Raw genomic sequence first — 72,089 nt, 5'->3', positions numbered from 1 at the left:
ATAACATTTTAAATAGATTTGGGAATTTTGGGGTGAACTGCCATTTTCTTTTGAAAAGTATTCTCCTGTTTTTGCTTTACCTCAAGGAGACAGGTTTAGTAAATGTCTTTTGTTTCATTTGTTTTCACCCGGGGTAAGTCAGCACTTTCTTAGGAGATAGTTTTCTTTTGTTTATTGTTTTGTCCTTGCTTCACCCTGAAGTTGCTACTTCTAATAATTGTTTTTTTCCTGTTTGATAATAATAAATTGCCTCACTTTATTGATAAATCAGTGTCTCGACCTTGGTTTTGGGGACCAGGGAGGAAACCTCCTTCTACTTTTATGCTGTGCTTCTATTTCCCAAGACAGGAGCGTAACAGGGGATCAATAGCATTTTATCCACTCTGAATCCAGTTCTGCTTATTGAATCTTATTGATGTGTGAGCCATTTTAACACTCACGTGTAATTTCAGCACATTCTGTGTTGATTATGTGTAACTGAAATGACCATTAACTACTAATTAATGTGTTAATATTACAACTTAATGCTGACGTATGTGTAATTCTATAAAAATCAATTAAAGGGTGAAACAGACAGGTGCAATTTAATCAATGATCAAATGTTGACAGGGTACGGAACAATGCATGAGCACACAAAAGTACAAGACAATGTTTTAAAACTCAATTTCCCAAACTAAGCTTCCTTCCGACCAACATGTTCAGCCAACAAGCATGCACATGCACATACAGTATTCCTGCCAGTAAAGCCAATGAGCATCACTTCCTTTGCTGTAGCCAAGAAGAAGGAGAAACGAGTCCTTGGACGAGGCGCACTGTAGACTTGAAAGGTCTTTGTGTCTTGTTGAAAGAACTATCGAAGCGCTTTAGCCACGGCCTCAGGGTCAACACTGATGCAAAGTGGCTGTAATGCCAGGAAGCAGCTGGTCAAGTAAACCATGTTTTAACACTTTAAAGTGATTCAACCAGCAACGTGTGACAGTAAACAAGAAACAACAGAACATAATGGTGAATGAATATACAGTACATTCATATTTACAGTTATTCCCACATCCTGAGCAACAGACATTTTCTTGGCAGACACTATGACATGTGTCAGCAGGACAGGTTCACTGTCATTTGTCATTAATAACATTAATATTATAAAAATGCATTTAGGTGCCCCAGTATCAGTACTGTGAAATAATAATATATATCCCTGGCATGTTTTACTGGGACATCTTATTCTTTAATAATATTAGTTACAACTGTGCTTTTCCTGCTATAATAAGAAAAGACATCTGCCATGAAAAAAATGTCAATAATTTCAATATTTCTTTCAGTATAAATTAACCAATTTGTTTCAATTAATTTGATTTCCTGGACAATGTTGATTGTGCCTTATAAAGGCACTCAGTGAATAATGTAGTCTTAGTCTGTTATGGCGTGCAAGGCGAATAAAACCTGCTGATGCATTTAAACTTAAGTCAAAGTATTATAAATGTAAGGAGAAACAGAACTGCCCATGTGCAGCCAGTATTAGCGATCAGGTGTTAATTAAAATTAACCACCTCGCACTAAAATTACTTTACTATGTTTCAGAGTTCACCCATGGCTTCCTCAGCATTCACAGGTATGATAAATACATATGGGTCACATGACCAGTTATCACAGTCTTCATTTTGTCATTTTTTAAAGTGTTCTAACATTTTTTTTTCAAACAAGGAAACACATTTCAAAAACGCAACAATAATTAAAGAAGAATGACACCGTTTTACACAATCTTAGCATCATCAGAAAACTAACTACTATACACAACTGACAACTGCAGTTGAAAAAGGTCAATTTCTTTAGAAAGGTTAGACCACTGGTCCTGCAGTTGTCCTCACACCACTAACTGGGAAGGGTGATGTCAGGGGCCCTAGTAGCTCATCTCACCCTCAGGGTTCAGATTACCTATGGAGAAAGATAGGAGGGAGTGTGCTCACATCACAGATAGGAACACAGATCCTGTGCTTTATTAATAAGGTTCAATTGTATACAGTTCATAAATCCAAAATGGTTCCCTTCTTGAAAGCTGGTTAGCCAAATTGCCCCCTCGTGGATTGGGGCGCACTCAATGACAATAAATTTAAAGGAAGTAGCTGAGCTATGGTTTCTCTGTTTGTGCCAAGCAATGGCATAATCCATGTCTCCATTTCTAATGGCAGCCTTATGCTCAACTCTCACTTTCACTCTGACAGCTTGAGCTTTGTTTGGTCTACATACATTAAGGCACATGAGGATTTCAGGATATGAATGATGTGTGCAGAGACTTAGTATCAAAGGTATTTGAACAGCCTTGATTTGATAATTGCTAGTTACTTCATATTCTTCTCAGTCATATAAACTGACCACATGAGGTGTTACTGATCACATGGTGTGAAAACGTGTGGAATGTAAAATGGTAGATATAGATGTCTCCAATTTCGTATTTCTGTGAACAGTAATCAAAAGATTACTGTTTTTTTTTTTTTTTAACTGCCAGAGTAGCAGGGGAAATGGATGGAGGACCCAAATGCAGACCATAAAACCGGGTGTGACAACCCAGCTCGCTGTTTGGGGAAAAGAGAAGCAACTTCAAACCAGTTGGAAGTGGTGATGCAAATTTATTAAATAGCAAGGAGGGTAAATATGTAAATAAAGGTACAATCAGGGTGAGAGGGTAAATAAAGAGAGGCAAAACAGACACTCCTAAATAGATAACAGAATATAATAAGAGTGGCATAAGAGTTGCCAAACTCAGTTTCTAAACTAAAAATGAAATGAAAAAAATCCTGTCTGTATTCAATATGTAAAAAAGTTATGGGCAGCAAGAGGGTTAGGGTTAGTTCCACTGGAAGTGCATCTCGCTTAGTAATCCATCATCATGTGGGCTGTGGGATTAACTTTTCAACCACATGACTGTTTCTTTTTAATGGCTTGTGCTTTTGCCTGAAATCTCACACACCACATCTGAGAAACAGGTCCAAACATAACCGTCATCCTTGCATCATGAATCATAAAATGGTGTTTAAGAGTCAGATTTCGGTCGTAGAGCTTCTTGAATAATGTGCCCTGTAATGAGTTGCATCAGAAAAAGAGCAAAAAAAACGCTGCATATTACCCTCAGCAGAGAGAAGAAATCCTTGATATGACACTAGGTGATTTCTTAATAACTACCCCCATAACACTTCTCTTCAGGGTATTTTAATTTCTTAAGTGATTTAACTTACATGTGATGTGTGTTTCTGTGATCTGCGTGCCAGCTGAATCTCATCCTGACTGAAGTTCACCAGCCTGTCATCCATTCACAACAACCACATTCATTTATTTTATGGCTTAAACTGTCTCAGTGGTAAAATTTATAACTCTGATTTCGGCCTGGATGACAGTGTCCACTGGGTCACCGGTGGGTCAACTGATTCAAGTTAATCATAGGGAAACAATAATAAGACTAAGAATATATTGTTTATCATCATCATTATGTGCTCTGCATCCTGTACCACATCGTGGTCAATGGTAGTAATGTAGTAATGTTAACCTTTTATGTGAAGTGGGAGAACAATTTTGTGTTTCAGAGACATTTATAGGCAGCATTTTTGTGACTTATGTACAGGAAATCAAAGTAAAATTATGCAGCTTTGTTTAATATACAAAGTCAGGTTAAATGTTACCTACATATTGAAACCAATTGTGGCCATCAATCGTATCCTCTTTTGCACTAGAGAAATCTGGTTTGTTCATCATGGTATTAGACTCATGCTGCCTTGTTCACAATAACTCATTTTATATCCGAGGTGACTGAGGCTTCTGTTCTGTTATTTTATCAAGGAAATTACTCAACTTACTTTGACAACTGGTGTTCCATACATTACAGACTACATGTAATGTTCCTTTGCACTAGGTTTTCAGTGCTTGAACGTATTTAATAAATACACACAATTTTTAAAGAATGATTTCTACAGTTAACCTACACTCACCCTAACGTTAGTCTAATATCATTAATATGTCGACATACACAGTTACAGCTTTACATTCATCTGATCTACTAACATTTCCCAAATGACAAAGGTTACTGCATAGCTAGCTTCACAATAACTTTGGATGGCAGAGTATATAAATATGAAAAATTAAACACACTGAACAACATTGCTCAATTGTGACAACACATAGCGACATTAATCACAGTTATCTTGCAACAATGCTTCACTTACCTTTCAAACTTCTTCTAAAACTTTCCCAGTCATAATAGTCTTCCAGCAATTACTGTCCCCCGGCAACCAGGACCAATAATATCGATGGACTGTTGCTCACTTCCGTTGTGGCGCAATTTGCATTTGTGTTGTGATATTTGTATTTGTGTTGTGACTTTTGCATTCTTTTTGTGACTTTTGTATTGTGTTGACCCTTCTGGGCCACCGTAGTCACCACATTATTATACAATTCTTTCAACCCTTACTATTGTTGTAAAATATATTTTCATCCTGTTTCTATCTGGTTTTCAGAGGCTGTCCTTTAAAAACCAAGCCCATAGGTCGTCTGTGCAGCAGGTTATCATGAACAAAAGTCACGTTTTGCTGCTAGGCGACATCAAGTGGTAATAGTAATTATGACAGGAGCAAAGGGAACGTACACAAGAGAGCGGAGTTTGATTCCCATGTTAAAGTAACAGTTTATGTTGTTTCAATTATCCATGACTGTTCGACAAAGTTAACCACGTTGTTATTATTGTAACCATGACAACAAAGATCGTCTAATGTTGAGGAAGTACTTATTTTAACCCAAATCCCAATCTTCTCCTATACCAAACCAAGCCATGACCATTATCATAGTAACCATGGCGACGAAGGTAGGTGCACCACTATTGGTACAGCCCAGCGTTTTTATTATTGTAACCATGACAAACAGATTCTCGTAAGCCTGCTGCTGTGAAGGCGATATTTCAGGAGACACTCCTATGGGTCGTATCACAGGGTTGGAACAAACGACCTGTGTGGTTGTTGAGGTTGGAGGAGCGGTTGGGTTGTCATTACTAAAATGAGTTTCATTCTTGTCTAATGATGCTCATAAGCAGTTATTTCATCCCGAGCTCTTTGTGACCATCAGAGAAGCTAAATAAACACATCATGTAGTGAAGTGCTGCATGATTTGTAGTCACTCGATTTGAATTCCCCACATGGGTCCATGTAGTGCTGATGATTAAGGGTGATCCATAACTGTCCAATGAATGAGTTACCTGTCAGTCCACATGAATTCCAGTTTGTGTGAAAGTGTCCTGAAATCATCTATTGAATTTTAGAATTAAACTGAAAGTCTGAAAGTCAGTCACTACACCTGCTGGTGTTACCTTTTGCCTGTTTACTCTCATGTGTGTCTTAATCAAAGTTGTTTTTATTTACCTTGGAAAGGATCACTGAGTCCATTAATGCAAACAGTGACTCAGACAATTAAACACAGTCATTCCTGTAGGCTGCTCAGTATAATCCAAGTCTTCCACTGTGGCCCACTGAACAGCTGCACAGGAGCAGCTGGAGATTCGGTGCCTTGCCCAACAGCGCCTTGACAAAGGCTGCTGAGAAAGGGTCTCACTCTTTGGTGTCCACACACATGGGTGTTAAGAGGATGTTCTGTGCTGGTGAAGAGCAATTAGTATTCTCAGAGACACATTAGGGGACACCATTAGAGTTGATGTAATCCAATAAAGGTAGCAAGTCAACAGAGGGCTTCCAGGGGAGAGCAGAAATGAGGGTTGTTTTGATTTCACACACACACACACACACACACACACACACACACACACACACACACACACACACACACACACACACACACACACACACACACACACACACACAGGATTTATTTAATTCATTACTACAGCCTCAACATAGAACAGAGCCTCACTCTGCATTTGCAAATAGTGTTGTGTGTTTAATGGTGTTGAACTGAACCATGGCACAATGTGCAAACAGCTAATGGCTGGAGCAGCATGTAGTCCTCTAAAGTTTGATCACATTAGGGATTGAATTTCTACCTCTGTTTTCTGATTGCAGGATGCTCATTTCCTGGCAGACCTATGTTGGGAATGTGTTAGATACTATTTTGGAGGACTTGATAAAAATTCATCTGTTCATTCATTCATATATTAAATGCATATAAAGTGTGATTAGCAGTACAGCTGGCTTCATACAGAGACCCCTTCAGTGATGACAGCGGTGTGAAAAATACAGTCATCTCTCAGCTTGCGGCCCAGTGAACTGTTGCTGACCTGCTGGTGTCCTGCAGAGGCTGCTCGCTCCAGCCTGACCTCCTGCTGTCTGGCTCTTCCTGCACATGTACATATAGCACATTAGACCTCCGATGAGCTGTGAGCCACCACAAAACAAAGCAATACAATCAATTAAGAGAGGGGATGCATGGCAAGCTGCTCTAGCCAGCGGGTTCAGGTCTGAGCTCCCATTTCACTCTATGGCCTATTGATTTTCCTAAGCACAGTAAACATTCCTCCCCTGCTTACCAGGAGGCACAGGGAACAAATGATGCTCCAAGAAGAATTGTCAGATTTACCAATGTGCACTAAGTCGCTGTTGTTGAGGTTCCTAAATCCAATACACAATATAATTGTAAGTAATATCTAATGACTGCATGTAGGTTGGACACATTCTACTTCCATGTATGAATGTATATATGAGTGTTACACGGAGGAAAAGCCACACATTTAATACCTGCTAGAGCAACACTTGTTGTTGTTATTTCTGTTTTGTTGAGAATCATAGGCTTACTATCAAACCCTACCATCAAAAAACTCCCAGTTTATAGAAGCAGCAGGAACACCAGCACAGAAGCTGAGCAATGTGCAACAAAAAAATACTGTGCTACTGAACTACTGTAATAATACACACAAGCGCACCTACACTTAGAACTTTCTGACTCAAATAACTGATCTGCGGAGTAATACAGTGTGTGCAGATGTCTATTTAGGCTTCTTGTGGTGGCTTGTCTCCTCCCTTAAAATGTTTGTGATACAACCTACTCCAGTCTAATTCCTGAGCTTCAACAGGAATAACTGAGTCGAGCCAGTCAAGCATCACATCTATGAAAATTCAGCTGGTTACACTACAGTGTTCAGTTGTCTTTTCTTGCAGTGAGAGATGAAAGTTGACGATTCAATCGGACGTTTAAAATGGAAATGATTATTGTTGAATCTTAAAGTATAAATGATATACTTTCTATTTTAAGTAGTACTTCAGAAGTTTTACCATGCCAAATAAATTTTGAATGTAAAATCCTGTGGACAATGGCATTCTTACTTCTCATTCGAATAATTTCGAACAATTTAAGATGAGGTGCAGCCACAAGGCTCCAGATCAGAGAGTGATGCTGAACATCAGGTGACATCAGAGAGGCATGTATGAGGGCGGTAATGGCCGAGTGTGAGAGAGCGACCATAACAGAGCCATGCCAGTCATACTGAGAAAAAGAGAAAGATAGATGGTGTGTGAACAATGACATTCTTAAAGGCACATTATGGATCTTTTATGGAACATAAGTAAGAGACAGCTGCGCCGAGCTTATATACAGTACCTTTATAGTGTGATGAGAAAAACAAATCTCACCTGCAGCACAACAACAATAATTCTTTTATTTTATTCATTTATTACTTATCAACAGCTGAAGAGGAGATTAAAGCAGGCGAGGGAGGACGACAAAAGGAAAGTAGAGAGGAAGCTGCAGCACAACAACACCAGAGAGGTGTGGAAGAGGATGAGGACCATCACTGGCTATAAAGAGAAGAACAGCCAGGCAACATCAGGTGATGTGGACAAGGCCAATGAGTTCAACATGTTCTACAACAGGTTTGACACAGCCTCACCAAAACATCATGTCTACTTCTGGTAGACATGATAAAGTAGGACAACTAGCTGAGATAAATGACTACAGACCAGTGGCCCTCACATCACAAATCATGAAGACCCTGTAGCAGCTGCTTCTCCACCTTCTGAGGCCACAGGTTGAACATGCACTAGACTCCGTACAGTTCACCTAGAAAGAACATGTTGCAGTGGATGATCCCGTCCTTTACATGCTCCACCGGCCCATTCTTACTTGGACAGAGAGGTTCAGGAGATCCTTTGTTCTCACTGCCATCAGGCCATACAAAACCTCAGTTAAAGGAAGTGGACTAATCTAATTATTATTGTTTATTTATTATTAACTATTTTTATTATTATCAACATTGAGCTAATGGACACATGAATTTTACCTAGTGGATAAATAAAGTATCTATCTATCTATCTATCTATCTATCTATCTATCTATCTATCTATCTATCTATCTATCTATCTATCTATCTATCTATCTATCTATCTATCTATCTATCTATCTATCTATCTATCTATCTATCTATCTATCTATCTTATCTTACCTTATCTCAAAGACCACCTCTAAAACATTCTCTGTACTTGGACAGATGGTCAGCCACACCCAAATCTTAGGGTTAAAGTTAAATAGAAAAGACACAGACAGAAAAGCAAAGGGAAGACATGGAGACAAGAAGGACGGATACGGAGATTGAGAGGGAAGAGATAGAGAGGGGTGAAAAAAAAGATTGATTGATTTTTTTTTTTGCTACATTTACCAAATCCAACAGGTTCAGCACAATCAGGCTTTCATCACATTCTCAAATTCAGGCCTTGTCATCCTCTTTTCAGGCTGACTTGAATGACGTAAACCCCTGGTTAGACTAATCTCAGTCTCAGAATGATGCCATATACTGCTCTAGCAGCAGACTTTTTAAGCAGGTCTTCATGTGAGGGCTTCCCAAATTCAGAATGAAGGAGCACTGCAGCAGCGAATCACACATGCGAGGTATGGTCAGGGGGATTGAATCTAACAGAAAGGCGGTGGAGATGGCTTTTGCAGTTGCCAATTCTCACTTCATACACTTCATATTTTTTGTGAACGCTGAACTGAACAAATCAGTTTCCAAATGATGAACGTGATTGTGATTCTTCAGTGGTGTACAATAATCCATTTAGTTTGGGAGTGGCAGTGATTCGGGGCTGGTGATGGATGGGTAGAAGGAGCTTCTATTGAAAAAGAATGTATTAAAAAAATGGAACAAATGAAAGTGAATTAGTTCATTTTCATCTGTATGAACTGAACTTTGAACTAGTTCTCTTTAAGTGTGAACTGACACAACACTGGAGAAGTGCTGGAAAACTTGCAGATGAAGCTACTTGAGGTGGATCAGCTAAATGCAGAAGACATCCACAGACAGGGATACAATGGGGAAGCCATCATAAGTGCACCTTACAAAGGGCTACAGTGCAGGATACAAAGGCAGATTGAAAAGGCATTGTATGTGCACATTATTTTAGTTTATGAAAACAAAAAATCCAGGTCAGTGCAGACTTGGTCCACAGAAGCTCTCAGACACATGGAGGAGCTGTGGGTAAAATGCCTTGAGGACGGTGAGAAAGTTCCTGGCTGCTGCCACCTTAAAGATCTGAGGAAGTGTGAGCCTCCTGAGACGGCTGCAAGAGAGGCAAAAATGTTTTGTGTGAATTTTGAATTACTCCTCTGTTTGGAAATTGCAGTGCCAGTGCTCCGGGAAAACATCAACTGCTTCCAAAGTTCTCCAGCAGGAAGACCTGGACTTGGCGGCTGTGTACTCTGCTGTCCTGAGACACTGAGAGTTTCCACAAAGCCACTATGACAACATACATTGACATGCTGGAGAAATTCCTGGTCAACTGTCATTATGTCACTGCACAGCCTCATTGATGCAGTACAGTAGAAGGACATTGGCCTGGGTCTCAACATTATGAATTCACTGTGTGAGTTCTGTGGTTTGCAGGGGGAGGAGACAAAACTCCAAACAGAGCTGAGAGTCTTCCTTGTATCATACCAATGTCCCCAAGAGGACCAGCAACGCAATGCTGGATGTATGGTGTAGAATTTGATGCTCACACTGTATTCCATATACTGTTCAGGCTCATGGAAACACATCCCACTCATGCAGGAACTGTAGCTACTGTAGCAACTGTAGCTGAACTGTAGCTGTAGCCGCTCGTTTTCAAAGCTGAAACTGGTAAAAAAGAGGCTGAGAAATCTGGGTCAAGAGCAGCTGTCAGATCTCCTCCAACTGGCCATAGAAGGAGAGATGCCTATTTACAACGAGGTGTTGTGTTATCTTCAGGTCTCAAACACAGTGTTTAGAGAGGCGATGCTGAAAGGTTCAAAAACAAGGTTTATTAAGAGCAGTAGAAAGGAGAAGCCTTTTTTCCCATCAACCCCGCTCTTTGTGTTGTCTACATTTGGGTTCACATTTCCTTCAAGTGGGACATTATAGACCGCAGGAGAAAGATAAAGATATTGAAATACACATAAAATATACAAAGTAAATTACTGCTTCCTCTACTGATGTATGATCACTGTTTCTTCTGTCAAAAGACGTGAGATTTCCCAGGTATGAATGCACCTGTATTGATATGTACCAGGAAATGCTCAGCTGTCAACAAAGACCACAAGTCAGTAGGCGTGAAAGCAAAGAGGACAAAGGTGAAAACCTGAACTTATGATGAGTTTGTACGAACATTCAAATTTACCGTTTTTGTAAACTAAAGATGCCACAGTAATATATTTGTTTCTGGAGTATGAATGTATATCACTAGCAGCTCTGCTCACTAAGTACAATTCTGTTACATCATCCCAAACCTGACGGGTCCCAACAAAGAATCACAGTTTCATTGCATGAAGCTTCGGGCTGAGGTGAGGTTTGATCCCTTTGAAATTCAACTTATTAAGATTTTTTTTTTCTCTCTGTCTCCCTCTAACTGTGCAAGGTAAGTGTGTTTCCAGCTTCTTTTGTATTTTCAATTTGCACTTAAAAAAAAAAAAACCTGAGAGGAAATGCCACCAATTTAAAAAAGAAAGTCAAAATATCATTAACCCCCCCCCCCGGATATATCAATAAAGTTTACACTCCACTTGAGATGAAAAACTGTAGCATAAAAAGACACCTGCTCTGTGTGAGTTGATGAGGAGACTCATGTTTCTCAAATTTATACATGAAACATGTTTAAATTCATGTTTTCTGCTTTGTTCTTTGTTTGTTTGAGGTTTCACTGCGTCTTATTCTAATTATGTGAGGGCTGGCATCTCGGGTTGGAGTATCACCGGTACCTTTAGAGAGAGCCATTAGTGCCTTTTGGTCTGAGGCCTGGTAGATGTGTGGTATGACAGTTTTGTGTGTGCAGTTAAGGCAGATTTGTGATTGGTTGTAATGTTTTATTGGGAATCTGACCGGTTTTCTTACATATAGAGTTGTATTGCGATTGTGTCCTGATTGATCCACATTGATGTATGCTCTGTAGCACTGTGCAGAAGAGGTAGGCTGTACATAAATCTGGTCTTTGTTTAACTTAACATTATATTAGAGATACAGAATATTTAACTAATCCTTTAGGAAAGGATTCAGATTTTGACTGCTCCCTGTTTGAGCCACTCACCTTAGATTGCTGCAAGCTGCCTGTTGTCTTATATTGTCAGACCTTCACACTGTTTGTAATAATGCTCTGGACTGTCTTTTGTGAACCTGAGCCGAACAAATCTCACTGTCTTATCTGGTTTTACCTTTTTCCCTTCGGCAGTGGAAAGATCTACCATTCATGCTTAATTGCTACCAGGTCGTATATACTGTTCTGTGTGTCTTCTGCTTCATTGTGAAGTCAATTGGTGTTTCAATGGTTTAGCTGTTTTATTTATGAGTATCATGAAACAAAGGGGTTTGGCTCAGATTTATGATTGTTTCCTTCTTTCTTCAGGTCCCCCACTGCAAAAATCATCCCATTTTAATAAATGTTTACTTGTGAATTGAACGTACGTCTCATGCTCCACTTGACTTGAGCCTATAAAATATGCTTGTGTCAACATTCAGGCTGCTGAGGCCTATATAAGTTTATAGGCACATATAGAGACATATCTGTCCCCCCTGGACGCTGTGTTGGACGACAACCTATATTGTCCCCATCCATGCGGTGTGTATTAACAGTCAGTAATGGAGGAAATAATGCAAAAATATAGCATTGGAACATGTGGTCTTTAAGATGCAGGAAGTAAAAGCCAGGTTGTGTCTCAGTTTTAGGCCTGTGCAGATTTCCAGGAGAAACGTACATATAAAGCCAGTAAGTTATCTTATTAAATCTAGAGCATAGCTCCCTTAGCTATATTAGTGATCATTATATTTAAATTGATAGACCAAAAAAGCTACACTTAACTACTGTTGCTAAACAATAACCCTTAAATAAAAGCTGAAGAGCACTGCTGAAAATGGGAAGTTATTCTAAAAAATTATTATTTATGTAATTATACAATTAGTCATGGGGACTTTTATTCACCAGTATAATGAATTGTCAGATATGATTTTAGAAATGACAGTGTTACTTTAGTCTGTCTTTGTTTTGGATATTTGAGACTCTGAGTTATCCTTCAAGTCGACCTCACACATTCAGCTCTGTCTTTCTTCTGGGGAGTTTATATTCTCAGTTCAAAGACTAAAAGCAAATCCAACTCTATCCTCAGCAACATTTGGCACTGAAGAACAAAAGCCACCCGGCATCAGGGTGACATAATGAAGAGGATAAAGTTAACATCCAAACTCAACAAACACAAAGATCTAAATGGTGGACTACACTGTGTAAAGCAACACAATCTAACCCATAGTGATTCACTCTGCTTCTGCTGCACTTGTTTACAACATGCACCATTACTGAACATCCATAGGACCCACCTCAGGGATTTATTACCCATACACAATGGTCTTCTGGTATAAAACCTAGCGTCAAAGTGTTCTGTAGACACACCGAGTGTGACAATAGTCCGTAGACAGAGGCCTCTTGTGGATAATACATGGGCACTCTGAGTCACACAGTACGCCTCCGGCATTTAATGACATTAAGAAGGGTCATTGAATCATCATTAATCTGGGATAAGAGGCGTTTCACTCCCAGTAAATGGCACCACATATAACCTTTGTTTTGAAATAACAAATCCGACAAAAGATATTAGAATATACAGTATGATACATGTGTAGGTGTGTTAAACAGTGTAAGAGGTCACAATGTTATCACTGGGGAAGCCTGCAGCAGCAACTCAGTGATTTTTTTTTTTTTTTTTGGCAATTAAGCCTATGAAGTCATTTAAAAACAAAACACACCTACTAGTCTCATTTAATAGGTTTAAACAGGAGAATAGTAATAAGGCAACACGATCTGCTCACACATACTGGAGCATAAAAGGACGACCCAAAAGCTAAAAGATAGAAATTAGATTTGAGGTTTGTCCAAATGTCAACAGTGAAGGCTCACATATAGGATAAAGGAAAGAGAGGAACAACCTAGTTTGGGGTTATTCCTCAGCTGGAGGAAACCAGATTTAACTATGAAAACCTCCTTAATATGTTTCTCAAAGGCAGATTCTGACCGTAAATTACCTGGAGCATTTTGCCACAGGCAGATAACTCACCAGGGTTTTTACTGTTGGTAATGATGATTTCAGTTTGTCCAGAATGACAACCTCAGACTGATTCTCATTAAGATGCAGAAGTTGCCTTCTGTGTTTGAGACAGTCTCTAGTCTAGATGAATCCACTTATACAACATCCAGGTACAACCAGCGTTAAATTATATGAAACCATCAACATTAATGTGATTTAGCATGACTTAATTGTTATTATTATTGATATTTTAAAGACATTATCTTGGTTGTCAGCTCTCACTACCATTTCATTAAAGTGTAGGGTTGGGTGTATGAGCCCAAAGAAAACAGTTTGAATCAAGGGATCACTTTATATTTAATACAGATAAATCAAACAGAAAAGATTCTTTCTGTAAATCTGATTTTTTTTCTTGCACTTCTAAGATTTATGAGTAAACAGTTTGAAGCGTTGTAGGTTGTTTTTACACCTGTAGTTCAGTTCATTTGGTCCAGAACAAGGTCAAAATGAAAATCACTGATGGGACAGTTTTGGTGATGTCATCCTGCATCATCTGCACTACATGGACCCAGAGCAGAAAAATGTCATTTTGGTGACGGCCATGTTTTTATGCCTCTGCACCAGTGACAGTCAGAGCTGGAGGCATGTTGTTTTCAGGTTCATCTATCCCATTCTCATGGACACGATGTCTCAGTAACGCCTTCAAGGAACCTCTTCAAATTTGGCACAAACATTCACTTGGACTCAAGGATGAACTGATTAGATTTTGGTGGTCAAAGTTCAAAGGTCATGGTCAGTGACCCCACACATAACTCACAAATTCATTCACTAATTATGACACAATTTAATTCAAATGTCTATAAGGGTAAAATTAAGTGATAACATTTCATATCCAAAAGGTCAAAGGTCAACTTCACTGTGTAAGATAATGTTCCACATCATAATGTTCTACTTCTGGCCATCATTCAGTGCTGTAAGGAGGGAGAGACTGTGACTGTATTTCCTGTAACTTGGCTGGTTGGTGGAGGAAACAACTGTGAGGCGGTGATTCCAGTTTACCCTCATATTATGGAAGGGTAGTTATTGTCTGGCCACTGTGTTTCACTCACTTTTCAGTGAGGAACCGCTAAAATACACAGAGTTGAAGAGAATGGTTACTAAATGATTATGCTTATTGAAATGATGTAGCCTTTTGTTCCACTCTCAGTTTTGTCTCTGAACTTCAGGTTGTTGTTGCTCACTAAAGTAAACACAAGTCAGAGTCTCAATCAGTTCACACAGCAATTTTAGGAGGTCACGTGACCTGAAACCTCCACATCCATCACAGGTACCAGAGTAGAAAGACCATCTTTTAAAATCAGTTTCGTTCGACCCGACTGTGAAATATTTAACATATATTTTATTGATTACATAATCTGAAACGATGAGCTTGTTAGATGATAATAAGACCGTGTCATAAAAAACTGTGTTTTGTGTAATGGTGTAATTAACCAAATGAGTCTCCACTGTGACTCAGTGTTTCTGATGTTTTGACCAGCCACAGCTTCTGTTGTGACATCCTACTTGTTATCAACATGATGAAACACATATAGCAACACGTTTTATCAAATTACATTTAAAAATGAAAACAATTTCTGTCCAGATGAGGGTTTCAGCCCCATACAATCTCCATCCATACTAACGTGCCCGAAAACGCATATCACATGACCATTCACATACACTGTACATGCATGTGCTTGCATAAACAGGAAGTGCATTGTTTACTTTGCAGTTGGTTGCTTAAGTTACAGAAACAACTACAAACAAGGGGCAGCAGGGGCTAAAAACTAAGATCAGAGATTTCTTTGCTTGCACCAACAACGTGGAAATATTACTGAAAGTAACACATGAGTATAAGGCGGTCATGGCAGCGGAGAACATAGATTGGGAAAGGGATATGTTGTGACTGATAAGACCATTGACATTGTTTCCAAAAGTCTCTGTTTCTTCCCGTCCAGACTAAAACGCAAGGGCGGAGTTTGCATAAACTAAAATGGGGACAACAGTGTTTCCAAAAGTCTTGGTTTTAAGGGCTGGAAAACTCAGGAGTAGTGTGGATGCCAGGCGTCCATGTAGCAAAAGTGATGCATTTTTAAACTAAAAGGTATTATTGTAGATGTAGCCAAAGCCTGCTACAGCTCTGTCAGTCCTTTGCGCTGTACATTAGATTACAGTTTAGATGTGAAAGTGACCTAGAGATTCACCAAAGGTCAGGGGGCTAACACCAGATTATATCCACTTATCCCCAATGGAAATTGCACTTTCACTTCATGCCAAGGTCTATTACCTGACTTTCAGACTTAATAATACTGAGGTCTGCTCCAAGGAGACTGACTGGACACAGGAACACAAACGTACCACACGGCCTTCATCTCAACATGCAGACAGACGAGGGGAAACATCCAATACTCTCACTGAGCAGAGAGCAGGGTGAATGAATTAAGCTCTGCTTTCTGGCTGCTCATTAGCATTCAATTGTACTGCTCTTTCACCGTGCATGTACAAACCTCACTGAGACCTTGAGCTGCACTGTTTTTCATGGTGGGTTACGTAATACTCGTGGCACTATGTGTTCTGCTCATCTAGGTTAAATACAGAGTAAGTGCAGAGGACAATCCATCATGAATCGCCTCTTAAACCCCACAGGTGGAATTTAAACCCTGCTCCAGCTTCTAATAGTTGCTTTAACTCATTTTTAATGTTGGAATCTGACTGTAAGATAGAGAAATAATGAGATTCATAAAACATGCTTTGTGTGTCGAAGCACAGGGTTAAATGGTTTTTTGCATTTGAAGCAATCAGCAGGACAAAGTCATCTGCTGTTGCAAAGCTGATTTTCGGGATTTTGGGATGCTGCACTATCATCAGCAGGATACACTCGAAAAGACAACAGTGCTTCCTGAGCAAGCTCAAAAGAGGTCAAGGAAAACTATTTTGCAATTTTGCAACTAATTATGTGTTATTTCCTGGACTCTATGAATAAAATAGCACATTTACACTCTTCAAAGATAAAGTGCAGAATTTATTTTTGTATTCTGAAAATCTCATTATAGTCAGAGATAATAAAATAAGAAATAAGAAACAGATGTGGTGGTTAAAAGTCCAAATCACACTCACTTTACAAGATCAATAAAGAATCATTATAACATTAAAACCCACGACAATAACAGGCTTTATTTTTGTCTCCCCGTATGATCCCACGTCTGTTGCAGTGAAGCTGAGAGGGAGAAACACGGCATGCAAATAAAAAATTTTTGTGGTTTATATCAGATCATTTCACATATCGGACTTTCATTAATTCCTATCAGTCATTGCCACTTATCCACACATCTTAGTGGGACAGACTCAGGGCAGTTATGATTCCCTGTGTTCTGAACAAAACAGCTAGTTTTATGGCATCAGTAAAATCACAGTCAAATACCAACAGTATTCTTTTGATAGCAAGTTTGCCTCCTTGTCATGCTGAGTTTTAAATTGTCATTTGCATTTTCTACAAACAGAGCATGATCAGTGATAGTTCAGAGAGGAGACAGTGCACTTAGAATCACTTCCTGTATCTGTGTCACATGGCGTTCGCCACTGCCCCGCCCCTTTATGAGACTCGTGGTAGGTCCAGAGTCTATTCACTCCAATGGCAGAAGTAAACATGATCAAAGATTTCGACCGATTCTTTCGCCCCATAGTCACTGAGGTAAATACTGCACCAATTTTTCATAAGCCACAGATCCTCTGACACTAAAATGTCATTTTACAGATAGAAAAATTTGGGTAAAATAAACTTTGTTAGAGACCTGTCTCTGTCTAACTCTAACATATGTCTTCACTGTTGGTTCTGCAGTATATATACATTTATATGTGAAGCCACGTACAAAAATTAAAATCGAAATAAACCTTGTGTTTCTTTGCTTATCAATACTATTGATTAACTGCTGGAGGGAAAAAAGGAGAATATTATCAGACTAATATGATCTTGATCAGATCTTAAACTAGCAGATAAATACAAGCAGCAAAATAAGGTGCAAATTTACACTGTGTCTGGTGTTGTATTGTTTTGACATGGACAAGCAATAGTCCATCAGCGAGGGTTAGAAACGCTCAGGTCTTGGGAAGCACATCATCATTGTCTTTTGAATTACACCAGAAAATAAACTGTGTGACAATCAAAAAATTATGATACTGACATGTTTTGTTCAGTGGGATAAACTTCACAAATAAATTTCACTTTTATGATGTTTGAGGCCTAAATACAATCGGCAGAAGTAAAAAGGTAATGTTAGGCTATAAATCAAAGACACCACAGTCACGACTTCAACGTCATCACCACTAAACTTCAACTTGAAGTTCTATTTAGCTCTTCCCTCTCACAAAGTTAGTAACAGTTTGCAAAAGTGGCTATGGTTTGAACACAACAGGGCTGTAAAGGTGAAGGTGAGTAAATTGTCTTCATGTTCAACGTGATGACATTTAACGTCCCCGACAACCTCCGTAGTCTCATTTAGACACTTGTTAGCAACCGGCATTTTTTAAGGGACATAAAAACTTGGACTGGGGTATTTACTGATATATTTTATGGCGTAGAATAACACGTGGAAATGAGCTTGTGTTAACCACAGACCTTATTTCAGTCATCTGACCAAAAACCCATTGACTTCAGGACGAGGGAACTGGAAATGCTAAAATGCTAACTAATTTCCGGGTTTCAGTACTCAGTGGGTCATCTTGGTTGTAGAGCATCTTTGCTTTTGATAAGTTTTCTAAAGTCTCCCCGCTGCCGAGACTTTTCACAGTCTGGCCTGATAGCAGCTGAAACATCTCGAGCTGGAGTCTATCACACGAGAATCGAGTTGTACTTCATAAAGCCACGGGGAGCTGAGGAAACCAGACTCCAACTCTTTCCCACTGAATCAGAGCACCTCAGTGAGTGTGCACTAACATAACAAGTGGATGAAGCGATGTGAAGGAACAGGAAGTAATAGCAGTGCAGCAAAGTGGGGCAGACGCTCTTTGGAAAACAATCAAGTACGTTTTTAATTGAGGCCACAAAAAGAGCACACAGGTACTTGAACACAGGAAACAGGCAAACCAAATTTCCAGTCATCCAGCTCATATTCCAGTGTTTATTTTGTATTTTGAGCAGGATGGGGGTCATTAAAGAACAATCCATGATTGGGGTGTAATTGTATTTGTCTTATACTGTATGCTTTGAGCTGGTGTAATCACTCGAATCAGTGCAGAATGCCATTGTCTCCAGAGTTCACGCAATTAATCACACCAGCAGCGACTAGTTCTCTTAATTAAAACAAATGTTTGACAAAATTCAAAATGATTAGTGGGCCTGCTCGGTGTTAGAGAGCCTTCTCCTGTCTGTTTGTGTCTCACTGTGCATTTGCTTGTACTTGCATCAGTGCAGGGCAGCGCAGCAGGTCTGTGTGGAGTAACACTGAGCCCAAGATTGAATGTGTCATACAAAGCTCGTACTCTACAATATCTGAGACGATACTGAATCCTCACATTCTGCCAATACAATGACTTGTACTATAACCGTTTTTTGTTATATCTCAATCTTTTAAAACCTCCTCATTCACCTTCCACTGCGCAGGGTGAGTATGAAACTATTTACTGCCTGTTTCAGTTGCAAGCTGTCTGCCTCATATTTCACTCAGTTTGAAGATCACCACATGCTGCTGCTGCTCACATCTCCCTAACCTACAAACCTACACAAAGCTGCAGGATTACTTCTCCACATTTGACCATCACCTTTTTTAAAACCATGTAACATGTCGGTTTTTGTTAACCATTCTATTCAATTTGATTTAATTCAAGAAACTTTATTTGTCCCCAGAGGGCAAATTGAGGGGAATCACCCCCCCCCCCCAAAAAAAACAGTGCAAGACAGTGTCAATGACATGAGGACACAACATCAGTGCAAAAAAGACCACATCAAAAAATCACAAAACCACATCACAAAACCTGTAATATTATAATGAGAATGAGAAAATATTTTGATGAAAAAAAATAGCTGTATGAGAGATAATCTTAGTGCCATAAAAAAACTATATTAGGTGCACAAGTCCAATAGTAGCAAGGTCAATGTGGAAGTCACTATATGAGTGTGTGTGCAGCCATGCTCATGTACCACCTTGGTCTATCTGGGATGACATAGGGAATGGAATGAGAGAGGGAAAGCAGTAAAGCATTGCAGACTAAGCTGAATAAATGTGAAAATGTGTCATTTTCTCCATGTTCTAATGCCATTTTCAGCTCCACAGCTTTGCAAAAAAAAGTTTTGTAGAAAGAAGTTAAGTCTGAAAATGGGAGTCCAACCAGAAAAAGCTGTTTTTACACACAGTGTGAATATTGTTGCAAAAAAGGTCCTGTATTCAAGATTCAAGTTTATCATTAAGTAACACTATACATTAAGATTGTACAATGAAATTACAGATTTAGTCCCTCTATGCTATTCACAAAAACAAACAAGACACAACAATCAAACTATTTTGGTGGTGGAGTGTGGTGGAGAGGATGACTGCTGCAGTCTCAGCCTGAGGAAAGGAACTGCTCTCGAGTCTGCTGGTACAGCAGCAGGGTGAACAGGTTGTGGCTGCGGTGGGTTCTGTCTTTTGGTATCCTTTGGGCTCTGTGCCAGCAGCCAGTATAACTGATGCTCTGTAGGTGGGCACTGGTGATGTTCTCACTCGCTGCAGAGATTTCCCGTCATCCGATGCCAGTTTGCTTCACTGTAAAAGTTCACAAGAACTTGGCACGGGAATTTCGCTTTCTTAAGTTTCCTTAATACGTGTGGTTGTTTCTAAGCCTTTACCAGGGTGGAGATGTGTGATGACCATGACAGGATCTCTGTGAAGCTGATTCTCAGGAATATTTGCAGGTTTGGTCTCATCACCGTTTGGGTAACAACAACCCCTCGGAAACAAAGAGGCTTTTCAATACTGTCACCCGTATGGTTTATTAACATATAAGATGTGTATTGACATTCAAATAAAAACTATACACAGTAATAGGTAAATGAAAGCAAGTTAACTTTAGGAATTTACTTTATTATGGAAAAAACAAACAATGTTTTTGCATTTTTTTCATCCAACATTAATGTGTTTATGTTCAGTAGTCCTACCACTGCTGCAGTTTCCCCTTTCCCCTTGATTTCACATTTAAAAATGGTTCCACCTCGACCAGCTACAACAGTAAAATGCTGCTGATCCAGTGATGCACTGGTGTTAACCATCTAATAATGAAATTGTGTGGGTGCATCTGTTATTTTTCCCCTCTGGTATGAAGTGCCTTGTGTTATCTGTTGTTATCCCCTGTGGTTCCTCGCATTTTGGCTTTCTGTTCCTCGTATTAACTAGTGCTTTTGGTTCCTGTTCATGTTCCTTGTGTGTTTTGTAAATTGTCACTTTTTTTGTTATTAAAATCATTTCTTTTCACCTGCTCCCTTGTGTTTTCAGCTGCATTCGGGTCCAGCTTACCACAAACGTGACATGGACTGACAGCACTGATAACTTTTCATTGTCAGCACACTGATCCGCTCTCATCTCCTCTGTGTCCCTCAGTAAGTGTGATATTTGTACAATCAAGCCCGAAATTATTCATACCCCTGGCAAATTTTGACTTAAAGTTACTTTTATTCAACCAGCAAGGTTTTTTTTGACCGGAAATGACACAGGCTTCTCCCAGAAGATAATAAGACGATGTACAAGAGGCATCACTGTGGAAAAAAATATTTCTCAGCTTTTATTTACATTTGAACAAAAAGTGGCATGTCCAAAATTATTCATACCCTTTGCAAACTGTCACAGTCTATGGGAAAATCCAAAGTTCTATACCATTCCAAATAGTCCAAGCTGTTCTAAAGCATCTTAATTACCCTGAGTCATTGGGAACAGCTGTTTTAATCAACTCAACAGGTGAAAAACAGCAGCTCTCTGCAGTTGGTTTGTGGACAGTCATGGCTAAGACAAAGGAGCTCCCTGAGGACATGCGGCTGCACATTGTGGCTGCTCACAAGTCAGGAAAGGGCTATAAGGCCATATCTAAATGTTTTCAAGTTCCAGTGGCTACAGTGCAAAGTATTAAAAAATATTGAGAAGGGTATGAATAATTTTGGACATGCCACTTTTTGTTCAAATGTAAATAAAAGCTGAGAAATATTTTTTTACACGATGATGCCTCTTGTACATCGTCTTATCTTTTGGGAGTCATTTCCGGTCAAAAAAAACCTTGCTGGTTGAATAAAAGTAACTTTAAGTCAAAATTTGCCAGGGGTATGAATAACTTTGGGCTTGACTGTATATGTGCGCCTGCATGGTCCCTGTCCTTTCAGTCAATGCGTGCTAAGTGCTACCTTGTCTAAATCAGTCGCTGTGGTGACACAGCCTCTGGGACGGCGCATCGGAATGATTTAATATGACTTCACTCCAAACATAGTGCAAACAAGTTTAATCAAATATTTGTAGGGGCATGTCCCTACCATCCATATGCAAACCTACGCCCATGTGTTCACCTGCTCCACTTCATATTTCCTCCTGATATGTTTGAAATCCGGCTGATGATGGTGTGTCGTCCACAAACTTCACAATAGAGTTGTCTCCATGTCTGGGAGTGCTGCCACGGGTGTGCAGCGTGAACAGGGGGGGGGCTGAGCACATGACCCTGGGGGACTCCGGTGTTGAGCACTAGAGTGGAGGAGGTGTGACTGCCAATTCAAACTGTCTGGGGACTGTTTATGAGGAAGTCCAAGTCCAATATCCAATTGCAGAGTATTGTACTGAGGCCCAGAGTGCTGGGTAGCCAGTCAGTTTCATGGTTTGTGTTTGTGTTGAATGCTGTGCTGAAGCAACAATCAGCATTCTGATGTAGATGTTGTTATTTTCAAGGTGTGTGAAGACTGAGTGGAGGGCACTGGAGGCAGCGTCCTCTGTGGATCTGGTGGTTACAAAGTCTGAATGCAAAGTGGTGACATCATATGTCAATGAAACTCAGCACAAAAACATTATTTAGGGTTTAGTTTACCTTTCAAGCTGGATCTCATTTTGACTTCTTTATATTCTGCTGGTAATCTAAATCTATAGTGTATCCCTGTGAAATAGAGGTAACAGGATGAATTTAATTACTTTAATTACTACCTGTTGCAGTTAGTTACTAGCTCTTGAATATTTTCTTTGTAATGCTACATTACATTTCTACTCCACTACATTTGCAGATTGAGGTTTTAGTATGGTGGCCCTGAGAGCTCAATGCACTACAATTTATGAAAACACATGCGAACACACAAAACACAATCAAATTCAGAAAACAACAACTTTACCACTTGCACAATGTATGTGCTGCGAATACTCACAACACGATGGGGGACGCAAAAAAGTGATGAACCCAGCTGGGATGCACTTGCATGGATGTATTATAATACATCCAACGCTGGTTGTTCAATTCTTTTAACTTCAAAAGTCACAAAGCATTGATCAACAAGTGCGTCCCAGCCAGGTTCATCACTTTTTAGTGTCCCCTGAAAACACCTCCATTGTGTTGTGAGTAAATGCAGCTCATGTGTTATCAAATTGATGAGGATATTTTTTGACTTTGTTTGTGTTTTGTGTGTTTGCATGTGTTTTGTTAAGTGGCAGTGTGTTGAGCTTTCAGGGCCACCGTACTTTAGATAAAAAATACATAATCTGATAAATTATTATTCTTTATTATGGGTTAAACTATCCAGCGATGCATAAAGTAGTTTTGATTGTAATGCTGAAATTAATATTAAATTGTTTTCATATTTTATGCGATAATTTATCTGTAATAATATCAATACTTTACATATATGTATATATGTAAATATATAAATACAAGGCATTGACAATGATGAAATAGCCTATGTGGTATTTTGTTACTTCAGGGTGTATATGAGTTGGAACTGTGAAACAGTAATTTATATATTTTATATATAAATTATGGACGAGTTCCTGGTGTTGGTGAGTCCAGGTTTCTCTGGGTGGTAAACACACACACTACTTCTACTTGAGAGCTTTCAAATTTTGAAATCACGAGCTGTTACTGGGGGAGAGGTAGTGACTAGTAAAAATATGCTCAGTTGGGTGAATCAGCTGAATCTAAAGTGTTTAAACTGAAGGGGAAGTAATGCTTTGTTTTTCTACGTGTGATTTAGACTGAACAGACAGTTTGAATTCCTCTAAACCTCTGGCTCAGTGCAGCTCCACCCGCACAGCTCCTTCTGTGTGCAGTGGAAGGCGACGCCATGCACACAGTGAACACGACAGAGCGATACACTCGCATTTCATTTCATCAGTCACACAGCGGGCTCAAAACATAAACACAATCAATCACGGCACGGTCCTGTGCAAAATGGTCAGTGAGTGATGAATGAAGGCGGGGGCTGTTACCAGAGAGCTGAGCCACATTATGGATTATTTTGAACAACACCTCGCAGCGGCGGGAAAGCTTCAGCCGTGTTGATTATTGTTTGTGTGATCGATTTTCGTTGCAAAACGTCCCTCAGGTTTTGTCATACCGACGCTCAGCGGCTCAGTAAACTCTCAATAGATACATCTCAGCACAAATGTTCTGTGATCCTGCTCAGATCAAACATACACTCTCAGAAAAATCAAACACAATATTCATTTCATATTCTCTTCCCACTGCACTAACATCAGGATTTGAGAGGATCCAGCTGTACTACATTCAGTGTTATGATCAATCTTTTGACATCATTTAATCCAGCGTAAAATTGACCCAATAAATAACCGTTTATAAAGAACTAAAACAAGTGAATATGAGCCTGGAAATTACGTTTTTCTCATCGAAAGCATTTGCAAGCGTGGAGATTTTGCATCAACAGAGAAGACATACTAAATGACCAAGATACTTCTGTTGTCACCCTTCAGTGGTCCTCCTCCAAGCTGCATCTTTGCTAGACGTGTAGCCAACAAGCTAAACTAAACTAAACCGCCTTGTGGGTTGATTGTCTCTATCCTCTGGTATGACTCTAGTGTTTCCTGATCTAGCGCCCCTACAGCAGCAGCAGGAGACATGCCACAGATACACTTACATCCTTTGACAAGAGTGAGTCTGTGCAGCAGCTCTGTGAGGTTGGATTTACAGAACGTACAGCTGTGCTTTGAAGCTATGTTCACCGTTATAGTTTAGTGTGTTTAGTATGTTGACATTAGCTAATCAGTGCTAAACACTAAAGTACAGCTGATGGGAATGTCATGTTTAACCGTGAACCAAAGTGTTGCACAAATTCTCAGGGGATCACCGAGGTTATTGCAGTTCATCATGTGGGGAACATGAATGTCTTTATTAAGTTTATCAGTAAACAATATCTGCGGTGCTATTTCAGTCTGGATCAAAGTGGTTGAGACTGATAGCGGGAAAACCTGATCCAGAGTGCTCAGGACCTCAGACCTGGGCTGAAGGTGAAGCAGGAGAATGACCCTAAGCACACAGCCAAGACAGTGCAGGAACATAAGAGTCAAATGTGTTTTTATTAGCACACCTGGCACCTGTCCCTAAAGCCATCATTTAAAGCTGAGGGTGTCCCACTTGTCAGCGACAGTGATGTCAGAAAGAAGGTTGGCCAAACAAAGCCACCAGTGCATCTGCAAGTTTGCATTGGAAGCCAGCTGATGTAATATTTGTGAATCCATTTCCATATGCACACTATTCTTTTTAATCACTTTTACTTTTTCACACAGCCCAAGACAATATGAGGCAGATATCACATACATTTAAATCTTTTCTGCATATACTCCACTCCCATCCTTCCACTGACTCTACACTCGGTCTTATCCAAAGCACCTGAGTCTCAAATTAGTGCGCAGACTAGCACTTTTCATTTTTCAATCATTATCTGTCACTAGTGGAACATGATCTGTCTCTTTCCTTTTGTCAAAGGAAATTTGTGCTGGGGAGGACTCAACATCTGTCTCAGGCCCATGTGAGCGAGCTTCATAGTGAGTATTGGAAGACACATCCAGACATCTCGACTGTCAAAGAGCGCATGGCACTAACGTTCTCCTGGAGACGTCATAAAATCATGGAATGGATGTCCATGGAGGATGTACTCAACAAATACCCATAAGGACGCCTGCTGGAGTAAATATTACAGGGGAGCGTTATCAAACTATGGAATAATTTGGGATATTGTGAAATTGAAGGCATGTCAAAATAAGATAAGGATGTCTAAAAGTAATATAGTCTGTAAAGGCCAAAGCATTGAGGCTTAACAGCATTTTATGAGCTACAATTGAGTCATATATTGAATGTTAATAATAATGTCTTCATTTATATTCTATTTTTTTTTTTTTAAATCGAGGTTGACTGAATCTGTCCTTCAACAAGCAGCTTCTGTCGTGGCCTCAGAGAGTTGCTCTGCCAGTGTTCTAACAAATGTGCTGAAACTTCCTGAGGGAGAATCTCCCTTAACAAAACAGTACACTGACAAACACTGACACATGCCCTGGCTGAAGATCAGGTAGTGACAATCAGCTTACCAATCAACCTGAGAATAGATCTGCTCTAATTACCACACTGCAAAGGGTTACGAGATTACGAATTCTCAAATATGTATTTGCTGGATTTATACGGAACAAATGAACTAAACTGAACTGTGATTTAAAACTTGAAGTGCAAAATACAGACTGACACACTGAGCGTCAGGTCTGGCTTCTAATGGTAACGAGGGGCAAAAGTAAATATGAAAACAAGTCTGTAGAAAGTGTCAGGAACGCTGGATATGTTAAACTGCGTGAGTGTTTTGCATTTAAAACTGATTAATGAATGGCTCTTCGGGCCTGATGCTTTCATGTTGTGTTTTATACAGAATTAATATCTTGTATGTGAGTTATAAAGTTGAATTTTGTCTTTTATCATGTTTTATATCTAAAATTGTGAAACATGCATTGCTTGTATGTTGTTGTGTGTTGTGCATGTGAGTTATTTTTTTTTTTAAAGTGTACTTTTAACTCACTTCAACATGTTTAATGTTTGAAACCAACTTGTGAAATGAGTTTTGTTGTGCTCAGTGATTAGTGATTAGTGAATTGATCCTCAGGACTTAATGGTGAAAAGAACTGTTTCTTGTAATGGGCTGGAACTTTTTAGGACAAATTAGTTGTAGCAGATTGAAATTCTCTGAAAGGGGATTGGTTTAAATGTTAAACATGGATTTTGTTAAAAGATTTAAACTAATTGTTATTATTAATAATTGTAAATGTTTGTATCTCTGAATTTAAGGGAATGTTTTTGCCTCATAAAGGTACAAAATGGCCCAATGCTCCAGCTGTACCTCACTAGGTACCAGCTCTGTATTTCCAATGGGTACATTTTTGTATCAGGACATAAACGTAGATTTTTGTCACAAGGGAGCAGAAATGTTCCTTTAGAGGTACAGACAAGAAGGTATGAAAATAGTGCTGAGTGTACAGCTGCAGTGACTAAGCATTTGCAGCCTTTTAGGTCCATTCCTGTTCATTTTGAGTTATAGATGGTAGTTAAGTTTGCATAGTAGCACACAGGAGCAAAAACTAAAAACTTCCCTCCCTAAGCTCTCGTGGCGCTCCAGTGGGTGCACACATTAGTACAATCTCAAGGCTGCATGTTTTGTGGTGTTTTCTGCAGCCGGTCATACCTTACCTCCTCCTTGAACACCGCTTGATGAGTTTCCCTCCTCTTTTTCCCACAAACTGGGCCTTTCAAGCTGCCTTAGAGCAGTGGTTCTCTAAGTGGGGTCCAGCAAAAGAGGGAATCATTCATTTTCACTATGAATCCATCCATAAGTACTGACAGAATGTATGACTATTTTGGTCATGGTTTTCAAACATTTCTGTAATAAAAAGCAGAAATCTTATTAGATGGGGGTGATTTGAAACTGTTTTGAGAATCACTGCCTTGCAGTACTGAAAAATCAATGTGATTGTAAAGTAGCAGAATGTGTTATTTTTATTTTGTAGTCTACCGTGTATAGGAGACTGCTGGATTCAAATCAGCTTATTGCTATCACTTTGGACAGTTTGCCATTTTATTAAATAGCACAGTTAATATATAAAAGAAGCATGCCTTCTGTGCTTTGCATCACAAAATGAAAATGGTTGTCTTCACAGCAAAGATTTATCTTCAATCAGCTCGTATGAGTTGTAGCAATTGCTCATGCTGAAATGCGGCTTTGAGTCAAATCCAGCTGGTGAAGAATGAACTGTTTCTTCTCTGGAAACATGAAGCTCATCCATGACAAGGCAGCCCAGGTTTAAACACACTTAACCCTTAACTGACTCAAAGTCTAATATTGGAAACACTACACATTTGATTGTCTTTGACAAAGAAACATAAGAGCAATACATCCAATCTGTCTATTGTGGGTCAAAGTGTGAAGCATTTCAGGTCTGTAACAGGAGCATGATCAACACTCTCTGACCTGCTCTTCAAAGGAAAGCCTACAGAGTGGTTTCTCCTTTTATTGTACACCACTTCCATACACTCCTGTCAAGTGTGTGTGTGTTGTGGTGAGAGCGTGGGAGCAGCTGTCAGATGTGTGGCTGGATAAGAGGAGCTGGGTGCACGCTGTGACAGCCCATTGATGTCCATGCTGTGGGCCTACCACTCCCTCCCATGGCTCCATGGCATATTCCCTGTCAGGACCATTGTGCTGTGAGTGGCAGTGGTCAAAGCTCCCACAGGAGGCACAGAAGCACGCTGGGCACACAATTTAAACCCCAGGAATTTGACAGCGTGACACTCTGAACAGCATATTTTGAGTCCAAAAAACCCTTTTTAAAAACATTATATTGAATTTCAAAGGTAGTTGTTTTAATTGCTGCATGAGGCAAATTAGCAGTAAGCCCAGAAAGGATGTGCAGTGTGCCAAAATCTAATTTATCATGCAACAATTTCACACACAGGGCTTTAATTTTCAAATAATTACTTCCTCAACATTAGACGCTATTTGTTGTCGTGGTTTCAACTTGGTTAACTTTGTGGAACGGTCATGGATAATAGAAACAAAATAAACTGTTACTTTCAAATGGGAATCGAACACTGCTCTCCTGTCATTTTCCTGTGTTTTGTTGATCCATCCATTCACCACAACCCCACTCCCAATGTGGACAATGTGGCTGTGTCCCAGTTCAGGGGCGGAATCGTTCCTAAGACACAGTCCACGAAGGCGTGGCCCTCAGTAGGCATCCTAGACCGCGAAGGCTGAACCAGAATGAGACGGTCTAGTCGACAGAGGTTTTTCACTTTGCGTGACCAGCTGTGCCCACCCCTACCGTTACGATGTAAAGCGCGCCTCCTGTTGCCTAGCAACCTTGACAACATGCAACTTTTTTTTCACTAAAATTTGAGGTTTTAAGGCCCTTGGTTTTAACAGTTGCACTGTTAGCTGTTGAACTGAGCTGAAACCCAATAGTGACATTTAACTGTGTAATCCTCAGGCTCTCTAACAGTGTTGGTTGCTTTCATTACCTGAATCTTGGGACAGATTGGGCTACGAAGGATCCACCAAGGATTCCAGGAAAAGAAGGAAGCATTTCTCGGCCACATTTGAAGGAGCTTTTAAAATGGGACAGTCTCGTTGCGCAATCGGTCTTCAAACGCAGCCTCTGAATTGGGGCACAGCTTTTGTATCTCTTCATACTACGTCACCGCACTTTTCCCTTTTTGCTCTACTACGGCCACTAGATGTCGCCTAGCAACAAAACGTAACTATGGATCATATCAACCTGCTGCATGAACGACCTCTGGGCTTATTTTTTTACAGGAAGACGGTCTCTGACAAACATGTTCATTCATAACGGGTCAATAACCATTCAAAGTGCCTCAGACTTTACGAGTAAGAATGCAAGGGATTGTAACTGAAATGTTGTGAATTCACTTATCAAATCGCAGGGTTTCTTCGTATGGACATGGGTGAGAATTACATCTTCTCTGGGAATGACAAGTCCAAACATTAGAGTGAAATAAACAGCAATCAGTGATCTGTTAGTCTGGAGAAGGCTGCAGCCATCAGTGATGGCTCAATTCCTCAATCGCCATTTAGCCAATTAGACATTTACAGGAAGTCCAAATAGCTGAGTTTATTGGTAACACTGGATAATTCCTGGTGATGAATGAGCCTGAATTAAACACTACTGCTTTATACTTCTTTTCATCAGATTCTATTTGCGCTTTACAGCCTAAAAAGAAGAGGAGACTCGTCAGGACACAGGTTCTTATACGCTGATGATCTGTTTAATGCATGAGGTTGGGTTTGGCACCTAAAGGAACCAGAGCAGAGGGCTGGCAGGACGGCAAGACAAACAACCATTAAGACAGCATTTCATGAGATCACTGCCTGGCTCTGGAAATCAGATGATGTTTACATCAGCCTGAGCAGATGGGAAACTGAGAGCCACTGTTTGAGTGGAAATAAATTGTACTCTGTCTCTTCTATCTGTCGTCCAGCCAGCAGGCCAAGAATCTGAAGCCCTGATTCACACACAGAGTACAGCTCCACTGTCAGTCAAAATAATACAAACATAGAGACCACTACATCTGCTTTACAATTTGACATATGAGTGAGACACTGTTCTGCTCCCATAAGCAACATGATCTGAATGAAACTGAAGTCTTCATATAATTTATAATATTGCAGACTTCTTGACAATAAACAAAAGAGCATTTTATTCCATCCAGCTGCCTGATGAAGTCATAACAGTGACTTACCTTCAGCATCTCTTCCAATATAAACTGACATAGTAAATACATTAAAATCCACTATCAAAACTATCACCTGCATTAGTGTGAGACAGAGCACACTCTGAGGAAGCTTTATGACTAGACCACGACAAAGACATCTCTTGTGTTCAGATGATTTATAATGAAATATTAATGCTATTTTATAACAAATGAAACCATTTAAACAGGAAACACTTTAACACTTTATCTTGTTGTATCACAAAATCAACGTATCTCTCGGTGAAAAAAAGAGAAACGTTGCAATTTCTTTGTTGCTTCCGCACAAGCTGAAGTTAAACTGTGTTGCTGCCTTGAATTTGTATGAAGAAGCAGTTGAAGTGTGAAGAGATGGAAAATAGGGAAAAGGGATGGAGAATATGAAACTGTAGTCGAAGCAATGAAAAAAGATCAGATGTAAATCATATTATGGAAGTGAGTTGAAGTTGACAGAGAGAAACTGCCTCGTGCGTAGCCTCCAGTGTAAATCCCAATCAGCTCACTCACCTTAAAAGTTCGAACACAAACTTTGTTTATACGCCAACAACTCTGACCTGAACAACCATACAACCACACTAACCTAAATGACTATGAAATAACACCCCTAGCGTCATGGTTACAATAATAACACACGGACTGTACTGAGAGTGGACCTACATACCTTTGTTGCCATGGTTACTGTGATATCAGTCATGGCTGGGTTAGGTTTAGGAAAAGATCGGTTTATACATGAATTGAATAGATGCATTATTATTTGTTGGTTAGTACAGGAGCAGTAGATAGTACATGTTTTATTAAGAAAATGGCCTTGCTTTTGGATTTCGTATTGAACATAAATCATAGCTCAATACTCCTCTATGTATGTGTGGTGGTGGTTGCTCTCTAATTAGTTGTGAAACTGTCTAGTGGTGCGATATTTCCAGCTGTATATTCATGTTCTTTGTTTACAGAGTCACATGTTATCCTGATTAAACTGCCAAATACGACACATCTGCCTGTTCCTTGGAGCTTGATTAGGAGAGTGTTTAGCTGTCTGTACAGCTGATTATACATTCATGGGGACAAGCTTAGTGTGGACAGAGCAGTTGTCTTTAATAACTTTTGTGAAGCCCTTTGTGACTTCTCCGTGAAAGGTGCTAACTACTTGCTCTCTCCTGCAAGCATTTACTATTTACTGATGATTAACTTGTGTTTTGATATTTACCGCTGCCCTCCAGCTGTTGCTCCAAAGAACAGCTCAAAACAAGACAAACATCTCACCAGGTATTAGACAACGACTTTTATATTTGGTGTTACAGATGCATTTAGTTTTGCACAGTATTTAATATTTTTCCACCTCAATGTTGGATATGATGATTTACAAAAAAAGAGATTTAAATAAATGTGTATTTCTTTGCCTTTTTGTTAAAGGATTAATAGGGGTCCAAAAGTCACAGGAAATAAATAAATACGTAATAAGGGAGAGATTAAGGAGAGAGGGGGTGAGAGGAAAGAGAGAGACCAGAAACAGCTTCTTCAAGGCTTCACAGCTCCTCCATCTGCAGCTTTATGGTATGAGAGTTATTAAAACGATGAAGAGGAGAAGGCCTGCCATCAAACCAACGACCTGGAGCACAGCCTTTTATAAATAGTGGGAGAGAGTTTGCAAAGACTGGACAATGGCTGTGTCGACAACAGGGTCCTGTAACAACATCACAGACTGCCACACACACACACACACACACACACACACACACACACACACACACACACACACACACTAACCTTAGCCCCTAACCTTTGCCATCACAACTAAATGCCTCAACCTCAACCCTTCGCCTAAGGTCAGTAGCACCCTGGATGTGCGTGGCAGCTGTGAAATGTGTTGGTTTTCATTTTGGCGCACATGTTAACGAGTTAGAGTGAACACACCGGCTGCATCTCCCGCCTCATGGCTGCTGATCTAGAGATTTGGCCTCTTGCCTATTTTTCACGTGTGATTTGTCTCCCAGCAAAAATAGACAGAGCAAAGACCTGTTGATGTCATGTGGACATCATAGCAACAACATTACATAAACTAACTCCACTATAGTTTCTATGTCCAGGCTGAATCTGAATATGACAGACATGAAAAAAACATAAATATTTTTTAACCACTTGAGCAGCTGCATGTAGAAGCAGTAGTATTTTAACTGGATTGGTTCCTTAGGTTTGTGACGTATGAAACCCTGGCTGTCTGAATCTGTTGTTATGAGACTGTCATTGGTTCGCTGCAGTTCATGGAGGAAACACTCCGTGATGGCGTTGACTAATTATTTCACTCATCAGATGTCTTGTATTGCACTGTGGTTACCTGATGTGAGAAACACTGGGTTAACAGAAAACCACATTGTTCTGACTTTTCAATATGGATATGGATGAGCTAAAAAACCAAACAGTAAATGTTGCCAACACTCATATAGCTCCTGTCAACTGTCTTCCTGTCTGCAGTGTCTTTATTGAATAAACCAGTGACATAAAAAAAATGTGATATGATGCTGCTCAGAGAATAGAATTTATTATTATAAATATATATTTATATTTATTGAATTAAGATCTCGGAAGGACAGTGTTATGATATTATATGTACAGTAGGTCTGGATGTTACATATGGGAGTAGCATTGTATGTTGTTTATTTATAAGGCTCTGCTACAAAAACTGCCAAGTTATCTCACAGTTCACACTGAACTTGGACAAACTGGTTTCAAACACTACGCTGCATACAAATGCAATGAGCTCCAAATACATATGACATTACATTCTCTCATTTCACTGGAACATTTAAAAAGGTTGGTACACTTGCACATGCTTTTCTTAAATGTGAAAATGTATAATGTTTAATTTTATACACAGGTCTCTCTTGAAAAAGAGATCCCTATCTCAATGAGACTACGTGTTTAAATTAAGGATTTATTAATAATAACCTCTACCTGTTGTGTATCAATCAACAATGAACATTACCACACTAGGCAGTGATATCTAATGTCGAAATATTAATATTGTAAACCTGCATTCATTCATTCATCAAGCAGGCTTTGAGGTAATTTCAACTATCACAGCTTGTTGTAATTCTGCCTATTTCCTCTAATAATGTAAAATGTGCTGTATTAAGCCTCAAGTGTTTTCCAGTGCACTCGATTGCGTTAAACAATCACCTTGGTCTGAGAAATTACCCAAAAATTCAGTGTTAAAGAAATATTCAATCCCTGTATGAGATAATTGTTCCCTCTGGCTTTAGCAGTACAGATGGAACAGTGTGTTTGCATCTCCAAATATCTCCCCGAAGACTTCTGAGGAGCCGCTTTCTCTTCTGTCTTCAAAACAGCCAGGAGAGATTACTTTGTCCGTATGGAGTCGTCACAACCTCAGCACAGGAAGTACAGTGAATTCATGAAATCAGGTTAGAGATGTAAGTATGACTTTAGAGGTTTCACTGATGGTGCGTTTATATCCTCCGCCTCTCTGCTTCAGCTGTGCAATTTTTATTCTATTTGTTCTCACTGATATTACTGAGAATGTGTGGCTGTCATATCTACTTTGACAGTTGCTATGGTAACAGATGCTCAGTATTGTTGGTGAGGTGTTTATTGCCCCGAGCAGACCATCTAATTCATGTCAGATCTGGACCTTGCAGTGTCAGTCACTTTTACCGAAGTAGAAAAACAAAATTACAGCTGGCAGGCCCAAAGAAATATTTATGCAGCGGAAACCAGGAAATCAGTAATGTAGAAATCTGATGTGGAATAGGGTGTTTTTCATTTGTAGTGGAAGGGTTGGGTGTAGAATAGACAATATGTGCTGTATGTGTGATGGATTATTACTGACATTATGTGTCTGTGTGTCTCTGACATTTAGTTTGTCTCTGCAGTTGATTATGTTGTCCTGCTGAGTTCAAATACTACAAGACGCATTTAAATCACATGGGTATGTTTGAATCAGACAATGTGAAACTGAAAGATTTAATTTTCATTTGATACATGAACTACATACAATATGTGCATGGTTGTGTGAGACTGTTGAAGCAATACTTGCAAGCTGACAAAATACAAAACAAGCAGACTGAAAAATGACAGCATCAGCCTTTTCCGCAACTGTCCCAGAACAACACTCAGTGTCCAGTTTATTAGGCACACTTACAAATAACTAATGAGGTTGAACACAACAATCCTGCAAGAAATCCTGCCATCATGAAAAAATTAATGTTGACTTTATGTTGAAAGGTGTTAGGTTAGGTTAGGTTTCTTTATTTGTACCTGTAGATAAATTTGGTTTGCAGTAAAAAAGAGTAATCAGTTTTACACACACACATTTAACACACAGCACAGACAACATCCATGTGCAAAAATGAATGAATGAATTAAACATTGCTTCTATGCAGTGCAGTTACTACAACTTATTAATATGAGAGATGGCTGCAGGATCAAAGCTCTCTTTGTTTTGTTCTGCACTTTGGGGACTATGAACCTTCATCCAGAAAGAAGAAGCTGAAATTAACTGTTCAGAGGGTGTAAATTGTAACTGTGTGGTATAGGGATACTAGGTTAAGCTGTGACTCACCAACCAGCTGACTGGACCCCGACCCTACAGTCTTCGCAAGGTATCACTGTGGACTGTTTTTTCCAAGTCTGAGTGGATCATTTGGTCAACCATTTTTTCCGTCTACATGGTATTCTCTCTGATTTGGGGGGCGTTTTGCCCGGCAATGGGAGTCAATCCATCTTTTGGTTTCTATCCACAGACCAATGGCCAAACAGAGGTAATCGGGACCTGGAGTCAGCACTTGTTTGTGTCACTACTTCCAACTGTTCATTGTGGAGCTACCCACAACTCTCTGAGCAGCACTGCTACAGGGGTGGCTCCATTTGAAGCTTCTTTAGGTTTCCAACCAGGTCTGTTTCCTTCCCTGAAAGGCAAATTGGCTGAACTGCAGTTGGAAGATCTGGAAAGGCATTCAATCAGTTCTCCTTTGCTCAGCGCCTGGGTTGTACTGTATGTGTGGGGCAGCTGCATCGATGAACTGCATGAGTGCAAATGAAACCAAGTCAATCCACATCTGCCACGCAGCCAGTATGTGCTGTGCTGTACATAAAATTCCAGCTCCCAAATATGAACCAGGTCAGACAGTTAGGTTGTCTTCCAAAAACAATCGCTTTATTGGACTTAAAAAGACAATCAACCCATCTGCCACTAAAAATTTCCCAGCTCCGTGAAGATTCATGCCAACTTCCATGTCAGGTGAAACCAGTCTCTTCCAGTCCTGAAGTCCTACCAACCCCCAACATCCACTCACCCGGATTATCAAAGACCATCCTGCTTTCTCAGTTTGTCAGCTCCTGGATGGTTGTCATGGCAGTGGCCTCCAGTACCTTGTTGACTGGGAGTGTTATGTTAGTGAATATTTTATTCTGGACTCTCACATAATCAAGGAGTTTCATGGGACCTAGCCCAACAATCCTTGTGGGTTGCCAAGAGGCTCAGGTTAGAGTTAGGGTACTGTCATGGTTAGGCTGGTGATGTACCTACTCCGTTCACCTGCACATCTGCATCTCATCATCTCATCAACTCCATAAACTGCTGTAATATTCAAGCTGTGGCTTTTCCTTCCAATCTTTGACAGATCGTTCAGTCTCGTGTCACAAACATTAAGGCCAAATTTCTAGGTTTTGCTAGTGCTTATCTCGTGCTTGTCTGAACCCTGCTAATCCTGCACTTACCTGTGTCTGAGGTTCAGCTTTCCTATCAATCTAGTTGCCTGCCAGGTCCAGCTCAGTCCTCATATGTTGTTCAATGTCACAGTGAACTCCATCATCAAACCTTATTACCTGCCCTGCTCAGCCACTCCAGCTGCAGTCTCCTACCCCACTCCCCTAACAATCCTGCCCTTATCATCAAGTTTACAATAAAACTTCTCTAAACTACTTCATCATCTCCTTGTCTGTGTTCTGCCTTTTGGGCCCAAAACTGAACTGTGCTAACACCATCTCTAATACAGTACACAGGCATTAACATATCATGCTATTTATAGACGTCTGCCTCTTCATCTGCCAAAAGGCAGGATTACAGAGTCATCCCATTCACAGGGATTACAGGTAACATTTTGCCTATCAGTGCCTGCATTGCAGTGGTGAAAGCTGTGGTGTGCGGATTCATATTATTGCATTACAACAGAGAAACATCAACAACATTCAGGGGAGTTATTATACGGAACTGCACATTATGGCACATACTGAGATCAGATACGATCGGACTTTATTGATCCCTGTGAGAACATTCATTGTGTTGCTGAAGTAAAAGTAAAAAAGGATTCTGTTTTTTAACCTTGCAAAATCCTTGCTACACATTCTGACATAAGTTAAAACTTTGTTGATCCAGCTGGGGAAACGGGCTTTGTTACAGCAGCCTGCAAAAGTGCTCTAACTGTGCAAGGAAAAGAGAATCTAGAATATGAGCAAAAATATGCAGAGGTTGGACATATCCTGGAAAGACAATGGATTAGGTAACACAGTGTTACAAGCTCTATGATTGCTTTTTTATTACGGATAAGAAATCTATATGTAAATGTGTGCTGTATTACAAATGAAAAACAGTCAGTCAGAGAAGCATGCGTGGAATAGTGGAGCCACAATGAAAACTCTACAGTGTATGATCATTATATGCATTGTTAGGTTTACTTCAGTAAACTTTAATTATATTACATGAAATTAAGTTACATAACTGCATCTTGCTATACTATAGTAAGTAATCAAAACCACACACTAACCCTAACCCTACCACACACCACACAAAATTATTAAATATTATGGTTTATTGCATATTAAAACTACCTAAATATAAAATTTCAAAGGCCTACACACTCATTGTCAACTCACACTAGTGTTTTATTAGTGTTTTACTTATTTCCCTAATTAGATGTCTTTTCAAAACAATGGAGGTATGCACAAAATATGTACAGTGTTATCATTTGTATTGGTTTCAACTTTACCCTCAGCAGACTTCTAATCTGCCCAGTTCACTCGACACACGTGTGGATGCAGAGAGCCTTTACAATTACGTACATCTCGATGGATAAAATAACAGAATAAATCACTACATACAAGTGATAGAGGTGGAGAATCTAAGACATAGGAGGATATATATATATATATATATATATATATATTAACCATCCTGATGTAGGTAGATGTAAAGGCTCTCTGCACCACACGGGTGTTTAGAGTGAACCGGGCTGATCTGACGTCTGCTGAGGGTAAAGTTGGGCTGACCTATGCTGAGAATTACGTGAGAGAACTAATCTCAAACAAGTAGAAATGATAAGACGCTATTTATCCCACCTCAACAAGTAAAGCCTACAAAAGCACAAATAAAAATAATGATAATAATATAAAATACATATAAAAATGGGAATAATATAATTCTATGATAATTCTAATTAAATTATTATATTTTGAAAGATTTGAAGGATTGAACATTTTGAGGGATGCCTGCTTCTTTAAGAAATAACCGAATCCTTATATCAGCCAACTGCTGCTTATCAAAAGCGCGAGTGAAACAAATACTCAACAGTTTGCACTGAAACACAATGTACCTTGAGCAGGATCAAAGTAATGCCTTCTGTTTATAATCGATATCATTTACATGGAGTGTCTTTCACTTAAGGAAGAACAGGACCGGGTATGAAGACAGTGAGCAGCGACGTACATGGTCATTCTACTTTAAATCTGCCTGTATGCTAAGAGCGTAACTGCCGGAGCTAGCAGGAGAAACGCTTCCGCCTTCTACGTACGTATTCTACGTAGCGGTGGAGCAGGAGGGAATGAGGATACTGTCAAAGAAACATTGTCAACAAAAGAGGTTTTCTTTTTAATAGCTGCTGTCGAATAACCCAGGCTAAACCCTGTCGGGAAGGACACACGCTGACAGTCTCCACTGACTTTATTTCCTTCAGCTGCAGCTTTTCGGTGACTTGTGTTATTCCACATACAGTAGCAGGTGAGTTACATCGGCTGTTGGCAGCTTCTGTACCCTGAAACCCTTCCGGGCCGTTTCATATACAGCAGCCCTGGAAAGGTTTTTGTCTTGCACGGTAAAATGAGCTCGGTTAAACCATTACAGACCTCCTCACACACATTTGGAGGTTGTATGTGTCCCCGGAAACATTTCCTTACGCCGTTGCGTCTTTGGAAATGTAGACATCCTACTGCGCATGTGCGAGAAATGAATCTTGATTCATGTATTTTATTATGACCATCTTGCATGATCAGTAACAGTGATAGTGTGGTAGTTTAACACACCAAGTTGCTAAATTAAAGCATTTTCAAATGTTTTTTTCATATTTCATGACTGTAAATATTTTCATGTCACAAAAGCTTAAATTTCACTGCAAGTTGATAGAGATATTTTTCTATTTTCCCCCAGGTGAATGTAGCAATGCATGAAAAACATGTCTCACAAAGACGATAGTGAAGGGAAAAGGAGGTGAGCAGCAAAAACAAACAACATGAAAGTTCCAGTAGTGCTTATTAGGCCACTGGGGAAATCACTTCATGTAAATGTAATGCACCAGTGTTGACAATCTTCTTTCAGCTCTCACCACACTGAATTGTACGCCAGTGTCCCTCGAACATGCCTGCCCATCGTGTACCACCCAGACTACAACATCACCTTCATGGGCCTTGAAAAGCTCCATCCATTTGATGCTGGGAAGTGGGGGAAAGTCATTTGCTTCTTGAAAGGTAAGAGAGTGAGGAACCGAGTGGCAGATGGGGAGTACATCTCCCCAAGCTGATGTATATGGGATCACTCAGAGTAGATCAGAGAGGCAAAGAGAGGTGGAGAACAAAGAGGAGAGGAGGAGAGTGGTGAGGTGAGGTGTACTTGTAGTAGGGGGAAAGGCAGAGCATTAGAGCACAGATAATTAAAGAAAACTCCCTGTGGGAGTCTGTGCAGGTAGAGTAGATGAGGCCCAGTGCAGGTTTCAAGGCCAAGGGAAAACAGTCGCAGGCTCACTGGCACAACTTCACATGAAGTTGTTGTCCAACTGCACCATTGATTGTCTTTGCTATAGAAAGTGCCATACTCAGCTTAATGAATTCACAAAAGCTCCAGAAGTCAAGAATGCAAATAATGAACTGAGCTTCAATTTACAGAAGAAAACCTCGGATTATCTAAAATTACCCTTGACATAGTAGATGTTGCAGATTTGACTAGATCAATCTTTTTTATAACACCAGGATGTAAGAACCATTCTGTGTTCCAGTGATCCAACAAAAAAATAGACAGTCCCACAACTTAACAGCTAATATTAGTCTAAAATAATAATAATAATGGAACATTATGTGATGTTAAAATTCAAACCCATACGTTTTGTAGCCTTATAATCATGTTGGTATGGAGCATGTGAAGTGTTTGTGGAGTGTAGCCTACTGTAACTGCATGTTGGAAAATTCAAGGCTGGTAAGTTACTGTTACTGTAACTAACCAGCTGTAGTTACTGTAATGAGTTGTCAGTTATAGTGTAGTTAGGTAACCATTGTATCAATACTGTATATTGCAGTGTTTACTGAAGTACTTTGAATAGCATGATAAAAACTCTTAATTCAGGTTCCTCACATTGAGCCACATGGTTATACAGTATTTAAGTAACAGAAATGCTAAAAAACAAATTTCTCTTGTCAAGAAATGTTTTACTTTGATCTTGTGAAAGAGTTTGATATTATTCATTCCATGATCATTCACTTAGACATGATATTTAAACCAAGATATCTCAATAAGGTACATTTGCAATTATACAAATATATGAATAGAGGATAGGTTATTATCCTAAAGGTATTTTGGATGGATGGTCACTACCCTTTTTGCAGCTAATACTGGATTTATAAGGTTTATATTGATATCAATATTTAGCAGTTGATATTGTCCCAGTTTTGTTTTAGGTTTTAATTCAAATTTCTCTTTGCCATAGAGGACAATTGGATGGGGGATGTAGTTTTTGGTGCTGTTGAACTGTATTGCATTATACACAGAGGTCTTTTTGGCCTACCCTCACTGATATAAATTAGCTCTTTGGATTTATTGCTGTTGTATTAGACTGCATTGGTTTTGGCCAGGTGTTCCTAATAAACTGGCAACTGCTTGTATACAGTATACAGATACCAATATATTGTTGATATGTTTTACACTTGGGTTTGTGCATGCAAATTAGTTTGCTAACAATTCAAATGAATGCTAACATCTTGGTTAAGAAGTGGTAATTCAGTAAACAAACACTCACTTAAAAACCAGGGTGAGGACTTTTCCGTTTATTTTAAAATCCAACATTTGTGTCGAGAAAATGAAATATTTGCTATCACAGTCCAAGTTTTTTTTCATGTAAGAAAAGCCTATTTATTTTCAAATGTTCAATATGATGCCCGTCAATCACTGAATGCCTTTGTCTCAGAGGAGCACTTCATCAATGATGGGAACATAGTTGGAGCCCTTGAAGCTACTGAGGAGGATCTGCTGGTGGTTCACACCAAACACTACCTCAACAGATTAAAGGTAGTTTTTCTCCCACAGCTCTGCCAACCCTCAGTCCATCTCTCATTTTGACAGCGTGACATGTTCAATGCAGTTCTTCATCTCCTCATTTCTTTTCTCTGTGTATCACATGCATCGCTCAGAAGGACTGAGGACATGAGCGATCCAGGTTTAAATTGATATATCTCTTATTATATCATGTATATTATATAGTATTAATTAGTTTTAAAACGAACACTTTGTTGCCTGGGTTTTTCCACCTGTAATTATAATGCAGGGGGGGACATAAGAGAGAAGGAGTTCTCATTAGAATGCAGTGGATTATCCCATAGGGCCATTAGTCCTCATTCAAATCAATCACTTCAAGCATATTCAGAAGATAGCACCTCTCTGAGTCCTTTGAGTCAGTAAGACGTTTTGTGCTTTTAATTTATCAGCCCCAGGAGCTGATTAGGATCCATGTTTGTTTTTCCTTCCAGAGTGGATCTGGAAAAGCTGCAGTCCAGTTGTTTGTGGCCATTTCATACACTGATAACTAGTTCTATCATGTTCAAAGACTGTATTTACTCTCTTTTCCCCACTCCTTATGTGTCTGCATGCAGAAGCAAATTTTGGAGGGCTCAACAGAGGTACCTCAGTACTCTGCTGTGAATTACCATTATTCTGTGCTGACCTGTGTCATGTGAAGGTCAGTCATAAACCCCCTGGCAGCATTATTGTGCATTTCTTTAGTTAGCTTTTCTACACCTTTTATATCCAAACCCTGGTGGCACACGTTGTTATGCCTCTGTGCCGGCGACAGCCAGGGCTGGAGGCATTATGTCTTCAGGTTGTCTGTCAGTTCGTTTTGTTCGTCATGATTCGAACATGACACTTAGTAATGCCTTGAGGGAATTTCTTCAAATTTGACACAAACGTTCACTTGGACTCAAGGATGAACTCCTTCAAGTTTGGTGGTCAAAGGTCACGTGACCCCACAAAACACATTTTTGGCCATAACTCAAGAATTCTTACACTAATTATGACACAATTTAACACAAATGTCAAATGTGTCTCAAATGATGAAGTGATGATATAAGGTCAACTTCACTGTGACATCATTATGTTCCGCAAAAACTCTTGTGGCCATTATTCAGTGCTGTAACTCAGGAAGGAGAGATTGTGACCGTATTTCCTACAACTTGGCTGGTTGATGGAGGAATACGACCATGAGGTGGTGATTCTAGTTTTTCTATCTCCTGTCAGGCTTTCTTTTTTTTTGCCTTATTTTTAGTGATAGAGTCATGGCACAGTAAAGCAAAACATAGTTACGGTGTGTCTAACTGTGTCCATTTTCACTGTAGTGGTCTCTGGTGGTGGCAACTATCACAGAAATCCCACCTCTCCTGTTTCTGCCTAATTTCCTGGTGCAGCGGAAGGTGTTGAAGCCTTTGCGGACACAGACAGGAGGAACGATAATGGTAGGTAGGCAAGGTTCTAACTTCCACCTTACGTGTCTTCATGTTTGCAGCTGATAATATTTCCATATTTTTTCAATCTTCCTAGTGTCCACCCTCATTTGTCAGAGAAAGAAACAGAGATGATTTTCTGTACTGTCCCACTATCCACTACTATCTCTGTTGACTTTATCAAATAATACAAGCTCAGCACGAGCATCACAGATCACACATGCGGCCCCAAGCACCCAGCCTGCATCACAACTGGGCTAATTTACAGACTTTGAAGGCAATTTCACAAAAACAGCTTAAATATTAGAGATGAACTTTAACTCAGTATCTCATAATCTTAAACTTCCCTGGTGAACTTCCATTATTCATAACAAGGCTATAATATCAAAGAAATCCTTGTCTTTACTCCCAATGCAACCGAAATAATTTTGTTAATTTTATAGCATATGAAAAGTTATAGTGAGAACAAATTTATTCATTTTGACTTTGTAAACGAGATGAATTGTATTAGCTTAAGTGCAACACATTGCTTTTTTGGTGTCAGACTATAGTATAGTATTAAAAAACATACAGTCCCCCTGGATCTGTGCTGTATAGAGCGGGCCGTGTGTGCCACACTGCTGCAGATCTGCATCAGCCCAGCTCATGGATCACTATGTTGGCAATGAATTTACATTTGCTGGGCTGTTGCCCACCATATACTGCTTTATCGCTCATGAGAAACTCTCAGACAGGTGCAGTTTATAATGCTGCTTGTATATAGAGATGACATTTAATTCCAACTACAGTACAGGGGACTTTGTTTATTTTACCTTTATAAACTTTACATCAACTTCAAGCTTTGTATTTGATGACACGGCATTAACAGCGAGGTTTTGTTGACAAAATAGTTTTTCATTATATATTTTATGCAAATGTTGTGGTTAAGGGGAATAAAAAGTTCAGCCTGGCCTAATTGTGCAGTCTGTACTGATAGAAGAACACTGGGGGTCCCAGCACTTGCTGAGGGGGAATGGCTTCCATGTAAATTATGTTTGATAAATGGACATTGTTACTTTGTTTGGAGCCCCATAAAGTCATGTAGTGACAAGAACTGAACTAGCAGGACCAGGACTAATATTGTGTGTGTATATATATATATATATATATATATATATATATATATTTGATGGTAATGATGGTATCACCCCTTGGACTTCGCTGTTCACTCAATTTTTTGATCACCATGTTTCTTTACTTCCCTTGATTTGAACTTCATTCTTGCCCATGTTGCCAACTCACCAAGGATCCACCTTGTTTGTACATGGGATAGTAATTAAATTTTTAAAATTATACCCTTAGAGGAGTTCATCTCCTATAGAAACCTAAAAGTGTTTGTGTTGTCTTTTCATGATTAAAACCTCTCTAAATGTAATGTGGTTGAGAGTTTCCTCGCTCCAAAACTCTTGTTTGATATTTTCCTGTTTGTACAGCAGTTTGTTTGCAGTGGAGCATGAGGAAAAACTGGGATCCATCTCTATTAGTCTTGTTATGCAAAAAAGAAAGTCAAAGGAATAAAAAACAAACACGAAGCTAATTTGATATAAGTATGGCTGCAGACTTTAATGTGCACAAACTGATCAGCATTATGCACATTGTGTGATTTTCAGTTATATACTTGATAAAATTAGATATTATATCAGACTTAGCATCATGCCAATGGTCTTAACACTAAAAGAGATTCTGGGAATGATGGTTGATGGAGTTGTGCAGATTAAATGTGAGCGCTATGGTAAAATATGCCTGGTACTCTGTTACAGTGAGTGCCTGTTTTTCCCAGACAAAGTAGAGTGTTGAGCCATGGCCAGAGTGTGTGCATACATGCTAATGTGTGTCATTACTCATCCATCAGAGAAATCTATTGGCATTTATACAGAATCTCCCAAGCTCATATCTCCTCCCCTCAGGCGTCCTACACACTGAGCTGGAGGAATACATGGCAGAGAAGCCCCCTTTTTCATCCGAGAGAGAAATCTCGATCTGCCTTTGAAAAGAGCATCTGCCACTGTGCATGCTACACCATTCCTCTTCGTGAATGAAACACCACGGGGTAATAGTGTGGAACCTTCTGTGGGATTTTCTTGAATGTAGCTGATATGTCTCAGCTATTAATGATCAATCTGATCACATTTTGGCCGCAATGGTTTGAAGGTGTTGTAACCATCCTTTATTTGTGAAGTGTATTAGATAAGCCTTCAGTGGTTTCTTAAGAGGATGAGCCGGTGGAGCAAGCGGCCCTAAATAACTGCTTCCTCATGCGTAGCCATGCACATCAGGATTAGGTTGATCAACATGAGAGACAAACATTGCCTGTCTCTCTTCTCTCAGGAGTAGATTTAACACATAGTGGGGCTGTATGATAATTCCCCAATTCCTGATGCCATACACTGTTATGTTATAGGTAAATGTGTGCTCCAGCAATATTTTTGCATGTAAATGTAAAGGAATAGTTGGGTAATAGTTATCTTGGGTAAAAGTTATTTATTTTGCTTCCTTTATTTTGGAATGTCATGAGAAGAGTCTAGAGTATTGGTTGCTGGATATTTGTTGTTGAGTTTTTTTGGGGGGAAATTCACGTGTTTACATGACCTGTTTTTACGTTTGCAATTTCAAATTGCGCATTAAACAAGTTAATGGAAACGCACCAACTGGCTGTTGTTTAAATCAAGAAATAGTTGCAGTACATTACTCACTCATACCATAATATGGTCTTTCTACATTTCTGGGCTAGAATAATTGTATCATGATGATATAATCATATTTTATTATTCTTGAGATAATTATTTTGTTCAAATCAAGGGCAGTGCAGGCTATTAAACAGGCTATTAAAATGTGTTATTATAATTGATTTGAACCCAATAGATGCTAAATAGGAACACTCAAAGACCTCCAGGAGCAATTACAGTGGTAAGAAATAGGATTGAAATAGAAGGACCTGCACTTATGTGTAAACTTTTATTGTAATATGGTCATATCTCCATCTAAGTGACAATAATAATTAATTTCACTTAATAACACACAAATCATTGTATTGTTTTGTCCATACATCTTTCAGACATCCACAGTGTAGGCTGATAAAAGTATGTGAACCCCAAGAGTAGTGACATTAACAAAAGATAATTGGAGTCAGGAGTTAGCAAACTGCTAATGCATGCCTCACAAAAAAGAGATGTCAGACTGCTGTCAGCTGCTGCTTTGCATAAAGCTGGGAAGGGTTACAAAGAAATCTCAGAAGAGTTCAGATATTCATCATTCTAAAGTCTATAAATATAGTTGATTTAGTTCTGTGGCTACTCTCCCTAGAGGTGAGCGCACAGCTAATATGACTCTAAAGATACAACACACAACGCTCAATGAGACAAAAAAAGAGCCTCAGAGTAACAAATAAAAGCTGGTTAACTTCTCTGTTCATGAGTCTACCACATGTAAGTCATGGTGCATGGAGCATCTTGTCTATGGCAAGACGCCAAGGGGGGAGTCGCTGCTCTCCAAAAGAAAAGACATCACTGCTAACCTGAAATTTACCAAACAGCACCTTGACTCACCACAACACTACTGGGAAAATGTTTTGTTTTAGCAAGGCAGCCCTGTCTATGATGGAGCTGCTTTGCTGCCTCAGGGCCTGGACAGCTCGCCATCATCAAAGGGAAAATGAATTTATCAAGGTATCTTACAGGATAATGTCAGAGTGGCTGTCCGCAAGCTGGTTGATGCAGCAGGACAATAACCCTAAACATCAAAGTAAATCTACTACAGAATAACTTCAGACAAAGATAACCACCTGTTGGAGTGGTCCAGTCAGTGTCCAGACCTAACAGAGATGCTTGGGGAGTGAGCTCAGAGAGCCGCTCGCGCCTCACATCCCAAGAATACGGCTGAGCTGAAGCAGCTCTGTGAAAAGGAATGGTCGAGAATTCCTCTGAAAGCACTTTTGCTGTCAACGAAGATTCGACCAGTTATTTAACCCAAGAGTTCGACCGGCACTGACAAAAGATTGTAACTGTTTGTGTGTTGTTAGTTTAAACAGATTGTGTTTGTCTATAGTTGTTACTTACATCAAGATCAGATTTTATGATACATCTTATGATTTATTAATTCCAAAGAGTTCATATACTTTTTTCTTGCCATTGTGTATAATGCCTGTTTTTGTGTATGTAAATGAAGAAACTCTGTATGTGCCCTAGAAAATTGGAGGTCAGTTTTTCAAATTCGGCAACCAGAGCCTGCCTTAGGTAATGACGCACAGTATTTGAAGTGTTTTATCCAAGTCTGTGGAAGAGCAACATCTGAATGCATCGCCTCGGGGCATATTTCTCATTTCATAAAGAAATTGTTTATTTGTTTCTGTTCTTTAATGAACATGAATCAATTTGAGGTCGCTGCAAAAACCACTTGATTGTTGTTGTATTGTGTGGCTTATGTGGCTTATTTTCTTTCATAAATTGAAATCTTGATATCTTGATATGAACAGATATATTGTTTTCTCCACAGGCAGGAAAATTAGCTGTTGAACGAGGGTGGGCCATAAATGTAGGTAAGTCAATCTCCAGCGCAGACAATGATATAAACACATAAACAGACACTCATCTGTTACTGTCAGTGTCCAACTCTGTCTTCTCCATGATACATTTATACAACACAGTTTGTTTTTGTTTTTTTGCCAAAATCTTTGAGAAAATGTAGTTGCTGTCTGGATTATGTTAACTGGCAATGGTTACTCCAATCTTAAGCAAGTCATTGGGAGGACTTTAGGGTAGGGATAGACCGATATGGTTCTTTCATATTTGGAACCGACACAAAACTACTGCTGTGTAAGAACACTCACCATGGCGTCCGGGTGTTTCTATTATTTTGTCCACCCCATTTATATCAATGAGAGTAGCTAAATAATAGAAGCACCTCTGTATAATGTAATACAGCTCCAAACACTACATCCTCCATGATGATCATACGGTTGAATCAACAGCTGTCAGGGAGGAGTTACTGCAGAACTGTTGTATTAGACTACATTACATCTAACTAGATGTTCCTTATAAACTGACAACTGAGTGTATATTAGTAACTATCAGTTGTATGCACAGAGTGCAAAGAGCCTGACTGGCATTAATTGGTTGATTTCGGTGCAGTTCTCACCTGGGAACTGATTCACCTGGCAACCTAAAGATGCTCTTTAATTTAATAGTGTTATCATATATTATTATTATCACCATATAAGATGTTTTCCCCCTCCCCCTTTTAAAATGTAACACATTTACTCAGAAACATTTTAGCCGTCTCACTTTGTACTTTTATCTGAGAACATTTTTACATAGGGATTTTACTTCTACTGTAATACAATGTCTTTTCAGTAACAGTAGTCAGTGACTGTTCACGTGCTGACGTGCTGAGTCAGTGTAGTGTCTCATCTCCAGTCAGTTTCTGTTACTGCGAGAGTTTATCGCCGCTCTGTCTGAACACAGTTAATGTTTCTGTTTTCTTCATCACAGAGTCGAACTACCTGCTGTACATTTAAACTTACACTAGTTCTGCTCCAGCACCCAGAGCTCTCTGCTGCTTTTAGAGGCTTCCACTAATTCAGGAGTTGTTTACATGATATTCAGATGCTAGTTACTTTAGCTTAGCAGTTAGCAATGGCTTCTCTCGCTCTCTCTCTCTCTCTCTCTCTCTCTGTGTCTTGGACCAACAGATGAACTTGTTCATCAGAGTGTGGTGTTGTAACAGCTTCACTGATGTCTGCTGTCTTGCCTCCGACACACAGCTCCGCTCGTTAACCGCAGCTGCTCTAGTCTGTGACCGTCTGTGTACAGCAGCCTTCAGTGTGATAGGCTGTTACTCGTGACGTCGAACCAATCAGATGGTGCTGTGGATGGGACATTGCACAAGACTTCAGAGTGCTGACTACAGACCAGAGACAGGCAGCTGCATCTGAGCCAAAGTGGCGCATTTTTAAATAAATTTATTTTACGGTTATCGGTTTAAAAAATAATAAGACTGATAATTGGAAAATGCTGAATTTTACCATCGATAATTGGCCAGGCCGATGCATGTTTCGATGCACAAAGAATCAATCTAATCCACTGGATTACTATCACCCCAGTACTGACATCAGGTATCAACTTACATTAATGTAGTTTCTCGTAGCTGATATACTGATTTTAAATAAGGGAAAGAGAACAGTGGCATCAGATGGGTATTCATTACCTGCAAATACACCGGTATCAGCATACCTGTGTATTTTCCTATTAATTTGTCCAAGGAAACTATCCTGACCCTGACTGACAAGTTAGCAGAATTACTGAGCCTTCCCACATTAAGAAACCACAGCACCTCAGTTCTGCTTTAGGTCTGAACTGTGCTGAGATTTGATGTGTTGTTACATTCTTCACTGAATTTCCCCGGCAGAGTCCTCATCCTTGTAGAAGGCAAACATCTCACTCAGAGTGAGTGGATCTGAGTGGTCTGATGTGGTTGCTTGGTCAACCATGTTTTTTGAATCTGAATAAAAAAAAATCTTTATATATCCAGAATTTATGGCAAATTAAGCAGGCTTTATACTCTGTCCCAGGTACTTGTCAGATGTCACACCTGTCAGAACTTTTTAAAACCCGCTTCACGCCATGATTGGCCAGCTTTGCAGAGGAATCGAGGATTGTACTTATCTCTGTAGCTCTCTTTGTTGTTACACAATTATTTATGGCACTTTTCATGTGAACAACCAAGTGCAGCGCCGTGAATGTCTTCTTGGGGAGACTACCTCAAAATGAACTGAAATGATATCACATCGGTCTATGACAGCTTTTCACTCTGACTTCCTATTTGGATCAGGATGAAAAGCAGCACATCTTTGAACCAGTTCTGAAGCCATAAACCAGCCCTGAGTCCCACTTAAGACGACTACAGAGCTTTATGCCACAGATACAGTAAAGTTAGATGTCAGATGTAGACATCAGTTAGAAGGATAAGTCTATAGACGTCTATCAGATAGATGTTGAATGGAACTGTCTTGTTATTGATCATCTGACTGTCTATTAATCATATCTGAACTATAGTCAAAGTCTGTCTCTGTGAAATTGGCCCCAGGAAGACTAAGAGAGATTAACATCAACCCTCTTAGAGAATATCACACAGATACACAATCTGTCCAATTATGAACCCAAACTTCCACCATTATTATTCCACACCCCACATTCAGAGTGGGCTTTCACTCCTAACCTCATTTACAGGTTTTTTAATAAAAGGGTTGCTATGTATATTTTTATTTGATTTTACATTAGAAATAGTTGTAAACAGTATTATATTGATCTAATATTGATAAAATTTGACTGACAGTGACCTCGAAACCCACCACATGTAAGATTCCTAGTGTTCCCACTAAACCCTGCCCACTTTAAACCAGTGAAAAAGCACAGAGAAAAAAACTGAAATACACAAATATCTCATGTAAATGAACAAAAACTGTTATTTGAAAACTCTATGTTTGTGTAGGAGCTCATCGCTGATTAAATGTAGGACCACTTCATTTCATATAGAAACTAGAAACCATGTGACCTGATGGGATCACACCGGCCGCGATGAGTACTCAGTTGTCACTTAATATTACATGAGTACGCAATACTTATGGGTCAGACCACACAAAACTTCAAACTACACACCTGTAAAATTTTGTGACTGTCTCTTACACGATTGTGATGCTATCATGTTGACAAAATCTGTCCACAGACTGACACACATATAAACACATGTGAAAGTACTCAGCCTCTGTGGTAGTTCCTGCTTCTGCTGGTGTCTTCAGGACCGCAGCCAAGCTGCTGTGGCTGGTAAAAAAACTCTATCAGCAGAACTTTTACTTTTCAGTTGTATTTATTGAAATATGTTAGTTGCTGTAAGAGTCGGACTCCTCCTACTTCCTCAGTTTTTTGTCAGTCCCACATAGTAGCCCAGTCTTTTCCACATTGAAGGCCTCTTTGTTGTTGTGTGGAGATTTTCTTTGGGGACACTTGCCTCTTCCTGGAGCTCGTGGGCCTGTGACTCAGGGACAGGCTCCTCCTCCTGCTCTGGCACCTCCACCTTCAGCTTGGCAGTTTCCTTCCCAAGGTCCTGAGTGTCTTTGTCCTCAGCCTTGATGTTAGCTGAGACTACAGTGTTGGTTGAAGTTAGCTCTTTGGCTCGTGGTCTGAGATCCTCCAGCTCTTTGTTAAATGACCTCTCCCCCTCTGAGGTGGCTTTCTGCAGGATTTGGACCTCCACCACTATTTTCTGTTGCGACTGGTCCCCGGTGCCCCTCAGCTTTCCGTCAAGGTCCGGCTTTTCTGCATGAACTTCATGCGGCTTCAGTTGTTTCTGAAGGGTGTCATTTCTTTCTCTTTCATGCTTAAGCTCAGTTTCATACTTGAAGTTGATCGTGTTGTATGAAACTTGAATTTGCTCAAGTTCTTGTTGAAGAGCTGCATTCTCATCTTTCTCCACCTTGCATTCAACTTTCAGTGCTTCCAGTTCTTTCAGCATCTCCTGGTTTTTCCTCTCAACCTCGTCTTGAGCAGACTTCACTTTGCTTAAGATGCCATGGAGCTCTTGCAACTTTTCCAGCTCTTTCAGTATGTTCATCCTCTCCTCACCCATATATTTTGTCACCATGCTCATTTGGTGATAAAGCACATTCTTCATACCGTGGTTATGTTGTCTCATGATTGCCTCTAGTGCCACCATGCCTTCAACATGTTTGAGTCTTCGCTGAAGTGCCTCACACACTCTCCTGGCACTCTCCAGAGCTGTGTCCATCTCCTCCACCTGTTGGCGGAGACATTTTATTTCTTTTTCCTGGTCCTCCATTGTGACAGAAAGCTCTTTGGCCTTTTCTTCCTGTTCAGCCAAACACCAGCGGTTGTTGTGTGTCCTTCAGTTTTGTTGATGGATTCAACTTATTGTGTCACTTCGACGAAGAGTTCCTGTTGCTAACATGCATCTGATGTAAATTTACTTTTGCTTTGTCTCCAGAGAAACTGGAGAGAATGGAGACGTTTAAAATGTCAAAGATGGAATGAATACTACATTCTCTTCATCCCTGTCTACATTTTTGAAAAATTACATTACAAAAAATAAACAAAATGTCTTTTACAAAAGCAAAACACTTTTAGTGCATGTTATAATGGGGTAGAGGACTGATAACATACCAGAGGCGAAGTGGATAGAGGTATGAGGGAATTAGTAATCACATAAACTATAGAAGCCTTGCTTACTCAACTATTGTATTTTTGTTGTCATGACAACCTCACCAAAACATTGAGCATATGGAATAAAAAAATAGCTTTTCTCTTTTAAAATTGATCTGTACACACACTATAACCTAGAAAAGTGGGTTTCCTTTTTTATGTGTCCGCGCCAGTGACAGCTTTATATTCTCAGGCTGTCCGTTCCATTCTCATGAACTCCAATTTCTCAGTCACACCTTGATGGATTTTCTTCAAATTTGGCACAAACATTCACTTGGTGAGCTGATTAGATTTTGGTGGTCAAAGGTCAAAGGTCAAGGTCACGGTAACCTCACTAAACACGGTTTTGGCCTCTTAAATGTGGTAACTCAGGACCACCTTGAGGAAATTTGCTTAGATTTGCCACAAAAATTCACTTGGACTCAAAGATGAACTGATTAGATTTTGATGGACAAAGGTCAAAGTTCACGGTGATCCTACGTTCTTGTGAATGCAGTAGCCTATATATCAGGAACGTCTAGAGGGAAAATGAATCACCTCTGTCACACTGAGACCTCATGAAACAGGGTTTAGGCCATAACTCACAAATGAATTCACTATTTATGAAACAATTGAACTCAAATGTCTATAACAATAAAATGAAGTGATGACATTTTATAACCAAATAGTGGAAGGTGAACTTCACTGTGACATCATAATGTTCTGCAAAAACACTTCTGGCCATTATTCAGTGCTGTAATTCAGAAATTAGAGATTGTGACCATATTTGCTGCAACTTGGCTGGTAGGTGGAGAGATACAACCGCGAGGTGGTGATTCTAGTTTATTTCAACCTGAGAACATATTCTGTGATCTGGGCTAAACCAACCATGGACAGGTAATATGCAGGGAAAATGCACCAAAATGCAATTTGTGTGCACAATCAGAATGTCATGAGAGCCATGACAGTGGAGCCATGTTTTGAAAATACAAATGCAAAGTCCAGTCATTATTCCTTTATTTTTTTACAATATTCATATTACAGGAATTTGGGGCCAGTGCAACTCACCCCTTCAAATAAATGAAGTAAACTTCTACATGTGTGAGTCTGGACCTTAGTGTTGATACTGAGTGAACCCACCCAAGAAGAAGTGACAGAACTGTGACTCTGGAGTCCTGGATTAGGTTCCACCAGCTATTCATAAATCCATTACTGAGTTTGTGTATGATGTTCTTTTCAAGTTCTTATTACCAACAAGCTAGTTTCAAGCCGGTGACTTTCTTAATCAGGCATTAGCTCGTAAATACTTCAGTATTGTGTAAGTCAGTCTCTAGGAAACCTCTGTAGTGCCGTCCAATCAAGGGAAACCGCTGGTGTAACTTGGCTCCGGAGGTTCAAATCCTCCATTCCACATATAATTATATTAAGGCCAATAAAACACTCCATAAACTTCAGGAAAGACTGTGGCTTTGGTTAGATATTGAAAAAGTCGTCATCTGACTCGTGCCTCAATTCAGTATTCACACTTAGCGGAATACTTCCTTTCCATAATCTCACGTCAACCAAGAGATTATTGTTGCCAAGAAGCCGAAAAACACTGAAAGTTTTGTATGTTTTGTAGATCTACTATGTATGAATAGTGTTGTGGTCAACATAAATGCTCTTGCCATCCATTCAGCATTACTTCATTTTTCTTACACAACATGCTAAATAATAAGTTATTGTGAATGTGAATCTCATGTTGACGGGACAGAGTTGCATTATGAAAAACTATTGACATTGAATTTGAATGTCTGATGTTTTTTCATCCAGATCCTACTGTTTTAACAGTCGTCAGATATTAGCATTAGCACTACTCACTCTCTGGAAGTCTGCAAAGGTCAGGAGACTCAAGAGGCTCTAATCTGTGCTGTCATGCTAACACAGCCTGCATCTCCTCCTTAGAACTGAACCACAGGCTTGATACTATTTGTTCCTCTCAGTCAGAGAACGTACCTTTACCTGTAGAAAACTGCCCTTGCTGATGTAATTTTCACCACCTAAATATCTGTCTGTGCATTTACAGAAGTGCTGATTATCAGTGTGATTTGCCAGGTTTGATACAGTTGATAATAGTGTCAGTTGTCCACCAGTGCACAAGTGTCCTTGGGCATATAGATGATTTCAGAACTGAATCTTAGTGGTTTAATCTTTCCATAGAGGGCAGTGTACTATTTGGAAAAACATAGTGATACAAAAATATCTTTAAATTGATGTTGATACCATCTTTGCTTGGGTTGGAGGTTGTTGCTGTTGTTGCTGCCATCAGTGGCTGTGCTGACTGAATAAGAGGGTCTTTGGCTGAAAAGCCAGGGTCAGCCTTTATCCCTCCCTCCCAGTATGTGCCAAGCAGGGAACCAAAAAAAGCCCCATCAGGTTGTAACTTTGCACCTCCTGCTTACTCAGCTACTTCACACCTTCTGTTGATGAATCAGGGGGAAAAAAAAATCTTCCTGCATCAATAAACAGGATTTTAATAAAGATATAAAGAAAATATCCGATGCGCCTGACATCTGTGTATTGTGTGTCTCAACATTATGAAGATGTAGAAGCTTCAGAGAAATGATGCAGTAAATGATAATCATATCTCACCCATTGCCTTACCAGCCTTTATTAATATTCTACCCGACAGTATAGTTTAATGGACAGGGCAGATGGGACTCTAACTCTTATCCTGAATGAGTGGCTATCATCCCAATTTCATAGTGTTTCTCTCCATCGCTGTACATTGCTGCTTAAGTAGCAATTGAACAGCCCCATTCTGGTGTCAATACAACCATTGTTGTGCTACAGGGCCATTTTTATAAGTGGCAATAAATTCAATAACAGCCTATTTTAAATCACCAATGGTCATTGTGAGTAATAGACTGCTCAGATGTGCAGTGACCTGCTCAGCTTGTCTAATGGCCCTGACACTGAGCTAGTGAATTTTCTGTTTCCCAGGAGGAGGCTTCCACCACTGCTCCAGTGACAGGGGAGGGGGCTTTTGTGCCTACGCGGACATCACTCTGGCCATCAAAGTAAGACTGATGTTTACAGGTTAAGTTCATTGGAAACATTCACACTTATTGGATTAAAGTGAGATTATGTAACTTTTGAAAGAAGTAACACTTAATATACTCAATACACACGGGAGGTTTGCTGCTACAGCCTTCATGCTCTGGTGTGACTCGTAACTTATGGTGGTTGATGATACTGTAGCTAATGTAAGCAATTTTTTTTTTTTTTTTTTTGCTGCATGGCCAGAATCAAACAGAAGAAGGAGAAAAAAGAGAAACGAATAGAGAGCAAAGTGCTTTACACTAGATGCAGCACATTCATTCTTACCCTGATCTTTTTTAGTGCAGAGTCCAAGATCTTAAACCTTGTCTATGTTACAGTTCCACTAGAGGAACATGAGAGAAACACAACCATGAATTTACAGAGGAACACAAGGTAATCCAACCAGGAAACACCTGAGAACTGAACTAGTAATACAAGCTGGAATAGATCAGATGAACTGATAAAGACTGAGGGGAAGACAAAAACTTTAACACACAAGGGAGGCAAGGGTAATTAGGAACAGGTGAAATCAGGGCGAGGGAGACAATTAAAAGAGTAGGAAAAAAAAAACACTGGAAATAAAGCAATCATTCACATAATAGGAAATATATACACTAACACCTGTTTTATCCTTTAAGCTTCATTGGACCTGGTGGCTGAAATTATAAAAGAGTCATTTCAGAGTCATTTTATAGCCTTTTGGTTTGGGATTCTATTTGGGGGAAAGCCTTTATAGATCACAACCAAAAAAAGGATTTACTGAAATATCTCCCATGCAGCTGTACCCTGTTATACTCTACGTAAGAGTTAGAAAGAGATCAAACTGCTCTCTTCAAAAGTTGAGTATCAGTTTAACCAGGTTATTGTGGACGTTTCTGAGTTTCCATTTAAATGTAATTCTATCTCAGAAATAAAAGATTTACTTTGGAATCCCTCAGTGAAAATCTGAGCTGTGATATGTGTTAACTGTGTTGTCTTCAGAGACAAAGCAAATATTTTCTCATTCATCCCTCAGTTCCTGTTCGAGAGAGTGGAAGGCATCTCCAGGGCTACCATCATCGATCTGGATGCTCATCAGGTGAGCCAATACCATTACCTCTTTCTGTGTCAATGTGAATTGCTGCTTAGGAGCACACACACACACACACCGCCCTTTTACAGCAACACCAATCAATGAGGCTCCCTGTGGGTCAAATTGGCCCTTACTGTCATATTTAGTGAAGTGCATCTAAAAACATCTCCCCCTGGCAAACAGGTGAGTGCATACGGGCTTTGGGTAATATTGGAATCACTGGGACATCTACTGTAATGTCAGCGACCTGTTTGTTTGAGCTTGTTGACACAGTGATGTGTGTGTTCGAAATATCTTTTCATTTGATATGATTCTAAACACATTATTCCTCTTTCAAACTGTGCTGTAAATGTGCTGCAGTACCAATTTTGCTATATTATTCATTTTTTATGTGACTTGTAGATTCATCACCTCTTAAAAATAATATTCATTGAACTTAATGACATCAGCTGAGCTAGTACAGAATCAGTCAGTGTGCAGTGGTTTGCAGTTGGACACAGCCTTACCTGACCTGACAACAGAAAACTGTCATTTAGCATGCTCTTTCTCATGTTTACAGTAGTAACACATTTGATTTGAACAGTCAGTTGTCCAATTTGACTATTTCCCATATTCTTTGTGTATCCATTTAATTATTGTGAGAATATACTAAAGGTTTAAAATAAAAAATCTCCAATGCAGCAATATAAATCAATGTTTTTCTATTTGGCAAAAACAAAAAGAGTTGTGTTGTGTTTAATTCAGTCTGAGCTACAAATTCAAGTGTTTCAGCCTCATTGCTGCTGGTTCAGGATCTTAGAATGTCATTTCTGTCCTTTTTGTGACTGGAATAAAGTCACTATACTATTTTTCATTCCTGTATTCACCATGGAAACTCTTTCTCAACTACCAGCAGCTCACAAGTAAGGAGTTCACTTAGAGCTATGTTGTGGCTTCTAACTGTAGTTGTAGTTTGTGAATTCAGTCCACAAAAAAAAAAAAGAAATATAATACATGTTGCTGGTTGTTATTAGCAAATTATGCTACAACAACGCAATAATCTTAAACCTGTTCCTTGTTCAGAAGCCTGTTTTTGCAGAGTGACAACTAGACGCAGGATTTGAAGGACGGATGAGTGGTTGCAGGAGAAGGCCTGTAGTGGTGCAGCACAAAGCCTCTTCCCCTGAGATCATCGTATATTTATTATATAGACGTTATAAGCTAGAGGTCGACCAATAAAGGACGATATAATAACGATTGTTTGGGGGAGGAAAGAGCTCCCCACTGGAGTTGTTCAGGTTGTTATCAGGAGTTAATCACATGCACACAGATCTGTTGTGCAAATCCCTCAAATGATCAGATCTGGCCATTAGCCCATATTTGCACCAGGCTTGCATTTTTGGCTAGCCAAATTCTACCGACCATGCTTGCTAGCAAAACAGAGACAGCATGCGTTCGGCACAGCAGCAGTTATCATCAGGATTAATGATACCACAGTATAATCAACGAACTTATCATGCTCATAAATTACGAATAAAGCTGCCTTATATAAAGTTCCCCAAAAGTTAGTTTAAAGAACACAGTGACATTAACTTATCTACACTGATGGAGCAGCTGTCAGAGGCAATTTGGGGTTCAGTATCTTGCCCAAGTCACAGCTTCCTTTTTGCTGCGTATCTTGTTAATCAGGTCACTGTTGATGGACTGAGCTCTCCCCAGCTGTAGATAACTATGACTCAACATTTTTGGAAGTCTGATTATCATATTTTAGTCTTACCTTGTGTTTTCGACATGATGACTTGTATCCAGCACCAATTAGCCCTGAGAACTGTATTAACATTGATGACGTCTCAAGGTTCCCGAGGTCTATGGCTGTATTCCAGAAATAGAGCTTTATTCATTTTGAGCTATGGCTCATTGGTCATGATGTGCCTTTACCTATTGACAAGAAGGGGATCAATACAGATGCGGAGTAAATAATTCATGAAGAAGAACAAAAGAGCAAATCTGCATGAGGGCATGGATACTGGCCTGAAGTGGCCCTCTCAGCAGTTAATTGGACAGAGGGAAAATATTAGGGATATGCAGTAAAATCCTAATTACGACCCTGAAACACGACACTTAAAGTGCTCTTATTCTCACATAAATTGAGGTTACGACCTCGACGGCTGAGTTACTTTTCAACAACAAAACCGTAGTGATCAATTTTAGGTTTGGTTTATAACGAGCTCGACTGGAGGCCTGATGCGAAGCCATATATACAACCATAGGAGCCGTATATACACTGTGAGCTGTGTGCATGTGATAAGGTTCTCTCACAAGCTTTTTATAAGTCCAATGCATTTTTATAGACCCTCCACTGATATATGTAGCACCTCACTAAATAAAGAGAGACAATGATAGCTGACCTGTCCATTGACACTGGGTGAACTATATAAACACCACTACTACTTTAACTGTTTGTGTGTTGACTCACCTCTGTGGAACATTATGAGGTGGTGTTGATGTAGTGAACTGTATTATATAAGAAAGTGTTTCTAATATTTTGTCCACATTATTATTATTTTTTTTATTTTACTTGTGGATCAGTGACAAAATAAATGAGAATCATAATGACTGCTGGTAGTTCCACAGAGGGCACAAGTGCTTACTTTGGTAGATTGTTGTTAATAATAATAATAAAAGTCTTTATTGTCCACGGATGTGGAACTTTGCCTTTGGCTTCACCGCCTGGTTAAAACACATCATTGTAACTCACAAACTATAAATACAATAATAAAATGGCACCACATGCACAGTAAAGACAACAAAACCGGACATGATTCTAGTGTGAATGATGCTTACGAGTTCAACAAAGTTATTTGGTATAAAGGATTTTGTGTAAACGTTCCTCTCTTCCCGACGGCAGTTTTCTGAATTCTTTAAAAAGGGGATGAACAGGATCATTGTTGAGCTGTCTGTATCATCAGTCTGTATATACGACCACGCTCACCACCACCATGCTTAATAAATGGAATAATGTAACATATTAGAAACACTCACGAATTATAGCCTCAAAAATGATCATGGAATTGGATTAACAAAAGTTTTTAACTATTTTACTAATATTTTGGTATTTTGGTGCACAATGGTCTCTATTTTGGTTTGCCATGTGCTTGTAGTTCCTGCTTTTACATGTCCATAGATTTATAGATACTTAGTAGTTCTTAATAATATTACTAATGCTTCTGCAATTCACCACACCATTGCTTTGCATCAAGCCACCCTCCATTTCCATCACTCTTCTCGTCTTTCCAGTCCATCTAGTTTTCCAAATAGGTTAGATTTTGAGGCTACATCCTCACCACTGTGTTTTAGTTTTAAACATTGTAACGTTTACTCCTGGCGTCCACACTACTCCAGAGTTTTCGAGGGCGCCTAAAGCAGAGACTTCTGGAAACACTGCTGACAACTTGTGTGTCATGTTGTAGTCTAGAAAAATGGAGACCTTTGGAAACTATGACGCAGAGTCCCACGGTCGCTCCCTGATTGGGTCTCATCAGCCTACTACTACCAGAGGTGAAAGCAACATGGATAACGAAGCATTACTGACCTTGTTGTTTTTGCTAGCAGCTGCTCAGTTAACTTCTGCATTTTAACGCGGCAGCTGTCCCTGCTGTTCCTCGTTCAGAGTAAAGTTTGCAACTAAACAACTGCAGCGTTGACGATCAGCTTCCTGTTTACAGCGGCTCGCACACGCCCACTGTACGTGAATGATCATGTATGTGTGTTTTCAGATGTGATTTTATGGACGGAGAATGTTTTCGTTTTATCCCGCGGTGACACAGATACACAAAAGTGCAATGTTTCAGAGGCAGCTCTAGTGAATATCTATATATACGTCAGTCAAGCCTACAAACATTATCTGTCTCTTTATTCAGTATTCACAATATGTCTGTCTAGAAATGTGTTATTCCCACTGAGTTCAAATTGACATTGATAATAAATGACCATCTATACTGTACATGTCTAGAGAAAAATAGATGAAAAAGAAATGTTCTCTTTTTTGTCTTTTGATTATGTTTTGTTAAGTAGTGATAGATGGCGCTATCATTCGATACAGATGTTTGAACTTGGGAAGGGAGACTTATCTGTTTTTAAGAACAGAAGGAGAGGCCTGTTTGAAGGCTGCAGTGAAGACTTTCGGCTGACACTAACAAATGGCAGTGAAAAGCAATCTTTTATTGTACAGTACAGTATGTGTGGAGAGGATAAGACTAATAAGACTGCAGGCAGGCAGCAGGAGCTCAGGCAGCATATAAGCTGATTTATAGTCTCAGGCTGTCTTTCAGAGAGGGAGCAGAGCATTCACGTACAAGTTGATTCAGTCATTGTCTAAAGTAAGCCTGTATCAGCCCTCAGTGTGATATGAGTTTGCTGGTTTATCTATATATTACAAACTGAAGCTTAATGCAAAACTCACAGTGATCTATACTCTTTACATAGACTGCAGATGTGCTGTATAAAGGTTTTATTAAACAGTAATGCTATCAGTCACATTCATCACATTTAACTTTTTTCTCATTATGTGTTCTCTCTTTTTTGGCAAATGAATTGGACTGAAATACGAGTGTAGGGAGGTGGAGAGAGAGTGTGTGTAACCACGACTGTAGAAAAGCAAACAAAAAGAACAATTACACTTAATGTAGGGTTGGGCGATATGGTCTATAAGTAATATCACAATATTTTGAAATCTCCTCTATAGAGCTTCATAAATGCATGATTTAACCCTTGGATGCATAAAGAGACACACCATCATGCTTCACTGCTGCTTTGTGTGATCTGCAGCATTGATTCCCAACCTGTGGGGCGCGGCCCTCCGGTGTGCTGCGCAGGTATTGCAGGTGGGCCGCCAAGTCATTTGCAAAACAGTACAGTTCTGGTGAAAAAGTATGATTATAAGAAAATGAAAATATCAAAACTGTTTTTAAATGCTTTAAATGATTTGCTGACGAACCCCACTTCTACTTGTTTGCTCTCTCAGTCTGATTGTGCTAAAATATCACGGCAACAGGAAGAATTAAAAGGAAAGAGATTTAAGAGGCAGATGGTCAACAGACAAGTGACCTCTCCCCCGTCAAACAAAAAAGGAAAAGCTGACGCCCTTTTTGAGTTACGTGATGAGGTGCGGGTGTTTTTCCTGGACACAAAGTTTGAACTGGCACATGGCCTCAGAGATTTTGAGTGGTTGGCTGCTTCGGGTTACCTGGCCGATATTTTCAGCCACTTGAATGGACTTCACCTCGGCCTCCAGGGAACAGCAGTGAACATGTTCAATGTCCAGAATAATGTCGAAGTGACCGTTAGAAAACTGGAGCTGCGGGTTAAGAGAGTCGACCATTCAAATTATGACTCGTTTGAAAATCTGTCAGATATTGTGACAAAGGAACAGATTCAGCTTCCAATCACCGTGACCAAAGAGCACCTACAAGGTTTGAAGACCTAGCTGAGCGAATGTTTTTATACAGTTGGATAGAAAACCCATTCGCCAGACACAGTGACACGGCCCTCGCAACCCTGAGCGCGAGAGAGCAAGAAGGTGGATCTCTCCTACGAGGCCGCATTGAAACTGGTTTTCTCACAGAAGTACATGACAAACATCTGGCTTCATGTTGCATCTGAGTTTCCCGATCTGTACGACAGAGATGTGAGATTTCCAGAAAAAATACCTCTGTGAGACGGGATGTTCTGCGCTTGTGGCATTAAAAACTAAATATAGAAATAAACTGAATGTTGAGCGAGATCTTCCATTCTGCCAGACATCAAGCATTCGGTGGCCGCTATGCAACATTAGCCGTTTCATTAGGTGAGTCAACATAATGTTGACCTATTGTTGAACCCATCCACTGCAGCTCTATAATTATCAATAAGTACGATGGCAATGTTTTAATTTGTTTTGTTGCAATTGTTGCTTTACTTATTGAAATATTTTTCTTCTGGTTATGCCTACAGGCTGAATTTACTGTATAGTCACATTGAATTTCAGTCTGTTTGTAGGCCATGTAGTCATTTGTAATGAATCAGCTGTGGATACGTGTCGGGAACGGAAGCCCCTGTATGAGCCAGCAGTGGATGCTGCATATAGCACAAAAACACAAACACATACTGTCTTTCTATGTGGGGAGTGGGAGGGAAATCCACAATGGACTGTTGTTTTGAAAACCATGCAGTCTTCATATTGTTGGCAGTTTTATAAAAAGCCACAAGTAAGAGTGCAATGTTTTCATTTTGTTTCTTTGCAATAATGGCTGTTGCTTGTATTTAAGTTTGCTCTGGCTATGCCCGTGCTGAATTTACAGCATATGTGTGTGTTTATAGGCCTGTCGATTTATTTCTCATTTGTTGAATGATACCGTTATATAATTCGTAATAATTGATTCGTTAATCAGCCTATTGCAGACAGCCCGTTTAATGTAGTGCTGATGGACAGCTCCTTGAAAACTTTATAATACTGAAAGTGACATGTTTCAGATGTTGTGTTATTGACTGTGGAGCTTTCGACATGTTTCCCCTGCTTTGTGCGGCGTGTTTGCCCGTTATTATTACATTAAAAAGTGACCTGAGAACCCATTAGGCCATTTGGCCTCCTCTTGTTTTGGGGTCGCATGTGGGCTGCCAACATTTTCGACATTTTCAAGTGGGCCGTGAGTTGGAAAAGGTTGGAAACCACTGATCTAGAGATTTGGTATCTGGCCTGTTTTTCACTTGTGACCAGCAGCAACCAGCAATAAATAGACAGGGAGACATTTGTTGATAGTCATACTGATATGATACCAGCAACATTATATATAACTGACACCTTTCAGTAGCCTATAGTTTCAATGTCTGGACTTCTTATATGAATACTGATATGAACATGACACAGACATGAAAAAAAAAAGTATTTATATATATACAGTCTATATACAGTATATATATATATTTATTTATATATATTTTTAACCAATTTAGTAACTGCATGGAGAGACAGAATAGACCACATGTACTAGATGGTCATAGCAGAAACCCAATGTTGTTCATAATTGTATTATGTTGATAATTTAACAGGGGGGGAAGGGCAGTGTTTTACCAGTGCACTCTCTTTAAATAAAGGCGCACGTTGTGTTCCAATACCGTTTCTTTTCTGAACCAGTTCGACTGCCTCTATCTACAGTTTACGTTTCTAACCACGGATAAACTCGCTTTGGCGCTTCACTTTTATTTTTCACTTTTCATTTCCCTCTGCTCCAGATACAGACACACACACCTCCTCACCTACGTCACACATGCGGAGAGCGTTATGGACAGGAGGGGGAGTGTGTCTGTGAGAGGGAGATAGCGAGAGGAGTGAAACGCCAGAGAGAACTTCATGCCAGAATCTTAAAACAATTACTTGACATTTTATGATGATATTGTCATTTACTACAGCCCACGTGAAACAAACTGCGATACATCCAGTATATTGGATATATCACCCACCCCTGACTTAATGTGAAGTGAAAAGGCAACAATATGAACTGATAAAGAAAAGATCCACAAGGTCTGACATCTGCCATCACGATATTATCATAGGTCTGTTATTAACACGATTTCAATATTTCATTTTTAGAATATCACAGTTCATCAATACCAGTTTATCGCAAGACTGCTAATTTAAAGAGTGGCAAGTTAGTGAATGTGATAGATGACAAAATGACATCATACCCATGTCCTGAAATATAAGTTGTACAGGTTTGATTTAACGAGGCGATCAAGGACGGTGCCAGCTGTTTACTTTGTCTTTATCTTTGAAACTAACTTACATGGCAAACATTTCTACATGCAAACATTCACACTAGCAACATTAACTTTACGATTGCTTGCAAGCTGCTAAAATGTTCCCAAGTAGGGGGTGGTACAAAGTATTGATGCACAAATACACTGTATTACTTCCGGCTGCGATACTTTACCGTATGCGTTATGACAGTCCCCGCTCCTCGTGCTTATCAAATGATTCGCACTGAAGAAGAAGAAACTCACAGGGGGAATATGGCGGACACCGTGGAAAGAAGTGAAAACAAATCAGAGAGGCATCGTAATCTTTCAAGTTGAAGGTCTGGGCCGACTTTGGTTTAAAACACCTAAATGTGTGTTTTTTGTAGTAAACTAAAACTTTAAACTTAATTTACACAGATTGAAAAGATTTTATGAAGCACAGTTGAATCTTGAATGCTTTCTCACAGCTCAGCCTTTTGCCGGTTTCTGGATATTTTTCATTGGAATGACGGCACACGTGGTCATGGATAAGATGTAGTCAGTGTATGTGTGTGTGTGTTAAACGAAGCTAATCTTAGACTCTGCACGTTGTTGTACATCTTTTCATCTCTGACACCACAAGGCAGTGAACGAATACATGACTCCTGATTTTTGCCTTTTTAGGGAATGTTTTGTTCTTCAGTTACAAAGATAGTGTGATGTATCATAGATGATTAGCAATGTATAGAGTATGGCAGAATTACTGTATCGTGATACCGTTGTTGTCATGGGCAACGTATTGTGACAGTATCACATTGTGAGCTACTCTGTGATAGCCAAGTATGCAGATCAGTACCATCAGTTATTGATGATCAGTTTACATGTATACTCAGTCAGTACTGGTAATGATAATCGTGTCATTTACATTTTTGTCAAGAATCATTTCTATTATGAGAAAGTGACCTCCACCAAGGAGGTGTATTGACTCTTATTAGATGCTGTTAAATAAGTGGTATATGGTTGACAATTTAAAGTTAACTATCAAAGAAATCTGACATTAATGCATGATATCATGTATAATGATATGATGATGACACTATGGCTTTGATCCAATTATTTACAATAATCCAATTATTAATGTTATAAATGTACTAATTCATTGTCTAAAAAACACACCTACATGCATGAAAAAACAAACAAACAAGAAAACACTTCATCAATTTTAATGGGCGTGAAAATAAGACATTATCTGTAAATCTGGCACGTCATGGTGATGAAGTTCCAACCCAGGATTGTTTGCCCACACACTACAGTAGTGCACTAAAGTACAAATGACTCAATACACCACCTCTGTAAAGATCTGTGCTCTGCTGAGTGTGTGTTCTATTTACTTAAATTAGATTTAGAAATGAATGAAAAGTTAATTAGAACAGGCTCTTAGTATCATTTCAGTTTCAGTATTGAGATGTTTAGGATGTTTAGGTATCATATCAAAGTCATCATTTTAGTATCATGACAACTCTAACACCTCACATGTGAAGTGGAACCAGCCACACATTAGAAAACATTAGATTTTTTTTTTTTTTGCTTGCATAGCATTCACCAATGGATTATACACTCACTTAGGCATGATGTTCAGCTGACACCAAATTGCCTGGCTTGTCCCATACATCCTCCTTTCCATTCAGTAATACCAGGCTTGGCACAATGCCTAATCTCCTCCTGACCGCAGCCAGACACATCGGGTGACAAATTGAGGGAAGGAAATGAAAAGTGATGAAGTAGCCATGACTTTTTTATTAAGTATTTTAACATTTAATGCCTACAGATGACAAGACTATTTATCCCTCATCTGGAGCTGTCAGTCAGCGCAGTGCATCTCAGGTGAACTAATGTGTCGTGTGACACCTGTGTAGACCATGGCACAGTTAAGAAATGCTGCAAAAAAAGGCAAGGACAGCATCAAAGTGCTGAATGAAAGATGTGGCTCCGCTGTGTTACAGGGAAATGGACACGAACGCGACTTCATGGATGACAGGCGAGTGTTCATCATGGATATGTATAATCGCTACATATATCCTGGGGATGGATACGCAAAAAGTGAGTGAAAGCATTTTCTTCTCAACCTTTTTTTTTTTTTTAACTTAAATATCATAGTAATTCAATTAATTAATATCTTTAGACGGGTTCTTCTGCTTCTCGTGAACTTGTGTGCTTAAGTGTGATGCATCTGGTGACAAAATAAGCTCTCTGTTCCCCTGATGCCTTGTTGGCGGTTGAGGTTGGAACAGAGCGGGCAGCCTCCTCCAGTTCCAGCCCCTAGATGTCACTCAGTGCCATTTCAATTATTTAGTGATTTCCCTCAGCACTACCACTCACTCTATTAGCTCTCAGCAGAAAAACGTCCAGGCTGTGCAACACCATTATCATGGCTTTAACACTATTGAACATGTTAATACATTAAAGCCGTTCTGACAGGGATCGCATGTTAGCATTTTACCCTAATTTATACAGAACTCTGGAGACGAGACGTCGCAGTCCTGCCTTTAAAATGCTCCCCATCCTCTTCTTCTATGCAATTAATTGAATTCTTGACATTTTATAATTGGCCTCTCCCGTAATGAACGTGAAATAAATGTACACTCTGGCTTTTTTAAGATAAAAAATTCTGCTTCATATGTTATGTATTTTCGTTGTACCTTCTAACACCAAAGCTTACAATTATTGACACTTTTTTCCTTCAAGTCTATAAAACTAGCAGGATGAGACTTGAAAAACTACCAAAAACTCTGTTCTACATGCGTTTGCATTGCTCCTGCTTTTGCAGCTTAATTGTTTGAACTTTGAAACATGAAGTTCTCCTAATTAACCTTTTTCATCATTTGCATTAATTATGGAAATGTACATCCTAATTAATTAAAGCACAAATGCACTATTGCATATCTGAGCATTCTGTAGAAAAGAAACTCAATTAACTACCTGAACTTCATAAATATAGGAATTCAGTTATCAGAAATTGTTTTGCCTGCTCATGTTGAAAGAAATTCAGTTGCATGTAACACTGCAGCAATTACCAGTCTGTATGTGAGGCCTGTGGATTGAGCTCAACATTACTACTACTGTTTCATAACAGTTGCTTTATTGGTGGCAGCTATGTTCCGTGGCTTCGTGCTGTGGCTCTTGAATGTGTTATTTTTCTGTCTTTCAGGAGCCATAAAGAGGAAGGTAGAGCTGGACTGGGGCACTGAAGACTCTGAGTATCTTCAGAAAGTAGAGCTCCACTCCGAGGGAGCTCTGAATGAGGTCCGACCTGACATCATTGTCTATAATGCAGGGACAGACATCTTGGATGGGGACCCACTTGGAGGACTCTCCATATCACCACAGGTACTGCACCTGCTGCGTCAGCACCTCTCTAAAACTGTGTCGACAGAAACTGAACATTATAATCTTAACGAGGGTCAAGGATTTATCGCAGGACTGTTGGATTAGACTGCATTAGGTAAAAAGGTTCCTGAACATTGCACCATGGAAGTGACACCAATCTGTAGCATTTGTGTGTTACAATGCACCTATTAGATAATTCTTAGCAGAACATCTGCAGATTAGTCTACATCCTTCTTTACTCCTTCAAATTCTAGGAAGGCTAACATCAACTATTTTTATGTACTCTGCTGTAATGGCAGGAAAGATGTCTGAATATAGAACTGGCAGGCTCAGCTGGGTCAGGTCACGTGAGTAGTTCATGTATTTAATTTGTCAGAAAATATGAAAGTATACTGAGAGCTGATCCGAATGAGCCAAATTTGGATTTATTACTTTCTGTGTGCAGAGATTTCCGGCCAGTGATCTGGCAAATTCCACAAAAACAATAAAGCACATAAGGTGAAGTGGAGATAATACTGATGTGTGTTGCAGAGCTAATTTGTCACTGGCGCTGGTAAATGGCCTTGAAAAAAGAAAGTTGCTGCAGCTTTAATAATTGGTATTTAACGTTCTGAACGTGAGTTTCTGCCATGTCTAACAATGTTTAAAATCAGCCCTCGTGCTACAAATTGCTCCACCATAAATGACACGAGCCGTCCCGCTCTCAATCCCTAGACAAATGGGGGTGTGTGTGTTTCTTTTCAGTCCCTCCCATATGTGTCGCCCTGAGAGGCTTAGTGCTCCACAGTGGAACAGGGCGATATAGGAACAATCAGTCCTCTTCCAGGCCTCCCCTCCCTCCTCAGGGGAGCAAGGCAGCGTAGATAGAAATGTTAGCCAGCAGCTAAACAGAAATCACAGAAATTAGCAGCAATGTCTGAAGCCGTGGACAAACTGACGACTTGTATTTCCTCTTCCTTGCCAGGGCATTGTAAAGAGAGATGAGATTGTGTTCAGGGCTGCAAGGAGACGGGGCATCCCTATACTCATGGTAACATCTGGGGGATACCAGAAAAAAACAGCCCGCATCATCGCCGACTCCATTCTCAACTTACACCAGCAGGGCCTGATTGGAGCAGAGGCTCTGGAGGGGGAGGGGTCATCATCTCTGGTGACCAGCATGATGTGCAGCTCCGGACCTGCAGGATCAACATTCACTGCTGTCTGAGGGGCATTAACACTCACAGGTGTGGCCTCCACAGCTGTGACATATGATGGCAGTGAATTAACTTTGTGTGAAAGCAGCAATGATATTGTGAGGAATGTTTGTTATTTTGTGTGTGTGTGTGTGTGTGTGTGTGTGTGTGTGTGTGTGTGTGTGTGTGTGTGTGTGTGTTAACGAGCTTTGTGAAGTTGGCACTTCATGAAAGGGAATAATCATTCAAAGAGAAAAGTTGTACTGAAACAATAGCGCTCTCTTGACTACAGCAGATTTACATAAGCTCTCACATGCGACAGAAAGAGTATTAAGATTTGAATCCGTGGGAGAATGAAGGGTTTATGTTTTATGTATGTTCAGGGCTGCATTTTGTTGAGGTATTCTTTCATCTCAGGAAATGTAATAATGTCATTGTGAAGGATATGATATATTAATAGTCCATAAAATGGTACAGAGGTGTGATGTTCTTACAGATACATGTTCAGTATATTAATTATCCTCCATCTCACTTTATGGTAACGGAGGTTAAAAATGAAGATAACAACTTGAGAAAAGTGTTGTGATCAAATATAATTTAATAGTGGTGTTTAACCTACAGGACCTAATGTCTTCTTTAGTCCTCATAAGCATTTTGTTTGATCATTTCTAGTCTAAAATGTTGATTTTATCTAGATAATATTGTAATCAGAGTGTGTTTGATTAATCAAGTTAAACCATTGATGGGTTTTTGTACTTAATGCACTCTGTGCTTTAAATCCACTCATATCTCCAGTTAATGTTTACAGGGAGCCCGGTATGATTTCACTGCAGCTACTTAAGTGTTTGGTCTCTAAACTAAAACATGTGAGTCTGTGCACTTTAACTGGTGTATGGTGACAGAAAGTTCACCTACACATTCCTGAGCTCCTAAAAAAAATCAGTGTTCCTCTTTGCAGTGTGCTCCTGTCATCCAGACATCAAAGTCCAAAAACCGAGAAGTGTTCAGTGACTAAAGAGCAGCCCTGACCACTGAAGCTTTTCATGGCTTTTACTTCTGATTGGTTTCAGAACTCAGTGCTCCATAAATGATGTTTACACATACAGTTGTTGAACCTCCATCAGACACACACTGAATACTGAATACGTCTGTGTAGGTGTGTAATATTGGTGTATAAGACTAACTAGCCCATTCTAGTTTGAATTTCTGTACAGTATAATGTTTTAAATGAACCAAAGCCTTAGTTCACCTTTTCCTTATTTGCACATAATATAAAATATTGATATCACACCTTCATGCGATTGTAAAGCTTCACAAGGCATGTTGATGGATCACTGTGAGAGACGGGAGCAAACAGAGAGAGTGGTCATGTGGTACGGGGCCTGAACCGTCCAAGAATGTGGCGATATCGCCAAAACACGTCTGACAGGGCAAGAAGCACGAGCGGCCGGATATTCAGCCTGATTTCAAACAAACCTAGCCTGGTTCCAGACTCCTGAATCACCCACATCACTGGTTAGTTTGAGAATTTATCTTTAACGGTTGTTTCCTAACGGTGAAACGAGACTGATAATGACAGCTTTGTAGGTGAGATTAAGAATGGGAAGTCTGTTGACTACATAGCTAGCTACCTGGGAACATTTCACCAGAAATGGTGATGCAGCCCTGCTGACTGTTGTAAATCGACATGAGGGAATGATTCATCCAGCATAACTGCAATGTCTGTGAAAAACATGATACAGCCTCCATGTTAACTGACAATACGTCAGCAGGACAGAATCTGCTGACCCCACCCCCCCACCCCCACACACACACACACACACACACCCCCTAACCCCTCATTTCAGATCGTTTCACTCTTGGTTGAAACTACAAATAAATTGGTTTAGATAATGTGGCTTATGTATGTAGGACATGTCTCATCCACTGCTTGTGTTTCTCACCCCATCAGAATTTGTTCTAGCAATGTTGCCATGTTCCCACATGTCAGCAATATCTTTTAGGACAAAGTATCAACAATAAACAATAAAAATTATCATCAAAATTATATTATACAAGTTGTAATAAATTGTAACCATCCTTTAAATCCCTTAAATCTAGATTTTCATTCCTCACAAGGCCAAACCCATGACATCTCAATTTGTTTTATTTAGGTTAAATAGATGAGTGTGTTTTACATTCAGATCTTGTCTCGCGCAGCTTTAGCCGTGCTAATTGACTTCCCAAAGTACAGCAACAACCTGGGGGAGTACAGTAGTTGCAGGAGGAGGGATGGTTGCGCATGTGTTCACACTTTGAAGTTTCACAGTGCACTGAGACATGGACTGTTGGCTTCTGAGTACCTGTGTTGTTGTGTGTGGAACAAACACATGGACAAAGAGAGGTAGACGTCAGTTTGCTGTGTCCTGTGTTAGGACTGGTAAGAAGAAATCCGACAAAGACAAAGCCGTTGACCAAATTAGAAGAGACGTTAATGTTACTGGTACTTTTCATAATAAAACCACTTCCTCTGTGGACTTTGGCGTGACATGAGATGTGTTTTTCTGTTGTGCAGCTGAGTGGACCTGAAGCGACAGCTGGCAGTTGCCGCTGTAATGATTTTTCTAATGTGTTTTCACATTCATTATCTTCTGCTGCTCTGGCTCCCCTCTACTGTTCCAAAAAAAGTTCCAAAAGTTAGGACTGGAGCTCAGACTCATCATCATTTAAAGGATTAAAACGCCTATCTTTGAACAGCATGAAAAGCAGTGTTCGGTGCTTATCCAGGAAGCTGTTTGGACACATTCATAATGAAACTGTGAGAGGCAGGCCATATTAGCGGTGTCAGTGCTAATTAGCCAAAGCCTTTGATCTGGTGTGCTGCTTTTGAATGCGGCTGAAAGGTTTGGAGCAGTCTACCTTTAATTAGGACTCAGAATATATCACTTACTGTATGCAGGCTTCCTTAATACCCGATGCTATCCCAGATTCCAGCTCATCAGCTCCTTTCTGTGTCAGCCAGCGTTTTAGCCATTTGAGTTGATTGAATGTTTCGTGCCAAAAATAACACTCAAGTCTTCAAAGCTGTACTGTATATTTTTTTTTGGTGTGTTTGTGGTTTGTGCTGACATTGGAAATTACGTCTATGCATTCATAATGACATTGAATAAATCCTGTAACAAAAAAAAGGTCAGTTTTTTTTTTTTTTTTCATTGATTTTACTGCCCGTGCTTAAAGTATGGTATATTTGGAAAACTGTAGTTAATAAAGCTGCTGCTGCTGCTGTTATGTAGTTCAGCATTTCTCTGAATTTTCCATTGAGTGCTGCTCGTCCCATATGGGTGTTCCTAAAGCCCTACCCCATATGATGTAATGACAATCCAACACTTGTACCACAGTGACTCAGTAAGAAAATATCTAAGTAAAGTCCCTGCGTCGTTGAGCTTCACTGATGCATCCTACTGTTGAATTTTCAGATCATTTTCTTGCCTATCTTACAGGTGGTTCATCGCACAGGTCCAACCTGAGGGGAAATTGTTAAAGATAAAGTTTTAGACCTGTAGTAGTGCTATGGAACGTTTTTTTGTGAGCATGTGTCTATAGTTTGTTTATTTCATTCACATGCACAAGGACATAGATACATACATACTATACAGTCCTACCAATGGTGTCGTGCTCTTCCGCTGATCAACAGATGGCGATAATGTGCCAAGACATGCTCCAATGCACCAACAACAGCAGAGAAGGAGAACCTGCGACTTCGTTAACATGAATATAAACAATACAGGATTAGCCCAATAAATGATGATATAAACAAACAACTCATAATCTGTTGTTGCTTATTTAACTGATATGATGCTTGTAGAACTGTTGTATAATAGTAGTATCACACTCAAGGTCATGATGTTGTAATGAACATCAGCACGGCTGTGATTCGGTCGTAGGTACGAGGCCGCAACATCACTTCCTCATGGATGATATTGCTTAATTATAAATCCCCAAACTGCTTTCATTCAGTCCCATTTGTTCAATAAAAAATGATTCTAAAGCTCTCCAACCCAAGTATGCTAATGGTCAGTTAGCAAACTCCTTAGCTAGTTAGCTTAGCTCTGTTAATAACAGAGCAATATAGTTTAGGTTTTTGAAGGTTAATAAAAGTGTCTGATACAACACAACCAATAA

General features: G+C 39.6%; 1 protein-coding gene across 1 annotated transcript; it reads left to right on the top strand.

The window, feature by feature from the left end:
* Window positions 1–37,852: 37,852 nt before the first annotated feature.
* Window positions 37,853–71,144, top strand: hdac11 (histone deacetylase 11). Its single transcript, XM_056401629.1, has 12 exons — window positions 37,853–38,068; window positions 38,157–38,278; window positions 38,705–38,764; window positions 38,873–39,021; window positions 40,728–40,828; window positions 42,151–42,267; window positions 46,786–46,828; window positions 54,465–54,541; window positions 55,579–55,641; window positions 65,370–65,466; window positions 66,575–66,753; window positions 67,718–71,144. The coding sequence occupies exons 3-12, from the start codon at window positions 38,721–38,723 to the stop codon at window positions 67,958–67,960; spliced, it is 1,113 nt and encodes a 370-aa protein (XP_056257604.1). The 5' UTR covers window positions 37,853–38,068; window positions 38,157–38,278; window positions 38,705–38,720; the 3' UTR covers window positions 67,961–71,144.
* The last annotated feature ends 945 nt before the right edge of the window (window positions 71,145–72,089 follow it).

Source organism: Seriola aureovittata, chromosome 2, assembly GCF_021018895.1.
Source record: "Seriola aureovittata isolate HTS-2021-v1 ecotype China chromosome 2, ASM2101889v1, whole genome shotgun sequence".
NCBI classification, from domain to species: Eukaryota; Metazoa; Chordata; class Actinopteri; order Carangiformes; family Carangidae; genus Seriola; species Seriola aureovittata.
Note: the sequence above shows the minus strand (reverse complement) of the source record. Positions and strands in the feature narration are given on the sequence as shown.

What these genes read in the sequence shown, in the direction of transcription:
- hdac11 (XM_056401629.1), top strand. Translation starts at nt 38,721, where the DNA reads ATGAAAAACATGTCTCACAAAGACGATAGTGAAGGGAAAAGGAG. An exon ending in AGGGTGGGCCATAAATGTAG is followed by an intron (nt 46,829 to 54,464) that starts GTAAGTCAATCT and finishes TCTGTTTCCCAG; the next exon opens with GAGGAGGCTTCCACCACTGC. An exon ending in TGGGGATGGATACGCAAAAA is followed by an intron (nt 65,467 to 66,574) that starts GTGAGTGAAAGC and finishes TCTGTCTTTCAG; the next exon opens with GAGCCATAAAGAGGAAGGTA.